The sequence below is a fragment of the Balearica regulorum genome, chromosome 2 (assembly GCF_011004875.1).
Source record: "Balearica regulorum gibbericeps isolate bBalReg1 chromosome 2, bBalReg1.pri, whole genome shotgun sequence".
In the NCBI taxonomy this organism is placed as follows: Eukaryota; Metazoa; Chordata; class Aves; order Gruiformes; family Gruidae; genus Balearica; species Balearica regulorum.
This window is the reverse complement of record NC_046185.1, coordinates 33,124,758-33,196,846: the sequence shown is the minus strand read 5'-3', so window position 1 is coordinate 33,196,846 and position 72,089 is coordinate 33,124,758. Positions and strand designations below refer to the sequence as shown.

General features: G+C 38.2%; 1 long non-coding RNA gene across 1 annotated transcript; it reads right to left on the bottom strand.

Annotated features, from left to right (window-relative positions):
* Positions 1-22,476: 22,476 nt before the first annotated feature.
* LOC142600721 (uncharacterized) lies at positions 22,477-70,318 on the bottom strand. The gene is made up of 3 exons (XR_012834283.1): positions 70,296-70,318; positions 26,188-26,242; positions 22,477-22,542 (listed from the first exon to the last, which is right to left on the bottom strand). It is a non-coding gene; the product is annotated as an uncharacterized LOC142600721 (long non-coding RNA).
* Between the last annotated feature and the right edge of the window lie 1,771 nt (positions 70,319-72,089).

Genomic DNA, 72,089 nt, shown 5'->3' with positions numbered 1-72,089 from the left:
GGTCCATCTCATGACAGAATCTGTGAGGCTGAATGAAGAAAAAAGAGCCGAAGTGAGGTCAATGCCTAAAGAGACCACTGGAAAAAACCCCAAAATTTGTAAAAATTAACTTTTAAACAAGGAGATAATTTTAGAGAAATTGGAAGAGTAAAACAGAATATTGCTCAGTGATTCATACTAAGAAAGCTCGCACTACATCTTTAAAGTATCCAGAGGGTATTGTGGTCATTCTCCAAATAAAAATATTTGTCTAAAATGTGCAGAAACTTAAATAGAAGGACTTTGGGTCAAAAAGCCACCAACCAACGCCAAATAACCAAAACTAGCTGGCTCATTTCCACTCTTTTTGGGGAAGAAAGCCAATTGTTCAAATACCACAAAGAAAAGCATGAAAATATGAAACATTCCAAAATAGATACTTCATATTCACATACATCCACATGTATATCCACACATACTTACTAGCACAGAGATGCACATACTGAGATAAATGATGCTAAAGAATCCAATGATACTGAGATGTCAAGCACCCAAAAATGCTGAAACTCAAACTGCCCACTTTTCAGTCTGAAGCTTTGTACTCATCCATTACAACATAATCTTTAATTAGGGGTTCTGGACAATGTTTCCCTTCGCTATTCCCCCTGCCCCACCACTCTGTTTTGCATCCACAATGCTCTGTTTGAGACGTCCTGTGTTACAGCTCTTTCACTGGGGAATGAAGGACTCTATCATGGAAGTGCCCTAGCTGGCCAAGTGCAGGTTGGACAGGCAACCAGACGAGGTGAGCTGGTAAGGAGGGAAGCACATTGCAGTGCTGTAAAACGTGTGTAGGCTCAGCATTAGGCTGAGCTCAGGCATCAGCAGTAAAGGCTTGCTAGCCGTGACATGACAATTCTACGAATGATGTAACAACAACTGCACTGGGAGAAAAAGAATTTTTTGCAGAAAGCTTGAAGTCTGCCCAGATAAAAATGCCTGCCAGACAGACAGCTGCTTGGCTGATTTAACTTATGTATGTATAGTTATGTATTTATTGATATATACATTTCAACACAATACAGTGCTGAAAATATTTTCACATATAACTAGATGGTTACAGATATCAGATGAAGAAAAATTCCTTACTTGCACTTATTAGATGTTGGAGTGATCATAAAAGCATTAAAGGAAGGATTATACCAAAATGATGTCTTTACAAGCACAGCAATCTGAAAAACACAAATACTGATGTAATCTAACACATAAATTTATAGTTATGCATGTAAAAACAGTCACGCACAAAGTAGTTCATCTGACATTTTTCTCAGAACATTGTGATTGTAAAAATGTCATTTTAAGATATCCTTACCTTTGACAGTTTTACTCTTAATCATGGTCTTAAAAAATCAAATAATGGATAATTCTTTGTTTGCAGATATTAAAAATTGCTATAAGTGTAAAAATGTCATTTAAGGATGATTCTTAATCTGACCTTTTAAAAAAAAAATCTGTGCTTTTTTTTTTCTTTTTTAAAACATAGTGCAAAAACTCTTTTAATGTAATTTCAAAGTTCTTAAATTCCGAAGTAAATTCCTATGTGCACCAAGGTTTCAAAAGAGGCCAGATATTTTGTATGCCTCATTTAAGATACATGCTCAAAAATGTTAGAGAAATGCCTGTCAAACCAAACACCCATCCCTGAAAATTAAATATCACTAACACAATTCAACAAGGGCTTCAAAAAAACAGAGGTGTTGAAGTTGTTTGATAATGTTGGAATCATAGAATCATAGAATGTTTTGGGTTGGAAGGGACCTCAAAGATCATCTAGTTCCAATCCCCCTGCTATGAGCAGGGACACCCTCCGCTAGACCAGGTTGCCCAAAGCCCCATCCAACCTGGCCTTGAACACTTCCAGGGATTGGGGTGTCCACAACCTCTCTGGACAACCTGTTCCAGTGCCTCACCACCCTCACAGCAAAGAATTTCTTCCTGATAGATAATCTAAATCTACCCTCTTTCTGTTTAAATCCATTACCCCTCATCTTATCACTACACTCCTGATAAAAAGTCCCTCCCCATCTTTCCTGTAGGCCTCCTTTATGTACTGGAATGCCCCAATAAGGTCTCCCCAGAGACCTTCTCTTTTCCCAGCTGAACAACCCCAACTCTCTCAGCCTGTCCTCACAGGAGAGGTGCTCCAGCCCTCTGATCATCTTCATGGCCCTCCTCTGGACTCTCTCCAACAGCTCCATGTCTTTCTTGTGATGAATTTTGAAAATCTTGATCTTAAGGCATAAACTACAGGGATGAGGGTCCAGCTCCTTTGTGTGAAGGGGAAATGTTAAATCCTGCCTATTGGAGCTGTTTCTTTGTTCACCCAAGTCTCTGTGCTGTAAAGGAAGGGAAATACAGACAGGGAATGAGTCTCTGTCTTCCATCCAGGTGTGATGATGACCAGTTGCAAGAACAAACTTATGTCTGAATCCTTCCTCTGTGCTAGCTGTGCTCAGAACAAGTCTGGACCTTTCTGCAGCCCTCTGGGTAGATTTTCATTAAAAGGCAGGAAACAAGGTCAGAAGCATAGGGCTGAAAAGTGGCTGCCCAGAGAGAGCCAGTGCCATAATGTACCGTGGGACCTGGGATCCTGCAAGCCAACTTTCAGGGCGACTTGTAGCAAAGGGTCATTTAATACAGTTTGTGCTTACAGTACCAACTGTAAATGCAGCCAAATGGAGGGTCTTCCATTTGGCTTACTGATAAATACAGGTGTTCGATATTTTCTTCACATACATGCAGTCACTCTTAGGTGTCAAAAGTGTCTTTAATTAATAATTTTAAATACATTGCTCTTTTTTGGTCTCCTTATGTAACTCATCTGTTCATATTTGTATAGTACCACTAATTAATGCTTTGGAAAATTACAATAGGATTTCTGTAGTATTACACTTTAGACCCACATGAATACCAAAACAATTCAATATGATTCATCTTCCAACAATGAGTATTAAGGACAGTAACAGTGATTATGTCACTTTTGACGAAGTGTTACCAAACATTTAGGACACACAGTTCATCAGAATTTGAATAAATGCCATCACCACTCTGCTCAATTAAAACTACAGCACTAATTAATGTAACTCTAATTCACATAATATAACTTATTCAAATCAAATTATGATAGTGCTGATGACATGCTTTAAGAATTCATTGCAAAAAGAAAGGTTTATGCTGATTCTGTTTACCGTATACACTGAGGTGTTCTAAGAATAATTTTCTACAAATTGCACAGATTTCTGCCAACATACTTACGGAGAACATCAAAGCTATCTCTGTGAAGTTATATCACAAGCTGCTAAAATGTAGCTTTAAACAACTTGCTTTATTAAACAACTCTCTGAAGCCCAATCTGACTTAACTCTCTGTTGGTTCTTTCTTTGTTGGTGCATTGAGAAGTGCACCTTGAAAGGCGTATCTTAAATGAAGGGAAATGTCCCATTGTGTGAAATGGGTAAACGGAACTACTGAAGAAGTGAAAAAGCACAAAAGGGTGGAGGATTTGGGAAAGACCAGAGGAAAATAGAAAACTGGTGTCCAGAATAGAAAGAGAAGTAAGTATGTAGTGAAATAAAAGAAAAATGCCTATTCAAATTCAGCACAGAAAGCCATCCACTGCCCTCAAGTGGTAGAGCCATAGTTTCTAAGACACTTTTGGTTGTCATACAGGCAGACAGAAGGAGGAAAGATAGGAAGAAAATTGGAGAATGGAGAAAGCTGGACTGTCTTGCATAGCCCTTATCCATCCTGTTCTTAGAAATATTGGTGAACACTAAATGCATGGGATTTGGAGTGACTTCTAAGTCTAAATGAATTTTTATCTTCAAGACTCCTACTTCATCTTTTGCATTATTGATTTAAAGGTGTTTTGGGAATGTGGCAAAACTTACTCAAAACTAAAAGTACAGTTTGCTATGCTAAAGCCTGGAACCAACAGTGTTTATTTGAAATGCAAATGAAGACTTGCCACCCAGAAATCTATGTTACATTTGACATTTGTCTCTAATCAGAAGTCCCTATGAATAATGTAGTTTGGTACCAATAGCCTCATTAAGCAAGATTTCCCTTAATACCCTTTCTGATTGTAATCTCTTCATTATACTTCCTTTTCTCATTGCTCCTGGCCCTACTCATCATTATCAATATGCTCAGGTCTTCAGTAGTGTTACTAATATGTATTTTACATTGAATAGGCCATTTTAAATGGGAATTAATAGCACAAATGCCCAGGTGTTCTTTAACTGTAAGACTTTCTTATACCAACTATCTTTTTATTAGGAGCTTTAGGTATTCTGTCTCTCATGACTAGAGTTCACTGGGTTGGGTCACAAGTGAAAATGAATTTGATGGTTTCATCCTAGTCCCCTTCTGAGCACGTCATGAAACAATGGCACTATTTTACATGATTGGCAGTTTCTGCTTAAAAAAGCTTTGATACTGAAATAGCAGAGCTGTGGCAGGTCAAGACTGAGGTGCATTGGCTGAGCTATGCAAGAGATGCTTGCACAATATCTTCCTGAGCATTTGTCGAAGACCAGGGCACCTCATTCACAAACACTAAACAGGCACACAAGTTGAAGATACAAAACAGTGGTTACTATAAATCCTGTACTCTGTCCTGGTTTCCTGTAAATACAATGCACCCCCTAAAAATTTGGGGGTATGTTTTAAGAAAATAGCAGGTTACGTTGCGGGAAATGCCAATGTCCCAAAGGCAGTGAGTAACAAGAGGTTTCCATTTCAGTTAGGGATCAGGTTCCATTTATTTTCCTCTTTCATAACCACAGTAGGCGTAAAATGTAGAGCTGATCCAGAGATTCCTCCATAAAGTGCTGCTGCCAGTTACCAATTTTCAATAAATCACCATTAAATTGTCCCATAATTTTTCTGCCCTTCCTTTCCCAGCATGCTGATTACTCTGATGTGTTTTCTGTGATTAGAGGAAGAGTTGATCTTTGAACTCCTTAAAGCCTAAGTTGAGGGGGGCCTCCTGAAATGTAAAGAGAAACTCTGCTTTCATGGAGTGAAAAAAAAGGTAGGTCTCTAGCTTTTTCCCCCTTCTCTGACATAGGCTTTTGTATTGATATAAGCTGACAAGCAGGGTCAAAAGGGACAGGCAGCCAAACTCCACCTTGGCAGGGAGAAGAAGATGGGGAGATCTGGAGACCTCACCTACTAAGCATTGTGTATGTTTGGGGTTTTTTTTACCATAAAATGAGCTTGATATTCTCAAACAATCATGTTTGAGATACCTAAAGCTAGGATCAGTTACAGGCATGGAGACAGTCCACAACAAAATCTAGTGCAGGCAAAACCAAAATCACATTAATATTTCTGCACACAAATCTACCACACATCCCACTCAACCTCATTTTCCCCTGGCTAGAATCAAGAAGTGATTTCAAGACTCAGCTGTCTCTAATGCAAAGTTCAGTGATTAACCAGAGGAAAACTAAAAAAATGAATAAAATATTTTAGTATCCCAGAAACAAACATAGGTTTTCTTTCAGACCTGCGGTTAGATTAGGTAACGTGTGCTTTTCCTAGTCCTTCTCAACTGGTGACTCAGGGGAAATTTCACCAAGCCTCCCAGCGATTCGCTCCCCATGTGCCCGTTCCCAGCCAGCAGTTCTCACGATTGTATTGTGTCCCCCTAGGAGGGATCTGAAGAGCCATCCAAATGGCATGTGTTGGGTCTAGGCAGAGAGGTCATGTACTGAGATGAACCTTTCCATACGCACAAAGGAAACCCATGCTTTGTGTGCTCTGTTTCTGAGAAAAGACCAAACTGGTTATTAATGTGGTAGGTCTTGCAGCTACTGTGGGGATGGGGTGGGCGGAAGGAAGGAAGCAAGGGGAGAAATCATTGCTAAATTTTTCAAAGAGTAGCAAGCAGGTCTCCAGCGGTTGCTTTCCATGCAAACGGGTATCCTTGGGGAGTAAAGAGAAAGAAGCATAGAGTGTCCCATCACCTGGGGTGCTCTTGATGCATCCAAGTGACACAAAAATCTGTACCTGAACTGAATCTCCCATAAGATATTACAATGACATTTTTAATCAAAATATTGAGATTTTTCAGCTGAAATACTTTGCTGGAAAGTCAATGTTTTCATGGAGTCTGAAAAAAAACTTAAAAAGTATTACTTATGTTGACATTTGGATGGGACGGTCTAGAGGAACAATCCTTTCCTCATTTTTTTAAATAGTTCTAGTATTATAACCCCAGGAGATTTTTTTATATAAGATAAGGTAACAGTTTTATTGTTGCATGAGTGTTTTATTTAATCACCACAAAATAATTTACCAAGGTTAGGAACGATGGCTATGAATCACATCACTACTGATTATACAGCATTTTGGAAGATTGGTCTATTCTCCTTCCAGTAAGCATCTGTATCTTACATTAGCTTTAATGGAACTTAAATTTGTGCATCAAGTGGAGAAGAAAGCCTTCTGGCTGGTTATAGATGCATGACCTTGAGCCTTGTGACTCACAATGCAATCTGCATGCAGGAATATTAGACAGTATCTGTCAGCATCTGTCAGGTCTGATTGTTTAAAGATTACTTTGTCACACACACACACACACACACACACTTTACCCAATTTCAAATTAAATATTAAACTGACCTTTTAAAGAGGAACTACTGTAAAATTTAAATAAACTTTATTGTGCTTCATTTTACAATTAAAAAATTATAATGAGAAAAATTAATCTCTAGTGTAACTTAACTGGATTCCTGGGCACTGTGTCAGGGACAATTTTTACCAGAATAATTAGAACTTGCAGACCAGATTTCTCTTCACTGAAAATATAATAAGTAATCACCTTGAGCCAACTCTCCTGTAATATCAGTACAAATCCCATTGCAATAACTGCAATGAAAGTTGCATCAATGCAGCAGAAGAATATTTGACATATATAGAACATAGATAAATAGATTTTTTTGTAAGGTAAATGTGTTTACCATGTCAGAACTAAAAAAAAAAAAAAAAGTGTAGTCAGTCAGTTGTGAGTGATATTGTCAAGTTTTGACATTTTAGCAGTGTGCGAATTAAAAAAACTTCTCAATTCTTCAGACTTTGGGGGTATTTCTTTTTCCCACCTGGGAATGATCCAGTTCATTCCCATTATATCTTCCATTAATCGTTTCCTGGCCTCAACAAGCCCTGTCAGTACCTCTGGCCAGCAGCGTGCAACGACCATGTGGCCAGTACCCCATCTAGTGAACCCGTGTCTTTGGGGAGATGATGAGGTACTGCTGCGGAGCTGGCTTCCCTGGAGGGGGGTCTTCAGCTGGTCCCGGCAATTGGATGTGAGCTGAGGCAGTCAGAAACTGCTGAGGCAAGCAGGAATTGCTTTCTTCCCCCCAGCACTGCTGGCTCCGATGCTGTCTGCCCCTTCTGCTCCTGGAGGGGATCCTACAGGTGCTAAACTTGCTGATCAAATGACTAATTAAATAATAAATGGACTTCAGCAAATAGTTTACAATGAATAATTTAGCTGACAAATATCCTGTCCCCTTTTCTTTTCTGAAATTTCCATGACTGATTCACAATTATCTTGATATTTATATATTATTCAAAAATTTATGCTGAGTAGTTTCTGCAAATAATTGTATTCTAGATTTCTGAAGAATATAATTTTTCATAAAATTGATTTTGAAAATAGCTCATGCTTGATGCTTTTTTTCCCCTGCGTAGGTTTACACACATAAAGTCAGGTATCCAACATTAATACTCTTTGATTTAACATTTCCTATTTGTCTATCATGTCTTGCTAATAATTTCATCCACTGAAATGCTCATAAAAGAGGCTTGAAATTGGCACAGGGTTTTGAGTGTTTTTTCTGTGTTTTATGTTTTTATGCGAAGTAATGTTGACAGAATGTTTTTATATGATGCTCATCATAATTTGTTAACTAGTCAAAACTAAAATATATTTTTAAAATTACAATCATTAATTTGTAAGTAAAAGGGTTTTATTATGTAAGATTTCTGATCTTATATTAATTGTTAATCTTTGGCGATAGAGTTCCTCCTCTTATTTACCCACTGCAGTGCCTTGGGAGACTAGGATGTGATAGAACATATACTAACATTATTGAGATTTGTGTGAGACTATATGGATCACAATATTATTGAGGAATTCTAACTAATAAATTTTATTTCCATGAGCACATAATATTAGTGCTCATGGCTATTCCAACTCTAATTCTCCCTGATTACCCTATGGAAAATTGGGTCTTGTTTCGGTTGGTTGTCATGATAGATCCAAAAGCAACCATCATTTGAAAAAACCCCTCTGTAATCAGTAAAATACACTTCACAAATTATATCATCTGCGTGAGTTTATTTAACATTCTGCTTAATTTAAAAAGCATGTCCCAGCCATGCGGACTAGGTCTGTTAGTAGAGAGGAAGTACAACGGCATAGATGTCAGAATGCAACTATAGTGCTTGCAAATCGTTATGCACATTCATGAAGACCACTCCATGTTTAAAAAAGTACACTTTTTTATGCATCTCAAGGTGTTTGTGAGTGGCATTTAATACCAATTCTTACAGTAGTAATTTAATCTATGAGCCTGCAATAAGCTCTGCACAGGCAGGCAGGAACCAATGGGGGTCCACAGGAGCCCCTTCCTTTTAAACTCATGGCAGGATCAGGCCGTAGATTTTAACAACCTGAGATAGAGTCTGTGTCTTTTATGTTTTGTGGCTACTTTGTGCATTTTGACTGCTAGGAGAAATAAATATTAAATGGCTGTACATACACACTGCCTATAGAAAAGAGACAAGGATGATCTGGTCTGTATATATAGCTGCACTCAGACACACAGAGAATGTATAGTGGTTTTCGTTACAATATTTGCGTTGTACCCTGAAGGAAAAGAAAAAAAAACTTATTGAATCCAGACATTCTGTGTTATAGAATTGAAAAACAAGCTGGTGTTATGACAGTTTTGAAATGGGTCTGCTTTTGCCAGCCAGTTATGTGCTTTAAAGGGCCTTTAGCTGATTTATGCAGTTCTTGTCCCAAAACTGCTGTATTGTATTACTTCAATATTTTATCCCTAACCATTTAAAGAAGGTTTGATCTTACATCAATAGTACTCCAAAAATATTAAAATCAAAGAGATTTCTTTTCAAAGAATTTATGCAAAACAAACCCTATATTTTTCCTGATCTTGAAGATTAAAATAAAAGGGGGGGGGGGGGGGGGGGGAGGCAGAAAAAAATTACTGCTATAGCACAAACTCCCAATAGTTCTGGTAGCTGCTGCATATTCTAAGACCTCAGAAGGAAAAAAAAAAGTTTCTTTAATGTAAAGTGCAGAGTCTTGGAGCTTTCGTGACAAAAATAGCTCTGGTCACAAACCAAAAAGCAAAAATGAGGATTAGCAGAATTTAGAAGTGTTATCACTTATCTTTTTTTAATGTATTCATGTTAACTGCCACCATGTATAACAGAAAGCTTTTCTCTGCAGTGGGACCCTTAAAGTACAATTTAATAGTTTTGACTAGCATTTTGGTATATGCCTGCTGTTCTTTCTTCTCTTTACTTAGCTGTGTGTTACACAAGACTTTTATGAGTTCAATATGTACAGTATCTGTTGACACTTCGTATATAAACAAAAATGATTTGGTTTAGAAGCAGGGGAATTAAAGTACCCATACATGAAAACAATTGTTGTAAATGCTGTCAATTTGGATTGTGGAAAGAATATCAAGGTTGATCCTGTAAAGTTGCAGAGAAGCTTCAATTTTTATAGACATCACTGTGGTTACAGAAGCAAACTCTTACATGAAATAATGCTTACTGTTTTTAAATATATCTCTGAGTTTCCAATTCTGAGGCTCTTTCATGATGCATGAAAATGTTATTATTTCTTCTTCAGCTTTGGAGAAGATAAAGTAGACCTAACTGGCCATTTTTGGTCACTAATATAAGGAGTCAAAGTATGATAGCAGTTTTTATACATGCTTGGAGCATGTACGGCCTACATCATTGTGATGGGTTGACCCTGGCTGGATGCCAGATGTGCACCAAAGCCACTCTATCAGTCCCCTCCTCAGCTGGACAGGGGAGAGAAAAATATAACAAGAGGCTCATGGGTCAAGATAAGGACAGGGAGAGATCACTCACCAATTACTATCAAAGGCAAAACAGACTCGACTTGGGGAAATTAATTTATTACCAATCAAATCAGAGTAGGATAATGAGAAATAAAACTAAATCTTAAAAACACCTCCCCCCATACCTCCCTTCTTCCCAAGCTTAACTTCACTCCCAATTTCTCTACCTCCTTCCCCCCAGTGACACAGGGGTACAGGGAACGGGACTTGTGGTCAGTTCATCACACATTGTCTCTGCCACTCTTTCCTCCTCAGAGGGAGGACTCTTCACGTTCTTCCCCTGCTCCAGCGTGAGGTCCTTCCCATGGGAGACAGTCCTCCATGAACTTTTCCAATGTGAGTCCTTACCACGAGCTACAGTTCTTAATGAACTGCTCCAGTGTGGGTCTCTCCCATGGGGTGCAGACCTTCAGGACCAGAGTGCTCCAGCGTGGGTCCCCCACGGGGTCACAAGTCCTGTCAGCAAACCTGCTCTGGCGTGGGCTCCTCTCTCCATGGGGCCACAGGTCCTGCCAGGAGCTTGCTCCAGTGAGGGCTTCCCCCAGGGTCACAGCCTCCTTCAGGCATCCACTTGCTCCAGCCTGAGGTCGTCCACAGGCTGCAGGTGTATATCTGCTCCACCATGAAGCTCCAGGGTCTGCAGGGGCACAGCCTGCCTCACCATGGTCTTTTCCATGGGCTGCAGGGGGATCTCTGCTCCGGTGCCTGGAGCACCTCCTCCTCCTCCTTCTTCACTGACCTGGGTGTTTGCAGAGTTGTTCCTCTCACATATTCTCACTCCTCTCTCTGGCTACAATTGCTCTTGGTGTTTTTTTTCCCCTTCTTGACTATGTTATTCCAGAGGCACTACCACCATCACTGATGGGCTCGACCTTGGCCAGCGGTGGGTCTGTCTTGGAGCCAGCTGGCATTGGCTCTATCTGACATGGGGGAAGCTTCTAGCAGCTTCTTACAGCTGTGACTTACAATAGCTCCCCCCACTACCAAAACCTTGCACACAAACTCAATACAGTCATACATGACCATCTGATATTTTCGAACCTGTTGATTCACATACATTATGTCTGCATCAGTTCAGTACAATTCTTACAGTGGAGCTGCTTAACTCACGACAAAGTTCCCATGCATTGATCCTTTATTGTTCTCAGTATTGGGATGTAGAAAAATCAAAAGAACATAGGCTACAGGATAACTCATTTCTCTCCATTAATAGTTTATGAATCTTCCATAGTCCTCTATAACATTAAAATGCATGTAATTTGCAATGGAGATACTTACTTCAAATAAATTGTTATGACAGATGAGAACTGTAGTCTCAAACCAAAAATACGTTGCAGTTCCATTCAGTTGTCTTGAAACATGAGCTCAAGGCCTTAATTCAGTATCCACAGTTCAATGAAAACTATCCAAAGCTCTTCATGAGACCCCTCTAAATGGAGCACAGATGGTTCCTAATCCTGCTGCTGCTCAAGCAAGTTATTCTGTCACTCTCTTTTCCTGTGGTAGTAAAGGCTTTTGTAATTAAGGCTAATAGAGAAGTTCACACTGTCCTGACTACTGCATCATGATGATTGTTCTTGGATGTAGTTATTGGTTACCCTTGAATCTTACTTCCAGATATTTGCTTGTACTGAAGAGTTGCAAAAGCTTAAAAACAAACAACCCCCCCCCAATCAATGATTCTTTGATGTTGCCGTACAACCCTGAGAGGTTAAGACTTATAATGATACAGATTGATTTCCTCTATGAATTTCAGGATGCTTAAAATTAAATATTTTGGAAAGGTAGAATTTACATGCAAAATTAAACCCCAAATTATCTAAATCTGTTTATAACCTGTTGTGTTTAAGAAGTGCCCTCAGATCCTTCTGTCAGGAAAACAAAGATAAATATCTATGTATAGAGAGCAAATGAGAAGAATAAACCCATAGCAAAGCCAAGAAATGTGTCTCGTGCAATTGTCAATTTTAAAAGATTGCTCCACTTAGGAAGAATGAAATATAATATATATATTTTTTTATAATACTGTTTATATCAGACCCTCAAGAGAATTTCACAATGGCATATAGGAGTAAGCATTCTTCCCTCTGTTTACAAGTGGTAAAACCAATACATAAATTAATTCTTCAACAGTAGCAAAAGTCAGTAGTGGAATTGGAGCAAGAACCCAGAATTCTCAGTGCTAAAATCCAGACCATAAAATCTTGCAGATTATGTCCTTATTCTCAGAGGGGGCTCAAGGGATCTATACGCACACTGAGACATACAGTTTGAGTATTTTCTGTCTTCCCTCTCAGATGCAGCTTGAATGAGAGTTAATGCACCTACAGTCTACTAAGGTGATGTTATGCTCCAAATATTTCTTGGAGATCTGAATGTAGTGCATTTAGCTCCATGTGTGTTTGGTATGTTCTTATCATCTTGTGCTCAATGACTTTTTTGCCTCAGTCTTCACCAGCAAGTGATCTAGCCACACTGCCCAGGTCACAGAAGGCCAAGGCAGGGATTGGGAGAATGAAGAACCACTGTAGGAGAAAATCAGGTTGAGACCATCTAAGGAACCTGCAGGTGCACAAGTCCATGGGACTTGATGAGATGCATGTGCAGGTCCTGAGGGAACTGGCGGATGAAGTGGCTAAGCCAGTCTCCATCATGTTTGAGAAGTTGTGGCAGTCAGGTGATGTTCCCACTGATTGGAAAAGGGGAAACATAACCCCCATTTTTAAAAAGGAAAAAGGAAGACCTGGGGAATTACAGGCTGGTTAGTGTCACCTCTGTGCCTGGCAAGAGCATGGAGCAGATCCTCCTGGAAACTATGCTAAGGCACACGGAAAATAAGGAAGTGATTTGTGAGAGCAAACACGGCTTCACTAAGGGCACATCATGCCTAACTAATGTGGTGGCCTTCTATGACGGGGTTACAGCGTTGCTGGATAAGGGAAGAGCAAATGACATCATCTACCTGGACTTGTGTAAAACATTTGACACCGTCTCGCACAACATCCTTGTCTCTAAAGTGGAGAGACATGGACTTGATGGACGGATGACTCAGTGGATAAGGAATCAGTTGGATGGTCGCACTCAGAGAGTTGTGGTCAATCACTCGATGTCCAAGTGGAGAACAGTGATGAGTGGTGGGACCAGCATTGTTTAACGTCTTTGTCGGCAACATGGACAGTGGGATTGAGAACACCCTCTGCAAGTTTGCCGAAGACACCAAGCTGTGTGGTGTGGTCAACACACTGGAGGGAAGGGATGCCATCCAGAGGGACCTTGACAGGTTTGAGAGGTGGTCCCATGCAAACCTTATGAAGTTCAACAAGGCCAAGTACAAGGTCCTACACATGGGTTGGGGCAATCCTAAGCACACCTACAAACTGAGCAGAGAATGGGTTGAGAGCAGCCCTGAGGAGAAGGACTTGGGGGTCTTGACTGATGAGAAGCTCAACATGAGTTGTCAATGTGTGCTTGTAGCCCAGAAAGCCAAATGTACCCTGGACTGCATCAAGAGTGACCTGCAGGTCAAAGGAGGTGATTCTGCCCCTCTACTCTGCTCTCGTGAGACCCCGCCTGGTGTCCTGTGTCCAGTTCTGGGGCCCCCAACATAAGAAGGACATTGAGCTGTTGAAGAAAGTCCAGAGGAGGGCCATGAAGATGATCAGAGGGCTGGAGCACCTCTCCTATGACAACAGACTGAGAGAGTTGGGGTTGTTCAGCCTGGAGAAAAGAAGGCTCTGAGGAGACCTTATTGGGGCATTCCAATACCTAAAGGAGGCCTATAGGAAAACTAGAGATTGACTGTTTACAAGGGCATGTAGTGATAAGATGAGGGGTAATGGATTTAAACAGAAAGAGGGTAGATTTAGATTATCTATCAGGAAGAAATTCTTTACTGTGAGAGTGGTGAGGCACTGGAACAGGTTGTCCAGAGAGGTTGTGGACACTCCAATCCCTGGAAGTGTTCAAGGCCAGGTTGGACGGGGCTTTGGGCAACCTGGTCTAGCAGAGGGTGTCCCTGCCCATAGCAGGGGGATTGGAACTAGATGATCTTTAAGGTCCCTTCCAATCCAGGCCATTCTATGATTCTATGATTCTCTGATCTTACCAAGAGGATTTGAGCTTGTATTTAAGATGGGCATCTGGTTTCTCCCCTTGCAGAAAGACACAGGATTCTGGTTTAGGTTCCTTAGCACAAAGATGGAGTTTTATTGAGTGGATGGTAGAAGACTTGCATCTTGAAAAACATGTGCTGAATTCCTGCCTAGAGGACATACCTGAGAATGATATACAAATGTACTGCATACTCCACACCCTTGCATGTCTGTCTGTGCCTGTGTAAAATTTTCTATTGTTTAGCCCATTCAGCTCATTTAGTTGCCTAAACTACAAAGAAGCGATTATGTCAGCCATTAAGAAGTTCCTGTGAGGCATGCAGTACATTCAGCTCATGGTGAAATTAATAGGAAATGAGGATACCTGTGCCTCCAGACATTCCTAAGTGTTATGTAGCCTGGGAAAACTATAATATCCCAGTTCATAGATGAGAAAAATTGACTCCTACTGTTTCTTGGACAAACTTCCAAGTTTTGTTTGCATGCTGATACATCATGGTCTCATTTCTAAGCAAAACACAAATACAATAGTTAAGTTTTTAAATTAGGTGAAGAATTAACCATTCAGACCAAGCCAGAAATTTAATGATGGTAATAATTTTTATTATTCAGTTAGTTAATTACTCACTTTTAAGATACTGCTTATCATCTTCAGTGTGTTTTGTGAACATCAATAACAATTCCAAGTCAAAATCTCATTGAAAAAAAGTGGACTTCCTGTTCTGGATGCTTGTGGATGTGTTTGTTTCATAGCTACAGACTCTCTTTTATTTTTCTTCCTGACAGCATGCCTGTTTTAAATGCAAAGAATGATCCTAATGAGCTGATCATTCTCCCTTCTGAAGGGGTTTCTGGAAAATGGGGATAGCCATGAAGATGCTGAGCTATCCTGCAATGTACACAAAGAACATTCATTTGATAAGATGAGATAAGAGCAAAAGAATGAATGGCTTGGTGATGCATTTGACTTTCCAAAGAGCATCCAGATCCAGTGACTACCATTTCCTTTTGGACTTCTACTCCAGTTCATGTGCTGAATTGCAGCACACCTGCTTTTTTGCAGAATGCAGCATGTTGATGTTGCACAGAATCAGTCCCATGCTTCAAACTTGAGATGATGGGTTCTCCCAGGCCAGGAATTCACTGCAGGTACTGCACAGAGCTGTGAGCCTCAGCTGCTTTGAATGGCAGCCTGCTATGGAGCTGACTGATTACCAGGGCTGGATCCACAGTTAATTCAGGGAACATGAAAGGCCACATAACTGGAATCCCTAAAGCAATTCACCTGTAGTTTTGACTAATTCCTGGAACTGGATTGACTAGGGTGCTGTGTGATGTGTGTATGCCCCTTCTGATGATTTACTCACCAACTTGTTGGCTCCCAGTCTCCTTGAACAGCAAGGATTCACTAGGCATGGCCAAGGTGGGGAGAAGGTAAGGACTGGCTAGTGAGCCTGGCTGGTCTATCAGCTCTGTGACACAGTCTGATGTACTCCCCAGGTGCTGGGTGTCTTGAGTGCAGGTCTCCAGCAATGTCTGCTAATGATTCCTGCATGCCTCTGATTCCTGCTCCTGCCCTTTCCCTGCACCACTGCTGCACTCTTCTCTTACTCTTCATCCTGACCTTACCAAATTATTTGTTTTCTGAATATAGCCTGGATTCTGACTATGATTTAACTTAGGCCTTTGGTTTGACATAACCCTTCATAACTCAAATTGTTGGCTTGATTCTACTGTTAGCATGTCCCCTTTCTCTAGGACTTTGGGTCTGTTGTGGACTACAACCTACATTCCTGTTATTATTTCCTCTGACATCAGCAAATATTCTCCACATCCACAGAGGAAGGAGAAGGACCCTCTTTGCTTCATTTTCTCACAAAAAAAAAAAAAAAAAAATCTAAGTTTGTGTTTTGGTTTTGCTTGGCAAGGTTTTGGTAGCGGGGGAGCTACGGGGGTGGCTTCTGTGAGAAGCTGCTAGAAGCTTCCCCTGTGTCTGACAGAGCCAATGCCAGCCGGCTCCAAGACAGACCCGCCGCTGGCCAAGGCCAAGCCAATCAGTGCCTCTGTGATAACATATTTAAGAAAGAGAAAAACAGTTAGAGAGCACTTTTGCAGCCAGAGAGAGGAGTGAGAAGATGTAAGAACATCTGCAGACACCAAGGTCAGTGCAGAAGGAGGGGGAGGAGGTGCTCCAGGCGCCGGAGCAAGATTCCCCTGCAGCCCGTGGTGAAGACCATGGTGAGGCAGGCTGTCCCCCTGCAGCCCATGGAGGGAGGATGAGGGGGTGTAGCGATTCCACCTGCAGCCCGTGGAGGACCCCACGCTGGAGCAGGTGGAGGCACCTGAAGGAGGCTGTGACCCCGTGGGAAGCCTGCGCTGGAGCAAGCTCCTGGCAGGACCTGTGGCCCCGTGGAGAGAGGAGCCCACGCCAGAGCAGGTTTGCTGACAGGACTTGTGACCCTGTGGGGGACCCACGCTGGAGCAGTTTGCTCCTGAAGGTCTGCACCCCGTGGAGGAGACTCATGTTGGAGAAGGTCGTGAAGGACTGTCTCCCGTGAGAGGGACCCCACGCTGGAGCAGGGGAACGATGAGTCCTCCCCCTGAGGATGAAGAAGCAGCAGAAACACCGTGTGATGAACTGACCGTAACCCCCATTCCCCGTCCCCCTGTGCCGCTGAGGGGGCGGAGGTTGAAGCTGGGAGTGAAGTTGAGCCCGGGAAGATGGGAGGGGTGGGGGGAGGTATTTTTAAGATTTGGTTTTATTTCTCATTCCTCTACTCTGTTTTGCTTAGTAATAAATAAGATGAATTCCCTCTCTAAGTTCGGTCTGTTTTGCTCGTGATGATAATTAGAGAATGATCTCTCCCTGTCCTTATCTCGACCGGTAAGTTTTCTTTTATTGTACCTTTTCTCCCCTGTCTAATGAAAGAGGGGAGTGATAGAGCGGCTCTGGTGGGCACCTGGCCCTCAGCCAGGGTCAGCCCACCACAGTTTGATATTAAGAAGTCTTTTCCAAGTATAAGAATAGATAATTGTTGGGATGAAATACATGTCAGAAAGGGTTTCTAGAACTGAGTAGACAAAGGTCCAAGTCTAGTCACTCTTGGTCTTTCCCCCAAAGCAGAGAAATGTACTACCTGTCTTGTAGAGGTCACCTCCATCCTAACATTCCAGCGATTGTTTTCAATATATCAGATTTAACCCTTTTGTACATGAGGGCACATCTTTCTGCATCATTAAGTAGTAATGAAGAAGAAAGACATTGATGTATGAATGGTATCACAAAATTGCTCAATCATCTAAAACTGTAGCAAATAAGCTTTCAGACAAATAAACATATCTACAAGACTCCCATTTCTTTTCTGCACTATAGCATTTGCTGTTGCTTCTCGTATATTTATTAGGACATCAGGTTTTATTATAGTTTTCCACAAACCTCTCTTTAGAGAGGAAAGATAGTCTAGCAATTGTTAAGGTACAAGGAAACGCATAGCAAAGAAACTGGGTGCTACATTACTCTGTATCATTCCTCTCCGGGCAGGTCCACACATGCCCTTTCTGTCGACCCTTGGATCTTTCTGGATCTAAGTCAGCTATGGTCTGGAAGCCATGTAACTGTAATTGCATTCAACCTGAACTAACATGCCCTGCTGTTGTTGTCATGCTAACACAACACACTTTCCAGAACAGAGCTAGTTTGTATTGTTTGGCCACAATAGTGTGTCAATGGAGTTGTCTTCTGCATCTAATCACAGAAATGTGCCCTGAATCACAGTCATGGAATTTTGATACCTTACAGGTTTTGGAATACCTTGAGGCAATTTGAGCCTAACTTCCAGAATGCTGATCATCCAACACCCAAGGAGTGAAAAATGAAACAGAAAAGTGTGGTCTGCGGTGCTCCATCCTATCAGATTTCATATATGAGCAAAGCAAACAATAGATATCTTAATGAAATAAGGTTAATTAATGTTTATAAAATATACTGAAATAATCAAATGGATAGCTCTGTGTGTGTATTGTACCTTCATAATGAAGTGTTATTAAAAAATTATCATGTTTTCTATATACACATATCTGTGTTTTTCCCTTTCTCAGAAACAAAATAAAAAGAGTTTGTTTTCCTTTGTATCTGCTGTTTTACACATCTGAGCTATTTGTAATTCTGAACAGGATCCAGAATAATAATTTTGCTATCTCCCAGCTGATTATGTTAGAAAGGAATCTTTTTTTTGCCCTTAATTGCATATACACACAGTGTATAAACAATTCTGTCTACACTCCTCATTTAATTAAAAACACAGTATGCAAAATATGGATAAACGTTTCCCCCAAAGCCAGAAGTCTTTGCTTTCATGAGCAGAATGGGACATAGGCTCTGGGTCTAAAAAAATTCAATTTTTTTAGAACAATATCATTTGGCTTCAACCACAGAAATATTCCTGAAACAAAAGGGAAAACAAAAGCAGACATCCCACTCCTGTTGCATAACAAGCTAGATACAAAACTAGAAAGATAAATATTCATAGTCCAAAGTGGAAGCATCTCCAGCAGGTTCTCTCTGGTCCCCTAGGGTGAGATGGCAGCCACTAGCAGGGAGATGCTGATGGCTATACCACCTGACACTGGTGTGATTAGAGGACACCCAGCATCCTGCAGGATTAGCTATAATGTATTGCACTGTGCTTTTTGTTCATCAAACAGCAGCTGCTAAGAGATGTAGCCTTCAAGAGCATACAGCTGACCCCACCTGTTACATTTCACATCTACGTGTACTTTATTGTCTAGGCATGCTGTATCTTTGCCGTAGTTTACAATTTCTCTGTCCCAAAGTCCAAGCAGAATATTTTGTATCTATTTTTTATTGGATCTGCAAAGAATTTTTATATGGGATTTTACTTTTGAAATACACAGTACCAAAAATGCGGTTGTGTGTAAAGGAAAAACAACAATTTTCTTTCACCGCAGTTCATTCTTTCCTCATTGAGAACAGTATGTTACAATTACATGGAGACATTTCACTGAATTCTCCGTAATGTCTTTCTCCATAGTTTAACTTCACTTATGTTTACTATAGCCATTCACAGGTTTAAAGGTTTGTTTAATATGCAAAGCATTTTGACGTGGGGTAATGAAATAATTCATACAACTCTATGTAATGTTTTAAAAGAATCCTAAAATTAAATATGACCACTGCTAAAAGATGTAATGCAGAAGCATAAAATATGTATGAAATTATGTAAATACACTGGAAAACATCTTCCAGCTAAACTTGTCTACCAGTTTTCTGAAGGCTTGCCAAATTTGAAATAAAAGCCACATTGAGCAGAATGTTTAGACATCTGGATACCTTTCCTTTTAAATTCCAGGAAAATATTCTGTATCTAGTTTGAACTGCAGCTACCTAAGTCGCTATTTCCACTACAGTCAAAATAGTTATTCTTTGTAATTTCCTGTTTGTCATATTACTTCTCTTCAACCAGCTGATCAAAGATACTCTCAATATTTTTGTAACTGTTTTTCCTGCCTAATTTTCTAGTTAGTGTTTTAACAGGCTCAAGATTGCAAGCCAACTTTTTTTCTTTGACCTGTTCAGGCTTTCAATCTTCAGACTTTGGACTTCATTCCACTGCAAGTGCTGTACAATTTATTAAAATGAATTGAACACTGCAAAAAATATTAACAAAGTTCAGCAGTTCACCAAATTTAATGCTGAAAATTATTTCTGCAGTCATGTTCATGTCACAGGAAATTCCTTGAATACTGAATCTATCTCAGGCAATTTTAACCAGTAATAAAGCTAGGAAGCAGGCCTTATACAATTCTGTGGGACTTCTTTTTTAAAGGTGGTTTATACGGGTTGATGAAAAAAAAATTTAAAAAACCCAAGTTTAATTTACCTTAATCACAAAACAAATACTTGATCTTATTGCAATTTCACTAAAAACTTTCCAGACTGAGCTTAGGTTTTGTTAACCTGTACTTAATTTGCATAAATAAATCACAAACGAGTATGGTAGTTTAGTACTCTTACTACGTGGGACCACAGAGTTTTCCTAAGTTCTATACTTCTTACAAATCAGAAATCACACCTGCTGAACATCAGTGAGATATAAGATGTGAATAGCATCACATACACATCTTAGATGTGAACAGCATCACGACAGATGTGAAAGCAAGAATATGAAGATTAATGTGGTTTTACCCCTCATACGCTGCTCTCCTGCATATCAAAACATCAGCAAGAAATGAACTATAAATTCATCATTAGAATGATACACAGTTTAAAGATAATACAGATACTAGTTTTGTTAACTGCCAGTGCCCCATGCAAAAATTTTACCGATAGAGCAGATTCAGCTTCTCATATTGGAACTTTTCCTCTCAGGACATAAAGTAAATCTATTACAAAATGTGTGAAATCCAGTGAAAATTTCATTCTAGGTGGAAATATCTTCTCAAAGAATTAAAGTAATATTTACTGACAAATTTTTTAGTTTAAATTCACCTTTTACACATCACTCTCTGAGATAGAAGCCAGTATGGTTCATTATATTTAAAAGTAATTTATTAAATTTAATTTTTATTACAAATCATATAGAAATAAACCATCAGTTTTCCCTTGAACTTGAAGATGTATATACAAAAATAAATTTGTAAAGGTCTTCACTCTAGTGGGCCTGCATTTCTTGCATAAAAACATCTTTGAACTCCACATGCTAGCAATGTACATATGAGTCATGTAGCTCAGGTCCATTCTAGTGAAGATACGCACTGCGGCCTCGGAAGCCCAAACTGATGAGCGAGCAGTACCCATGTGAGAAGTCATTTTAATATAAGATGGGTTTCTTTGGGTATATCTTTACTGTGCAACCAGGGTGTCGTGGTTTTACCCCAGCTGGCAGCTGAGCACCACGCAGCCGCTCGTTCACTTCCCTCCCCCCCCCCCCCGCCCCCAGTGGGATGGGGAGGAGAATGGGAAGGAAAAGACAAGACCTGGTGGGTTGGTATGAGGACAGTTTACTAGGATAGCAAAGGGAGAGGGGAAGACAAAACAAAACAAAACAGTACTTAACAGAGTATACGAAACTGGTGATACCGAATGCAGTTTCTCACCCGAGGACCGTACAACTCAGACCGCATGCTCAGACCTGTCCCAAAACCGGACTGTCCCTGAGCCACGCGTCCTGGAGCTGCTACCGCCCCTCCCCGGCTAGCCCCCTTTTATGCTGAGCATGATGTCACATGGTATGGAATATCCCTTTGGCTAGTTTGGGTCACCTATACTGTCTATGTCCCCACCCAACTCCTTGTGGACCCTCAGCCGTCCCGCTGGCAGGGCGGTGCGAGAAGCAGAAAAGTCCTTGGCCCCACGTAAACACTGCTCAACAACAGGTCCATAGAACAAAAACATCTCTATATTATCAATGCTGTTTTCAGCACAAATCCAAAACATATCCCCACACTAGCTACTATGAAGAAAAATCAATCCTCTCAGCTGAAACCAGGACACAGGGCCTCATTAGAGGTTGGTGATGGTCTTTGTTTCACTGCACAGGATGCGCTGAGGGATTGTGGAACTGTCCCTGGAGTCCTTAGAGCTGCCTAATCCCAGTGTCTCCTAGTCCTCAGGGAACAACTTGCTTGCGTGACGTATCTCAGTGACGTGGACACACTTGTTCTAGTTGTGTTGACTCCCTCTTACCATACTCTTTGAGAATGGCAGCAAATGGCTCAGTATGGACATAACCTTTCCTAGACAAATGCTATCCACAATTCACGTACAGTACATAGTGCAGGACTACAATGACATTTTCACTGAAAATTTACTTTATACTGAAAATATAATACAGCAAAACACATGGAGAATTTTTGACAATAAGGATCTCCTTGATAAGATGCACAGCTTCTGATTGTCTTGATTCACTTGCAAACAGGAGGACCTGATATCTCTTATTGCATACATCATATTTGCAAATGTGGTCTACAAGCTTAGAAAAAAGTACAACAGTTAGCAACTATGCACAAATTTTCTTTTTAGTTAGAAATTGTCTATTTAGAAAAGCTTATCAGATGATAGAAAAAATACATTACTTGTGGGTAAGAGAGTTGTCTGACCTGCCAATTAACAAAGAAAATTGGGTCAGATGTACAGCAAGTAAATTAATTACCTGAATATGACTAGCTGGCATTTGACAAAATAGCATGTCACATTGATAGGAAGCCCAATCCTGTCAACAAGGCTGAAGGTGCTTAAAAGAAAGAAGAAAAGAAATAAAAGCAGTAAATGTAGAGACAAGCAGAGACAAGCAGTAGGGGGAAATTTGCTTAAGAGCACTACCGGTTTTCTCCCATGGCTTCCCTTTAGCATAAAGAAAGCAGAATGTATTCTCCAATTCTGATAGATCAGCAGTGTCAAAAATATATATTACATGTGGGAAAAATTTAATGCAATATTTAATGCAGCTAAACTCACTTGATGTCAGGGTTCTTCTAGTAGCATTATCTGAGTCATATTGCATGTATGTGCAGCTTTTTTTCATCTTGCTTTCCTGATTGCATATATTGGTTGAAGGGCATGGAGGGCATAGGATGTACAAGAGGAATGAATTAAAATTTGAAATCTTAATCTGTGTCATTACTACAGAGTTGATTTTGCTGCAGTGTCTATTTCTGTCAGGCTGATCAGGGAAAAACACTTAATCTGATGTCATGAAATACAGTGAGCACTGAAGTGCTTGATGCATGCTTATAGAAATTCTTTAAAACACATCTGTATCTGGGGGTCATCAGTGGATTTTATTCTTACAGAAACAGAGGAAAATGTGTTAATTTCACAGAGAAAGTGAGATGTGGGGCAAAATGGCCTGCTTGAGTTCACAGTAGCAGGCTTAAGTAAGTTATTTAAAACAAATTCAAATCACATCAAAACCTCTAAAACTTGAGGTATCTACTTGGGTCAAAGTACGGCCACAATACTTTGCTCCCATGGTCACTTATTTACTGATTATGGCAGCTGGTGCTTTTCCCCCTGTTTTCTTCAAAGCCTGGAGGTATGTGCCTCCTCCTTTTCCAAATGCTGCTCAGCTTGCAAAGCAGCACAGTTGATCCCTAAGAATTTCCTCTACAAAATTTTGCATATTTGCTCAAGAGGAAAGACCAGAAGATAAAGGGAGCAAAAGGATTTTAAATCCTGGAGCAGCCAAGCTGTTCTTCAGAAGGTGCCTCTCTGCTGGCCCTAGGGCACCCTGATCAGCAGCCGCAGCAAACTGGCAAGGTGGCAGCAAGTACCAGGATGTGTTGCTGGAAGCGAGTCTTGGCTGATCTGGTACAACAGACAGAGCCAGGAGAAACAATTATTGCCCATGATTTTGTGTCTGCTTCTGTTAGGAGGAAAGGTGGGAACTGGGTGGTGGTTTTGGGTTTTTTGGGGGGTTGGTTTGTTTGGTTGGTTTTTGGGTTGTTTGGTTGGGGTTTTTTTGTTTGTTTGGTTGGTTTGGTTTGGTTTTTTGTTTGTTTGGTTGTTTGTTCGTTTGTTTTGTTTTAGGTGTTTTTTTTATCTTTTTTTCCATTATGTTTCAGAGATTTGTTCCAGACTAGTAGCCTATGGGCTGGGGAGATGAGAATTCAGTCAGATATAAAGCATACAAAAAAGTGTGACAAATTGAAATGACAAGGTTGTGTTAGTAGCTTATGATGTAGTGAAATGAAATCCTGAACCAGGGAACACAGACAGTGGTGTGCTATGTGCTATAGGCATCTAAGTTCAGAGAAGGAGGGAGGAGGGTGCAACAGGGGTAGAAGCACTGAGCCAGTAAAATCACCACTGCCATTACTGCCAGCCTGTAACATGCCGCTCATCAACAAATTAAGTCATTTTTCTTGCACTCAATATCAAGGAGTAGAGTGATGCAGTTGGTATTTAAACATCATGAAATATGTTATTAGACACGCACAGCTGGAAGTAAAGAAATACAGTGTTTTGGTCAGAAGATTTGAGGCCTGCTGGCTGAACCATTTAACGTTTTACTTCCATCTGTGTATGTCTTACAGAACTGGCTTGAACTTAATACTTCATACTGGAACATCCAAGACCTTTGGGGAAAACACTCTCTTTTAAAAAATATTGTCTTCACCACCAGTCTATTTTGTCTTTTTGTATAATAATCATGAAAGAACTTAGCATAATCCTTGCAAAAAAGTTGAGCCAGATTCTTCATTTCCTCTTAGCTAGTAACCAAAACTAATGGCCCTAACCACCATTGTGTTTGAGCATCTTATATGATAAACAACTCCATAGATTTTATCCTTCAACTAGTAAGACAGAGAGGCATTGATCCCATTTTTTCAGATGGGAAAGTGGGACATGCACTTGACTAAGATGCTTGCCCAAAAATTCACTCAGTCTGTGACCAACCTAAGAATGGAACCCATGAATTTCCAGAATCTAAGGGAAAAGTAGTTGTAAAGGCCAAACAATCTAAATCACTAGCACACTCTGCTCAGAAAATGCCATACAGGAATAATACAGGCCTCTGGCACTCACTGATATTTATATTTTCTTTGGCCCAAGAATTCTTTTTGTACTATGCACTGTATGAACATAAACAAGACCCCTACTTTAACGTACTTCTTTGCCATTTATTAATATCCAGTCTATCCACTTTCTATCTCTTCCAGACTCCTCAAAAAAGAAATCTTCAACATTTTTTTTCATGAGTCCATCCCCAAAAGAATGATGGATTTATTGAATTCTAATCTCTTTGCTCTGAAAAAAAATCCTTTTTACTGTACTCTAAAGACATATCTCAAGCCTAACTTACTGAGTTTTCTTTCTTCACATTTGCTATATTAATAACTAAATTATCACACTTAAGAGTAACATTTCCAATATTTAATGCCATCTCACATACATTTACTCTTCTTTTCAAAACTAAATGGAATGAGGAATCAGTATTTATCTTTTGATAAACCGACATACATGTATGTCCCTGTAGAAAGGTTAAAACAAGGTAGCAATCCCTCATACTCTTTCAAAGCCTCTGCATTCCGAATTTCCTTCCATTTAAGACAGTAGAGTATTCCTTAAAATTTTACATGAATGCTCAGTTTATTCTATTTTCCCCTCAGAATTTAAAGTTCTGGTGTGTTACAGAATTTCGTTACGTACATACAGCAATATGGAAGTCCTTAGGGGAAATTCTGGCATCTGAATAAAATGCAGCTTTGTTGTTTGAATTGTTTGGCAAAAAAGAACGTAGAATGTATTTTCTTGGCAATCAGGTGAGTGTTGAGTTTCTGGCTTGAAGGAGCAGATGCACAAAGAACTCTTATCAAAGAATACGGGGATGTGATATGATTAGCTAAATAAGTACAGTCTTGGGGAGAAAAGGCCAGGTGCTAGTGCATGTTTTAATCTGGGAGAGAAAGGTTCTAACCAAACAGAGATCAATAATTGGAAACTGAAGCCACCCACGCCCAAATTAGAAATCAGGCACAGGTTTTCAACAGTAGGAATAATTAACTAATGAAACAAACTACTGAGGAAAGCAGTCCTCCATCTGCTCATTTTTATCAATCAAGATCAATTGCCTTTTTTTTTTTTTTTTTTTTTTTTTTTTAAGGCAAGCTTTACTAACATACAAATTAGCATGCTTACTACAAGGGCAACTGGGTGGAAATCTGAGACTAGATAAACTAAAGATTCCTTCCTATAGGTTGCAAAATCCTTATTAAAAAGGTGCTGTACCTTAGCAAAACTGAAACACTAATATTAACACAGGAAATTAAAGAGCAATCCAGGGTTCCTGTACAAAAATGTGCCTTTTTCTGTGGCTAAAGCTAAAGGTTCCCTTATCAGCAGTCATGATACTAAAAACAGAGATTGGGAGGGTTACCTTCATCTATCATGCATTCATTGGACTAAACCAATATTTGATCCTGAAATTAATCCTAATACGGAGAAAGTGAAAATGCAGATAAATTGTTAACAGGAATCATTATGGATAGCTAAAGAATCAGCACGTAAATTGTGTTTCATAATTTCAGGTTTTAAACTGCTGAGCACTCATTCAGGGAAAAAAAACCCTCCTCTATCCTTACGTAAGATCAGTCCTCTGTCCATATGGAAAAGGGCTGTGCCCTTTTAACTGTGTAAAAATTGTCTAAGTAAAATTATTGTTAAAGCTCTTCTAAAATCCGCAGAGGTTCTAGAGTTAGATAAAGGCAAAACAAATGATTAAATGAAAGTTTGACAGTTCCCTAGCATGAGATAGATGTCTAAACTAAGCTACAATAAACCTCTTTTAAGAGAGATAAAGATGCAGAATTCCATCTGATTGACTTTGTTTTGCTGTAGAACCAATTTAACCTGGAGGAAGAGAGAAGGGATCAGAAACTCGAAACATAACAGTTCTGATGTTCGTAATAGTTCTTTTGTTGGGAGGAGAATATAGGCTTCTAAGCCAGCTGTCTGCTGTAAAAATCCAAATGTACATGCACAAAAACTGGGTTAGGACTATACAATGAAAGCCTTTATATAAGCTAGAGTCTGCTTGAGACAATATTGTAAATGGTTAATTATTATAGCAAATTTTAAATAGTAATTAATTGCTAATGAATTGAAAGTTTATATGAAAATAAAACTATCTTTGTTTTTTCCACTTAGGTGAGTATAAACGTGTTCCTGTAAATGAGGTTATAACCACACATTGCTGGCATATTCTTGATATAAATTTGAAAAGTGACTTTTATACTAACTGCATTGTACATAGTTTAAAGACGGCTTCGTGCTGCCCGATTTACAAGTCAAATTTGGATATTTTCTTCAAGGCAATTCCTTCCTGGAGAAAAAATGAGTACAGTTAAGGACATTCTTAGTCTTATTTTAATTTAAAGTATGTCAATTATTGAACCAGAAAAGTCAGGGTTAGTTTGCCTTTGACTTTAATACGTTCTTCTGGTGCTCCTGATGATTAGGACCTGTGAACATCAACTACAATGAGAAAGACTTGGGGGAGCAGTCTGTCTTACAAAGTGTAATGTGAAAGCAGTCAATTGACTGGGGACTAGGAGGGTGATATGGTACAACTGGACATATCTCAGAGCTGGTGATCAGTACAGGGTAAACCTGGGGTATTATAACTGATGCATATGCCAAATTTGATGTACAAACAGATGAGGAGAGAGGTGACTTTAAAAGAGAAGAAAATACTACAGAAAGTTGGTTTGGTTGAACCTATACTGACATCAGGAGTTTAATTTTGAAGGGGAAAGTTGCAGTATTATTTACTTCAGCTTCTTTCCTGTGAACCCTCTATCTGCAACTTAGATATATCAGCTGAATAAGCTAGACCTCTTGCATAAAGGTTGGACACTGTCTAACGTAAAAAGCACATACTTTTTTTGAGTTTTGTAGAAAGAGGTTTCTTCCTTTGGCACAGCAGAAGTAAGCAAAATTTCCCATGGTTTAGGTTTTATAGGAGGCCTGGGGATCATTGTCTCAAGAAAATGACCTTACGATAAAGTGTTAAAGATTTTTATATTCCCCTCCAAATAGTAAGAAATCACTACTAAAGACTCAAAATCCAGGACTTTATGGTATTATGTATGAACTCTTTGGCCACACCCTCTTTCTCTAAGAAAAATCTTTTTCCCTCTAATTCTGGATTGAAACGTTAGTGTCTATTTTCTCCTCTTAATTTTGTAGTCTCACGTTTTTGTTGTGTTTATTGTCACTATAAAAGAGAGACCCTGATCCATAGACAAGTTCATTTTTCCACAGTTGTGGAATCCTAGCCACTTTCTGCTCTGTGTGAACAGATTAGTACACAACAAGAAATTTGTATTTTCCAGGTTTATCAATGCCTGCATACAATCTCATCTGGTTCAGCTTTCCTCACAACTAAACAGATAAAATAGTTAACTGTAAAGCGAATGTCACTGCTCACACAGTCGAGATTTCCTTACATGCAATGCAGGGAATAAGGTAATTTATTATGAATATAATTTACCCTCTAATGTAGGTGGCCTATATATTCCAGTAAATGTTTACCATTACCCTGCTCTAGTTAACCAGTAAAACACTGAATAGAAACAGCTCACTGTATACTTTCATATAAATGACACTAAAGGACTCTTTTTCACTGGCCTACACAGTACTATAAGTACTCAATAATGAAAACATGAAATAGATTCTATAAATGTGCTCCTAACGTATAAAAGAATATATATTGCCTGAGAAGCTTGGACATACAGAGAAAGTATTTTTCTAGAATGTGATCAAATCTTTAAAATTGGCCCATAGAGAGAGATGGAGCTAACATTGCTTACAGTTCCTCCCACAAACTCTCCTAAAAATGCAATAATAGCAAAGCTGTGAGACTCTTTTGTCCCACTCCCAGGCCTCTCAGTATTTCTTTACCCAGTCTGTAAGTCTCCATACTTCGGACGTATGACTTGAGGAGGGAAGAAGGTATGGGACGGGGTCTCTATGATGGGAGGCAGGTTTGGGGACAAAGGTAAGGCTATGGCAGCAGGCTGCACCTGGGAAGAGCTCAAATTCAGAGAGCTCCCAGTGGCATCGCGATGCTGCCAGGGCACTCGCAGAGCTCTGGGTGCCAGATGCAACCGGCTGGTGAGCCCATCAGCTGCGCCTGGCAGCGGGCCACGGCACGGCCCTGGGAATGCCTCGGTTGTCAGATGTCTACAGCACAAGACCTGACAGATCTTCTCCTGTGAGATGATGCTGTTTCATACTTCAGAGATCAATCTTGCACCCGCTACTATCTGTGTTTGTTTATTCATTCATTCATTTATACATTTTTCTGCCCCAGACTTCAGTGAAATCAAAGTTGGGACATTAATTTCTCATCTGAAGAATTCAAATGGGAACCCTTAAGTGTACCTCCTTTTCCACTCTCCAAGTAAAATGTTACTTCTCAAGAAACTGATAATAAATACATCATCAGACAGAGCCGCACATGGTAGGAATCCAGAAGAGTGGCAGGCTGTCTGCAGCCCCCTTCCCTCCCTCTTTACTGGTGTAGGCTGCCAAACTCAATAGCCAGTAAAAACAAGACATTAAAATGCTATCACTGACTTAGAAGTACTATCAGACCCATACAGTACACTCTTGCAAAAGCTCATTTTCCATAGACAGGAAAATCAAAGAATCCAATAATAATGGAAAAATCATCTGGGAGAAAGGGAGGAAAGGGAGGCACAAAAGAAAAGAAGGTCCTCTGCTAGGAAGCAGAGAGAAGTTGGAATCAGTTGTAAGTACTCAGAGTCCCTTGGTAGAAACAAAGTAGATCATGCTAATTCCTCTCCCTGTGCACAGTAAGCGGCATTCAGAGACACAAATGTCCATCATCTCAGGAAAAAAAAAAGTGATAAAACTTCATCAACCAGAATTTTTAAAGGTTGATATAGCTAAAATTCCCCTGTCTCCTCTGCTGTCCTTGTCACTCTTCTCAGTCAAGGTACCATCAAAGAAAATAACTACTTGGTCTGTGGAACAGTCACAGTCCACTTCTTTTTTTACAAATTACAGGAATGGGTTAGTTGAGGCAGGGAATGACTAAGACTGTAGTATTCTTTTTAGCCACAAGCTACCTTAAGAGAGGTGGAGCTGCAACAGGGCTTCCTCCTATGTTAGGGACTCAGCATCACATGCACAATGATTCTGCATCATCCTTTTTGGAGGAGAGAGAAAGCTTGTTAGGTTTCATGTATCTTGCACCTGATAGGAGGGTAGAGGAGTTGTGGAAAGGACAGCATCTCTGTTGCGCACCTGAGAGGTCCCCTACACTGCTGCTTCAAAGACATCATTAACTCTGGCTGAAGCCCCAGTCTGTAGATATGTTTTCCCATATTCTTTGGAGTCATATTAAATTTCTGGGTGTCCTGCTCGTGTTTGCTGAAGCCTGTGGTGTTCTGCTTTCTTCACAAAGTACCAGCGGCAGTTCTGAACTCCACCGCTGTCCTGATGCCCAGAGGGGCAATTGATAAGATCCTGAAGACAGACATAGATGTCTTACAAAAGGCAGTGCAGATCTAACTCTTACATCTCTTAGGCATGTGTGCAAAGATCTCAATCTTGATTTCCTAACAGAATCAAGAAAGAAGCTTGGATCCTCCAAATCCAAAATTCTCTTACTGCATTCAGAACCTTACAAAGCTCTGATAAGAGTGAAAATGTAATAGTGAACATTTATATCCATATCAAGCCATTCATTCTAAAAGAACCATTTTTCTATATAGAGACAGGAATTAGTTAAATGAAATGAAATACAGCCACTTCTGCAATGGAGCGCAGTAAATGTGTAACTTTACACAATAGTTGAGGACAGGCAGTAAGGAGAATATTATGCCCAGCTGAAAAAATGTTCTCTGATTCATGAATATAGTTTAGTTTTGTTCCATTTATGTGGCCTTCGTTTCCCTATCCAAGCAGCTGGTGCATGATAGTGAAATTCTGCCTTCACTTTTAATCACAAAGGCACTTTAGTTTCAATCAGAAATGCACTTTATTTTTCCAGCAAAAAATGAGAAAGCATTGACATTTTCAAAACACGTACTTTATATCACAAAAAGGTTGCTTAATCATGTACTTTGTTGTTAGAGCACTTTCATCTTTTAAACGTTTCTGAGAAGAACCTGCTTTCATTTCAGGTTAGGGTGCAAGAACATATAAATCTGCAGCCATGCTGCTAGTCAGGGTAAGGTCTGGTACAGGAAGCACCTGCTTTTAACAGAAGTTCGAGCCGGAGATAAGAAGGTAAAGATCATCCTGGGTTTTAGCAGTTTTTATCCAATCAGAGGCCAGGATTTTCTTAGCCCACGTTAATAATTATTATTTAAGCATGACAACCTCAGATAATTTTGCTTCCTTGCACTAAATCTTCCTTGAATCTTGTGATACAGCAGCTCCTGTATCTGGGTCGTTATTCATTGTTATACAGTATAATGCCACTGAAGGATTAAGATGATAATAGCAAATGCATTATGAAGCCACAAGTAATCAAGCTTAATGTAGAGTGAGATTTGGAAATAGAAAGAATTCAGACTAAGATGTTAGCAGTGTGTTATGGAAATGGTTTAATCTCTGGTTATAAGTAGCTAATATATGCTGAATTTTAACATCAGTGTGCAACTTCGATTATCATCTCCTAAATACATAATCCCCATAGCAATCCCACTAAAAAATGGGAGCTTAATTGTCGCCTTACAGTCTAGTACCTTTCACCTTCACATAATGCTACCATGATGGCTTTTCAAAACAGCAAGAAGGAGGAGAAGAAAGAAGAGAGAAGAAAATCAACCAGAAGAATTTGTCGGCAAGACACTTTTAACATCCGTTTCAAAAGTCATAGATTACAATTTAAAATGGAAGTCCCCTTTTGAACAAAGAAGGAAAGGTTATGAGAAAATACAGTTGGAAATTATTGATGTATAAAGCCATACGTGATTGCATCTGTCCTATAGCTCCCCCAAATGCACCAAACAGATATTGCTGAAACCTCATGGAAATAAGAGCAAGAGATTTGACTACAGTGATTCTCATTACTGCTTAGAATGCAGGTTGATGTGTCTCACATGGAATATCTGCTTTTCTCATTCAGCCTACTTTATGGACTGCATGTCATGTGTTCTGCTCAGATAACCTTGGAAACATGTAACAGCCATGCAAATTATGGTTCTAGAAAAAGAAATAAAGTCAATTGACCATTGATTGTTCTTTTCCTTTATCCTACTCTCTTGTATAAGCATCCAAGTGTAATGATTGTGAACTCAAAGAATTTCTGTTTCAATGCACTTTATCTTTGCAGGTAATGAAGTTAGCGGGTTCAGCTTTAGTTCTTTAGGTTTTCTGTGTTTGGTTTTGGGGTTTTTTTGGGGGGTGGGGGGATGGGTGGGTTTTTTACTCCCAGCAAAGGCTATTTAAAAATGGTGCCGCAATTATCTCATTTCTAGCATTGAAGTTACTGTCTCTGCAGATATTTCCTCAATGTTACACCAGAGCAGGAAGCAAAAGACCAGAAACATTGATGCAATAAAACAAAAGCTTTAACTTGGCTAGGACAGTAGTGAAGCACGTGAGACATTGCACTTTATTATTACGAACAGGCTCATATCCTAATCAGATATTGTTAATCACAGCAGATTCACTTCTCTAGTTTACGTGTTAGTCTTGGGGAAAAAAAGTGCAATATAACTTCCCACCCCCTCCTCTACTTCAAGGCCTTTTTGGCATCAAACAAATCAGCCCTTATATTAAATTACCTTCTCTGGGATTCTCAGAGAAATATCCTTTGCTTCCTTCATTCAGTTTTTCAGAGCCAGGGTGCTGATGACACTCAGAAACCTCTTGGTATCTTTACAGATTATTTCTTCTTCCTCGATTCTGTATGTCAGATTTGATTCCCAAACATATTTATCTACATTTTGTTAATTGTAATTTAAAATTGTATTCTAAAGGGTATACATTTAGACTATAGTAATTTTGAAGGCGAGCAGTTATTTCACTGGGTTGTCACTCCTTCCAGAAATCAAACCCTCCCTGTCATATATAAATAGATTGCTTGATATACATGCAATATCCTGTCGGTGTCATGCACTCTTTTCTTTAATCTGACTGACATAGCACATAATAAAATGCTCACTTCAATATATGTCTGTTGCATTTTGCCTAATTCTGGGCTTAGTTTAATATTAGTCATGAATATTTCCTACAACTGGATATGAATTTGAATATATAAAAGGCACATTTTATGTTCATGCTGCAGCACTTGCTTCTCCCATATATTTTATTGCTTTCCCTGCTTGTGATGAATTAAGTCATCTGAAGAAAAGAAGAACGGGAAGCAACAGGGACTAGAGCCGTTATCTTTATCCACAAGCCAGGTGTAGCATGTGTGAGAGAGAATTGCTTTCTTTGCACTTTATTTTCCATAAGTAACTCACAGCAGTGAGCTGGAGGGAGCCGTCCTCTCCAGTGGCCATTGCAAGAGGAAATACAGAATTCCAGCATATTAAATCTCAGACTTCTTTTCATGCAAAGGTACTTGATCAGAATATATCAGCAATTTTATTCCATGTCATTGATATGGATTGTTTTCCAGGGGAGGCAGAGATTGGCTTGACGTTTTGTTTCTCTTCTGTCCTGCTGCATATCTAAAACAATATCTTCTTTGAGTAAAAAGCTGTTTCCAATCCCTGCCCTGGATGCTTAGGTATTTGTCTGGGTTTTTAATAAGTGGAAATTACTGTAATGAATAGAAAAATAGTGTGACTTTTTCAATATTTCTGCCAAAGAACATTCCTAAACATGCTGAGAACGATTTCACCAAGACAGTACATGTATACAACAGTCGACTTCTCACACACATATAATCAAAAAGAATCTCTTTAAGGAATCTGTAAAGCACTGATGAACCATTTGATTTTTCCTCTGTCTACCTTGTTGTCTTCTTTCATTTAGTGCCAGAAGCAGACAAAAGGTGAACTGATCTTTTAAAAAGTTTTTAAGCTCTATTTCATAAGAATATACAGAACTTGATCAACAAGGGGAATCAGCCTTCCCTTCTGTTTTTTAAGATACTTTGTGCAGTCAAGTCTTCCTGACTGACTTTCAAACAAATGGTCTAGTGCTAAGATCTGTTGTATTAACTGTTCTCCCTGAACATCTGCTCTCAGCTTAATCATTTTATTGAACTGATCTTGACTGTCATTGCTGCCCTCATTTCTGGTTGTTGGCTGGAGACACATATTCAGATTTCCTTTTGGGAGGATTCAGTTGTAGAGGACTAGTGAGGAAATTTTCTTAATTCTTCCATGTTATATAAAAACTGCCTTGTACAGTAATTACTATTATTGTAATTGGAGAGTTGATGGGGATTCTGAAGATGTGCATCTATCTTTTCAGTTTCTGAAGATAAGAATGCATTCAACAGAGAATCTTTAGAAAAATAAAATTATTGAACCGTACTTCTGTTATTGGACTAGATACTTATGCATCTGATTTTATAGCTGAGACGGAAGAATAAGGCAGCATGTTCAGAGACAGATTTTTATTATTTTGTGATGTTTTCACCTTTTCTATGGCTATTTGGTCATCTGAAACATGTACGAGGTGAGGTGGTTTTAGTTTCTTCCTTTTTAAAGACCAGGAAATGAATGTTTTAAAAGGGAACAGAAGCAATGGTTGTCATTTCTGTGCTTCAGCAAGTCAAAACTCTTCAAAGTACTATGGCATTTCTGGCTTGCTATGCCATCTGCCAAGACCTGCACATAACTTGTTGCTCTTAGAAAGTCTGCTTCACCATTTGGCAATAGGCAGCTCTTTTTTCACGATGTCTGCAATGGAATAGTCTCAGATTCTCTTTCAAAACTGCCTGTGTTCCCCTTGTTTTATTTGTCATGCAGAAGTACAATCTGTTCTGTCTACGTATTGGGTGACCTTGCCTCCTTATGGACAGAAATGATGGAAAAAATGAACCACTGTCTAAAACAGATTAGATGCCAAACCTAGTGAGATCTTGCCTAATTCTATAAAAGTATGTCAGTTAGGGACTTACTTGACCTAAGGAAAAAAAGATCTGAAAACACTATCCTAGGTGATTACTTATTCAGCTTGATTATACTGCAGCCACAGCTTTATTACAACAGACAAAGTATGGTCATGCAAATTTAGCCCATTTTCCATCACCCTGTGTAAGGCATCCACACAGCATGTTAAAATGTATTTTTATTCAGTAATGCAACCAACCTAGAGCAGATTAATTGCCAAAACAACACAGTGAAATCCAAACAGAAATTACTTCCTAGTTAGACAAGGCTTTTGTAACAGTGTCCCTCATTGTTCTTGCTGAGTGATTCTGACATGCTTGAGAACTTTTATGGCACTAATGACACTATTACAATTCTTCTGCAAATCCTGAGTTACTTTTTGCTATTGTCTTAATACCAATGGGTTTTTATATATAATTATTGTCAACACGTATCTGTCAAGATAATTAAATAATTTTTAGATCTTTCTTTCTTTCTTTCTTTCTTTCTTTCTTTTAGAAGAAGACAAATGATCAAACATGTGTGTGCACAGAAAAAAAAATATGGAAGAACCTTTGAAGGAAGGTTTCTCTCTCTAGCAGTAGAACATATTGGATGTTACACGCTGGATTCAGTGTTATTTGGGTGAATGCTGTAACAGTCAAATTAGCTAACCCAAAGGGAATGAAAAAGGTGTTTAGAACTAGTGACAGTACTTCAAAAAATGAGGCTGGGTCAAGCACTATATGAGCACTAAAGCGAGTATGGAGTATAATAAAGCAACTTGTTTTTTTGAATAGCTGGGCACAGTATAGGTAAGCCTATTGTTCCCCAAAGGCTGCTTGCAGTTACTGTTAACGCACTTCTGTGCTTTTACCAGAGCCTTCAGTAGCTGTGACAGTGCTTGCAAATGTGATGCTCATGACAAGTCTGTCTGCTTCTAAAGCATATGAAGAAAGCTGAACACTTTTAATAATACTAATGGAGAGATTATCTTTAGCTTCTGATTTTTTTCCTTTTGAAAATAAAAGTGGGAGGTTTGTTTTAACACTCTGCCCTTTTCAGAAAGGTTGTAAGAAGCAATTGAGCCCCTTCTGCAAAAAGCTTCCCTTTTCAAGTTTTCCACTTAATTAAAATACCACATTTTAACTCGCTAGAAGTGAATTCTTCACCACTACCTTTTAGAGAAATAAAAAAATAAATAGTAGCAGCAATCCTCTGTCAGTATAAAAGTGTTTCTGTTAGTTTGTATGCACAAAGGGATAATTATATACTTTTAAAGTCCCCATTAAAGAGCCAAAAACTGTTCTACTGCTTCTTTAATAAAGATATCTGAATACTGCAGATAGCATTAAAGGCTACAAGAGTAGCCAATTAGACTGCATTAATATGCAAATTTCTGCAGAAAAGAATGTGTAAAATGTTTCGTGATTATTTAGGAGTGTAAAAGAAAGACTGGACTCACGGGTTAAAATGATGCTGTTATGCACATGCGGGTGCACGTATGTATGTTGCCTCTAAAGCACTAAGAACACTCATTTTTGCTATTAAAAATAGCAAAGACAGCTTTTTTTAAAGGATAAGAAGTTATTCTGAACAAAAATGAATTAGCTAATATTCCAAAATAGGAAGGATTTCACAGAGGTGTGTTATGGATCACATTTTCCAGACATCTCCTAATGCTTTGGTAGACCACTATCCTGTAAAATGCCTAACACAGCATGATTACTCTCTCCTTCCTTTATAATACAGGTCAATTTACACTTGTTCTCTCCTGTATTTTGTATTTCTCTGCAGTGTTTTAACATTTATGCATGTTCCATTTAACTAATTATTCAAAATTTACAGTAAATTTTATCCAGTTTATCAGATGTAAACCCAAAATTTCCATTTTTCCTATGTAATTAAATTATGTCGGAAAACAAAATATAAGGATATTGAACAATTTTTATAGATTTCCATTAAATATTGAACACCAGTTGTGTGTGCATGCCTGTGTGTCTCTCTGTCTGTGTCTATGTGTTTATGCTGCTTGTGTGCTCTGCCATCAAGTTCAGTATGTTCATCTTTAAAACCGAGCCCCACTGGGCTCTCTGCTACACTCTGCAACATACAATCCAACACAACTTATCACACCGTGACAGCTAATATTTAAAAAACACATGCGTATTTTGAGGTTTGATAACTGCTATCAATCTCGATAATGGGTATAGAATCCCAAATTCTGACAGATACCTAGTGGAAGGAACATCCACTGTGAACAGCTAATGCTGAAGAAAATGAAGAAGAGAGGCAGATAGTCTGTGTATCTAATTACAGATAAAACAAATAAATAATACAGAAAAAGCAATTAAAAATATCTACTGAGGTTTGCAAATTCACAAAGACTATAAGCCTACCAAGGCCACCTAAATGGTTTAATTGTTACTTAACGTTTTGGATCTTACCTTATGGATTTTTTTTTATGGTTATATTTCCAGGACTCCCAGTACAATTCAACACAGTACCTTAGTTTCAAAGAAGCTGCCAACAAGGAATAGAGTAAAATGTGTAAATGCGGGGCTTTGGTGCTTCGAAAAGGCACTCTTAAGAGAGAGTTAATCAAGTTAGAGTGACCTCCAAAAGCAAAATTGCAGCACAAAGCATAATGGGTAATGCTATGTAAATTGCCATGTATGCAATCGGGATGTTATTATAGCAAGACCAAAAGGTGCTAGCTAATGACCTCTACATTTGATCTCTGGTTTTCCTAGGGGCTGACAATGTCTCTGGTTGAGACAATAGCCGCAGCCTGCTGATGAGTATGGAGAAGGGTAGGACACCTGTCTGCAGCTGCTCTTGCAGCCTCAGTGGACCAGATCTAGGTGCCGCTAACTGACAACCGGAAGCACTGCTATGAATTCATCCCTTAAATCAGCATTACCTTAACCAAAATGGCAATTTCATTATTATTATTATTATTTATTATTATTATTTCCAATTTGGTTACAATTATTAAAAAATCTATATTCTCTTCCTAGCAACATTTATTTTTCAGAATGAAAAATATCCTTGCATAGGATGCTTGGAGAAACAACATTTATTAAATTTTGCTACTTTGATTATAATTCCAGAAATTTTGAGTTTAACCCAAATTAATCCAAATAATTGGATTTTATTTTACATTAAAACAACTATTCCAGAACTTTGATTTCTTCTGCACATTATGTATTGTTTAAAAAAGAAAAAGGGAAAGTATTGCTTATTTTTCTTCTGCATTCTTTGCAAAATCCCCCAGGTATAGAATTTTCCAGGTGAAATAAAATAAAAAGTTTTAAGTTACTTCCTATTTGATACCTCCACTTCTATTAATAGAAGAACTTAATTCGAAATGTATATCTAACTATATACACATACATATATAATTTATAAAATTAGCATAGTTTATCATCAGAAAACAATTAATATCTTTAGACAAGTCAAGTTTACAATGTTGATGTTCTTTCAATAATGTGCCTTTTAAAACTTGATGTCAAGTTCCATTTTACTTACTATAACTGCTATAGAGACAAAAATTATTGCTGCATAGACAAATATTTTTTTCTTTTTTAGTTTCCAAATGCATAAGAGATGCTAGAAATTTAAAAGTATCATTAATTTTATTTAGTACACCATGTTATTAAAAAACTTGCTATCATAATTATACATTTTGTACTTAGGTTACAATTACAATTTTTTTTTGCATTCTGGCATGGATTTTCCTTTTGAGGGATATGATGTGAGGGCCCAATTCTGCCCCCATTTCAAGAAATTGCCTCAAAAAGGAACATGATTTGATCTTGTAAGGTGTAATATTATAGATGAAGGATTTCATTTTTAGGCTTTGTGTTGACTTATATTATGTATGCAAGCCTAGATTTACTTTATATCTCACTATTGGTTTAGCTCATGACAAAATGAATTAAACAACGAATAGGTTACAGATATTTCCCTCGGGATGAGGGTACTTGATCTTTTTCTCTATTTTCTACATAATATTGAAATCAGCACCTCCTGAAACTTACCATAAATGCATTGTTTGCTTCACTATTTTTATTTTTGAAGAAATGTAGTGTGTAGCAAAGTAGCGTTGAAGACGGTGACTTTTTAATTAAACATGTTTACACATTAACATTTTACCTAAGTCATTTTCAGCACATTTTAGGTAATATAACCCATGTGAATTTGTGTAGCCCTGATAATCCTCCTACACACAGTCAGAGAGAGACTGTAACAAAGGAATAGCAATACAAAACAGAGAACAATTCTGCTTGATTTTCCATTGCAGTCATTTTATCAGGGACAGGGAATATTTTACAGTCGTGTGCAGATGAAGGTTGCATGCATTCCCCAGCATTAAATTGTGGTAGAAAATGAAAAACCTAATAGCATTTTGATGTATTCCAGTTAGGTTTTCCATTAAGAGAAAAAGGTGATATGTTCACACCATTTGTCAGGAAAAGAAGAAATGAAGAAAATGTTGACAATTTCATTACACTCTGGTTATGGGGTGATCTGAACTTACCTATTACAAGATAAAAAAAAAAAAAAAAAAAAAAAAAAACAAAAAAACCAACACAACCAAAAAACTATTCAAGATATTATTAGTTGAAAACATTACTGTTTATAGTTACTTTAACTTCTGCTACAACAGTACAGTTGATATAACAGTATGAGCTGCAGATTTTAAAAGACAGATTTCATATCATTCAGTCTTGCTAAAAAAATCTTGTATTCCTTGAATGACACAGCATCAAACTAGTCCCACAGTATTGAGCAGTTCTCTGATAAATCTAGTCCTTAACAAATACAACTTATAATATAAAAAGTGCTTCTATGTCTATTGCTCTTTTTTAAGCTCTGTATTTTCTCAGGAAATATTTTTTCCCGGTTCAGTTTTCTCTTTTCTCTTTTCTCTTTTCTCTTTTCTCTTTTCTCTTTTCTCTTTTCTCTTTTCTCTTTTCTCTTTTCTCTTTTCTCTTTTCCCTTTCCTCTCCTCTCCTCTCCTCTCCTCTCCTCTCCTCTCCTCTCCTCTCCTCTCCTCTCCTCTCCTCTCCTCTCTCCTCTCCTCTCCTCTCCTTTCCTCTCCTTTCCTCTCCTTTCCATTCCTTTCTTCTTGTTTCTTTTTTCTTGTTTCTTTTTTCTTGTTTCTTTTTTCTTTTTTTCTTTTTTCTTTCACTTTTTCTTTTTCTTTTCTTTTTCTTCTTGTTTTTATTGACTGTATGATTCTCAGCTTTTCTGCAGAGAATATTTCCCCAGAGGAAACAGTGGCTGGACATTTCATATCAAAGTCAAAGAACTAAACGTGTATTTACAGGGTGCAAGGGAGTTAAGCTGTAGCTTCAATCTGCTCAACTGGAAAAGCTGATGTACAATGTATCTTTAATTAAGTTTTAGTATTACTTCCACAGAGCTTCATATTACAAATAATAAAATTAAGAATAGATATTTGGATGGAGAGGTGATTATAGCTGTGCTCAGTGGGATTTCTATAATTATGTATCAGTAGTTGCTCTTTAAGAAAATATGTTTGGGAGACAAGCATATAAAAAGATCAGTACAATGCATTCTTTCATTTTTTTTTTTCCCTGCAAGATACTAAAACAAGACCCATAAACAAACAAACAAACAAAAAAAACCCACAACAAAAAAAAATTGTTACTGTGCTAAATTCTTAGTTAACCACTTGCTGAATTCACCTGTCCTCAGTCTAAAAGGTGGTGAAGGATTTGTCTCTTACACCCCTAAAAAGTCATACTGAACACAACACAGCCACTTTTATGCTTAAAATTAGTGCATGCTACTCTGCCCTACTTCTGAAGCATATACAGATCAAGGTAGGGAGACTCCTGCTCTGGAGGCTTCACATCTGCTTCCATGCTGTGGAACTGAACTACACCGTGATCTTTGCTTAACAAATATCATGATGGAAAACTGGAGTATTCTCAGTGTAGCAAGCAGAACCGAGCAAAATGCCTTCAGTGCTTCCCATACACTTCAGTCCACTCATTAGGGAAAACAAACAAACAAACAAGAGGTGCTCAGACAGCTCTTCTCAAAAGCATACATGATTCTGCATTTATTACTTCCAGTTAACTTTGAGCACCTCTTTTCTCTTCCCACCATACCCTTCTTTGACAACAAAGTCAGTTTGAGAGAGTTTTTTTCTACCCTTAGAAAAGTCTGCATTTCTCTTACTAGTTTACTAAGTTGACATGATGGATAATGCAAATGCAACTGAAATAAATGACAATTTCTATGGATCCTCCATTTGAATTCCAGTATAATTTTTAGTGGAATGTAGACGCACAAAATTAAATGTAGTGAGTGTTTCTTCATAGTTGTTTTTTTGAACACTCAGTAGGTCTGCTTTGCTAACTGTGCATAGATGGTTTGGTCTGAATTCTGCAGAAGTCAATGATGAGTGGAAGGCCCCCAACTGATTTCTTGTGACTTTCTATCAAGTTCTGGTAGGAGTTAAACATCTCTGTATGCTAAGTATATGAAGAAAATAGAACTGTATGCTCCCTTGTTACCCTATTCTTATGCAGACTTTCGAACAAAGTTAGGGTGCAGCAACACCCCAAAGAATAATTTTACTGGTGGAAATAATTTTCATTTCAGAGTAAAACTATCCGCAATGGAGCATTTGATGAGATAAAATTACTTATTAAAAAAATTACTGATAAAATTATTCACCCGTAATCTTTACTTTTTTCTATTTGTTTATTGCTTACTGGACCTAATTATACCTGGACATAGCTCAAGGAAAATTATGTATACAGAAAACTGTAAAAGAGAGCAAATAATGCTGCCCAGTGACTATCCCTGTTTGGTTTGACAAGAGGGTGGGAAGGGGAGTTGTATCAGAAACTTATGGACCTACAGGCAGGCATACTATAACAAAGAAACAGTGGAAAGCACTTGTCATATCATGCTACTAATCCTTAAAGCGTTAAATATAGGTTGCTAAAGCAGACAGCAAAAATCTGCATTACTAAAATCTTTCATGCATTTCTACAGATGGAGGTGGAACCAGTTGTAGCAGTCATTGTATAATAAAACAGATACGATTAATAATGCAAGAAAATAATTTATAGGTAACTCCTCAGACATATGCATATGGATTGACACTCAGTCTATCTGTGAAAAGATTGTGAGTCCCTGGAAAAATCAAAAACATGGAATAATGGTTTCTTCCTTTCCTTTTGTAGACCAGGAATTATACAGCAAGGAATTCTGAAGACCAGCACTTCTGTCTTCATAAAATCAGTCTTCATTGTAAATTTTTTTTTTTTAAAAAAAGCATAGTTAACTCAAAATTAGGCACTTTGTTATAAAAATATCTATCATCGATCAATACCATTATAAGTTTTCCTTCTTAAAAGAGGCCTCTAAGGTAATATTAACAAAAAAATCTTCATTAAGAAAATAATAAAATCACAGAATCAACAGTTATCCACTACCAATGATTAATTAACTTCACAATCACATACTTTTCCTTTCACAGACACTCTTTGCCTCATTGAGAGATCACGATTGACCAGGCTTTGGGAATGAATCAAGATTATGTTGTAAGTGCTTAGGAACAGGACAGATCTATCAAAGGAAGTTAATAGACTTTGGTGAAGGCAACTGAGTGTCATTCCTGGATAATTAGACTCTATCTTCGGCAATGACTGCTACGTAAAAGCTACACACGCGAGAAACCTGTTTCTTCTTCTGTGGCCCACATTGTCTGCATACGCCTACAAACTCGCATACACGCATGCCTCTGTTAATTAACTTTAAGGTTGTAAATGGAAACACATGAAAGACTGCAAATGTTGAAAACGCTGTTTCTTAGGCTAATTTAATTCTGACATTCTTGTTAATGCTGTGATTGTAAAACCCTCTGCATAATTTTTGGTAAAGAAATGCAATTTCCTGCCACATTTCCAACCAGAAATTTATGTTGTGCTAGTGTGCACACAGGTCGTCAGCACAGTGAGGGCTTTGAGATGCCATCAGCACTGTTATCTGCCATTCGACCTAACCTATGTAACCACCAGCAGCAGTATACTATCAGCCTCTACTTCATGAGGCCCTACATGCAGAGAACTGGTGCTTTGCTGTGTTTCACAGTCCTGGATTGCACTTTGGGGTTCAGCGAGCAATTTCTTTCTCTGATTTTTCAACTCAGAGCTGACTCAGTAGCTCCTCATTTCTTTCCAGCCTGTCCATTTTCTGGTCTTGCCCGTCTTCCCGCCAGGTTCAGTTACCTTGCAGGGTTCCTGCCTTCTGCAGGGACATCACCTTGTTACCCCAAACCCTAGTCCCAGTTCTCCATGGTTTTCTCTTTCCAGGACTGTTGTCCTTTCTCAGCTCTTCCAAAGTTTTCTTTTGATCTTGTGCTATGTTAATTATTATCCTGAAATCCCATTACCTCATGCCCTCCTTTTCCTTACCCTTCAACAAACTGCAGTTTCTGTTTGTTTTTTCTTTCTGCATCTTAGTGAGGTTCTTCTCTTTTTCAAGTTTCTAGAAAGCTAGCTCAGTAGATATATGAAGAGATGGTCTTTCTGCCTTTACTTCTGAGTCCCAGTGACATAATAGTTTGCAGCAATCAGGAAGAAGTTGCTGGGACATTTTTATTCAGTCCAGCAGTTGCAAGGTAGAGTCTGACCATTACAGACAATATTTTTGGGTAATTTTGCAGTTAAAGTCTAACAAACCCTGTTAACCATGTGTAAAGTGAGTTTTTCATGGCTTCTGAAAAGACATATTATTGACAGAAAATCCTCCTGTGCTGTTCCTTTCTCAGAAATATAGGTACAGATATTGTGGATAATCTTAGTGGAAAAATCACAGCTTTTAAAATGTGAAACTAATATTTTTTCCCAGTTTTATTTTCAGCAATAATAAGATAGATTGTGCTGAATGTTTAATACAAATTCAATGCAAAACAGAAATTAAAAAAATTATCCTGCAGAGTTAAAGTTTGGCAAAGTTTTAGCTAACTGCAAACAGCACCCTTTAATGGCAGCTTTTTCCTTCACTATCATCTCGACAGATCTCGTACTACCTCTTCCAAGTACTCCAACCATGTTTTAAGTGTCCGATCTCTTTTCCTGTGCCCATACTAGAAAGAGGCTTTTTTTCAGAAAGTGCAGATTGGCCTGTGCCTCAACAAGATGTTTGTGGTGCACATAGTTTCCTCTCCTCCTCTTGATGGTTTTGGCTGCCCTTCCTCTCAGCTTAGGCCCAGTGGGCATGCCTTCTGTTGGTGTGTGTGTTCACACCTTCTCTTGAAAGATACTTTAACTGAAAAATATCCTTGTGACAATTGCACCAGGACTTAAGAAATTTAATGTAATTTAATCTGCCTCTTCATGGATTTAACAACTCTAAAGCACAGAAGTGATCAACAATGATATTACAGGAGTTATCACACTGAAAGGCATTGTTCCTGCATGCCCTTTTAATTTTTTCCCTCTTTCTGGTTATTAACCTTTGGAATTAAAAATTAAAAATTCTTAACATATACTTTTTATTCATTAAAGCATTCTGGACATTCTTTATGTACTCTATAGGTCCTCATACAATGAAACTTTTTATAGTATCTGTGGTAGAGTATTATTCCAATATAGGATCGCACTATGCCTATATCATCTGACTATCTCATAAAGAAAAAATTCACACCTACAGCCAGTAGATTCCTTTTCTTTTGCTTCATTGTGACAAGGAGGACAGCTGCCACTGTGTTTCCTACTTCTTCCTCTTTGCATGTTTGTGGGAGAATGCTAGGTTAAAAGGTGACATGCTGTATTCCAAAGGCCAGGACATTTGCAATCCTGCTGTTGAGCTTGGACCTTCTGAGACATGGACTGGATAATCTTTTGATAATTCTCTGATATTTGAGTAGATATGCAGGCAAAGCGGTAGCAAACAGTTACCTTTTTACTTGTAGGTTTTAATTCCTCAAGGAGATAGTGGTAAACCAGGATAAGGTATGCTGTGTATGTAGCTGTTTAACATCTGTTTTGGTGACATGGACAGTGGGATCGAGTGCACCCTCAGCAAGTTTGCTGACAACACCAAGCTGTGTGGTGTGGTCAACACGCTGGAGGCAAGGGATGCCATCCAGAGGGACCTTGACAGGTTTGAGTGGTGGGCCCTCATGAAGTTCAACAGGTGAAGTTCATGAGGTGAAGAACCTCATGAAGTTCAACAAGGCCAGGTGCAAGATCCTGTGCATGGGTTGGGGCAATCTCAAGCACAACTACAGGCTGGGAGGAGAATGGTTTGAGAGCAGGCCTGAGGAGAAGGACTTGCGGGTGTTGGTTGAAGAAAAGCTCAACATGAGCCAGCAATGTGCGCTTGCAGCCCAGAAAGCCAACCATGTCCTGGGCTGCATCAAAAGAGCTGTGACCAGCAGGTCGAGGGAGGTGATCCTGCCCCTCTACTCTGCTCTTGTGAGACCCTACCTGCGTCCAGCTCTGGGGTCCCCAGTACCAGAAAGACATGGAGCTGTTGGACCGAGTCCAGAAGAGGGCCACGAAGCTGATCAGAGGGCTGGAGCACCTCTCCTATGAGGACAGGCTGAGAGAGTTGGGGTTGTTCAGCCTGGAGAAGAGAAAGCTCCAGGGAGACCTTACAGCAGCCTTCCAGTACCTAAAGGGGCCTACAGGAAATCTGGAGAGGGACTGTTTACAAGGGCATGTAGCGATAGGACAAGGGGTAATGGCTTTAAACTGAAAGAGGGGAATTTAGATTTACTATGAGGGTGGTGAGGCACTGGAACAGGTTGCCCAGAGAAGCTGTGGAGTCCCCAATCCCTGGAAGGGTTCAAGGCCAGGTTGGATGGGGCTTTGGGCAACGTGGTCTAGTGGAGGGTGTCCCTGCCCATGGCAGGGGGGTTGGAACTAGATGATCTTTGAGGTCCCTTCCAACCCAAACCATTCTATGATTTGCTCACACAGTACCAAGACTAAGGAATCGGTTTAGGCTCTGGGCATGTACATGAATTTGACTAGAGTCAGTCAGTGAAACTCATCAAAATGTTTCAGATTGATTTCTATATCTGTTGAAGTTTATTAAGGTGCTCAGCTTTAGAAATGTCCCAACTTTCTCAATCTGCATCACAAAGAGTTTGTTAGATACTGTTCTTTAAATAGTTAATTTAATCAGAAAAATAAAGTTGTTTTGCCTGGTAATACAAGTAATATACTAAATAAATGAGGAGAAGTTTGATTTCTACAAAACTTCCTACTAGAATAAAAGAGGAAATAATTTCTTCATTCTCCACTGTATTTTCCTCCTCTCTTATGACTAGACCTCTGCAACTAGAAGGCAAAGAGAATTTTATCTATGTGTATTTTAAGACCCCACATGGCAATCTGAAAAATGTTCACCCACTTAACTTTTATTTATGAAAAATGACTTTGTGGTGTCTTAATGCTTCTTTTTAGGGAACCATTTGGATTATTAGCTCACACTCAGTGTTTTATTTGCCCTGTACACCTCAGCATCAACTAATCAGACTTTATTCTTGAACACTCTGAATTGCCTGTAGCACTTCACTTCGGCAGGCAAACTGACTCACACTGACAGGAAACAATATGAGGCTTTCCCTGAAAGGACCATCCCATAATATCAATATGAGTATGTAGTCATTAGCTATTCAGGGAACATCTAACAATTACATTAGTCAAAGCACTTTACAACATTTAGTTTTGTGGACAATCTGAGATTCCAGCTCTGACGCTATGCTAAGCATAAGTACCAAACACAACAACACTGTTTTATTGTAAATAAAATTAATTTTGGGAAAATCAGATCATCTAACAAGTTAAACATTTATAAAAAATCTTACATATTCCTGTCTCACAAAAACGCTTTTCAGCACAGTTTTTCTTTTTTAATTCTATGGGAAAAATTGATTCTTAATGACAGAGGAATAAAACCTGAGCAAGGACGGATAAAACTATTTGCATAAAGAAAGGATAAACAGTAACAAAGCTTCACAAACACATTACTTCACGTAAGAGCACTCACTTCCACTCCAACAGCTCAGTGAGTTAATAAAGGACAATGTTCTTATACAAAACAGTCTGAGAATATGTATGTATAGACACATTAATATTTAAATCCCAATAGCAGCATCTATTATTAAGCATTTCTACTCATTCTGATAGAAGGCCTTAGAGGCTTCATGCCATTGCAAAAGAGGATAACATGATCTCAGGCCTTCTTTTGGTTTATAGCAGTTCAGTACCACTTGGTGCGAAGCCACATGCCCTTAGGAGCTTTCACCAGTGCAAAATGTTGCAGTACATCTTGCCGACACCTCTGAATCTGATCTCTACTCTCTATATTGATGTCCCAGATTGCTGAGCCAAGAATAAGGTCTCACTCATATTACCTTGGCATATGATGTAGTGAACACTTTTTACAGCTCAGGATGTCTGAGAGTAGCCAAAAAAACATTCTCTTGGTTGAAAAGAGATCTTTCACAGGAGTCAGACCCAGGCTGTGGAAACAATCACCAAGGGACAAAAAGATCATCACAGACCCCACCACATTCTGCACCAAGTACAAGAAATTATAGAAAGCATTTGCTTTTGCTTTCCCTTGCATAACTACACAGCAGAGAGTCAATTAAAAAAGAAACTCTAAAGTCCTAAGAAAAATTAATACCGCACTTCATATGCAGCCACCAAAGACATGTCAGCGCCAGTAGCAACATTGGTGAAAGCTGCTCAGGTGTTTCCTAATAAAGCCAGCAAGAAAACCTGAAATGGCTTCTGCTCAACAGAGTCATAAGTCCCATACAAATAAGCCCTTATAAGTCAAGATCTAAATACTCTAGAAGTCAAGATCTAGATACTCTACTCAACTTTTCACTAAGATGGTCTGGGACTTAACACATAAACCATTTAGAAGTGCTGAAGACTTGCTCTAGTAGACAGTCCCATGAAATAACAATAGCGTGCTAAGCATCTACTGTAATTGGCACTAAACATAAGGCTGAAAAAGAAATTATTAGACAGCAAAGTACTTGACTGACTTTGATATACACAACATGAGCAAAATGCCTGGCATTGGTTCACAGCTAGACATTACAATAATTCAGGTTATGCCAGTTACCACTACCATACACAATTTTGGAAATACCTGGCAGCTCTCCAGTGCTGCTGTTATCTCTTGCCTACCTGAAAGCTCCCAAAGCAGTTAAACAATGCGCCATCAAGCTTGTGATGAAGCGTTATAAAACCTATGAGGGGTGAGTTGAAAAATGTTCTTAGGTTCAGCTGCAAGTTTAGAGTCTGATTTAAACCACATGGAGACCACGTAGATCTATGTACTGCGTGGTAAACCTTTAAAAGTCTCAACTCCAGCATTTCGTGTATTTCCAGGTCACTGGAAAATTCTTTAAACCACAAAAGTGATAGTTCAGAGAAGGAAATTTTTTCTTTGGTTCCTTGTCAAACTTCTATATTTCCTTTGAGTCTTTGTGTGTAGTAGCATACATATTATTCTCTTTCCCTCTTCCCGTTTTGATAAGAATAACATTAATAATTCAAAGGTTAATGACAAGGAATTCCTTCATTTTTCAGAATTTTCCTACTCTCAAATAAAGAGGAAAGTGTTAAACACTTTCTACGTGGAGATCATTGTTTCCAGAATTAGAAAATACTGTCATATTTTGATTTATTATTTTACTTGTATTCCTGCATGGCACCAAGAAGTAAAGGATCAGCAACAAAAGTAAAAGAACTAATGATTTTTCAAGCATTAGAAATGGTTCTGCTTAATTTTTTTCCAGATAATCTGCTGTTTCATCAGTTCTAGCTATTCATAATTATTGCCATGTTAGTGCTACTTTAGTGCTACAGGTATCTACAAATTAGGTGTTCCTTCTATATTTTATTTATTTATAACAACATGAAGCATTAACCCTCTATGTAAATAATGACCTGAACTCCTTCATACATTTGCAAAGTGGTTAATTTCAAGAACCTGGCAACTTTTAGACACTTATAAAAATACATCACAGGTCATTAGAAGAAAGAAAAATCAGGTTACTAAAAAAAAAAGTTTCTAAAATCTAAAGTAAACATTTTCTGTGTATAGTGCCAATACTTGGCCTAATGTTAAAATTTCCTCTGCTTTTTTTTTTTTTTTTTTTTTTGAATGGATGTGAGGAATGAAGGCGATGATGGGAAAACTCTGATATTCAGGATAGCTCATTTTTATCTTGATTTGCTAGTCTTTGGTTACATTTGTGCAACTTTCTCTTACCTTCTATCTCTTGCCTGCCTCATTTTATAAACTGGTGATAAGAATAGTGACTGGTGCTTCTCTGAATATTGTGTAAGTATTCTTTCCATTTATGTTTCAAATTATTTGAATTTGTCTTCCAGAAGAAAAAAAAAAAATCATTCAATTCTTTCTTACAAAAAAATAAATAATTGGTTAAGTAGTAATAATAAACCTTTTACCATCTTGTTCTTAGATTTACTGTTCATGTATGTCCACTCTGACTAAAAGAATCAATACATGGTATTTGCTAATGAATGCTGAAATTCATCAATATTCAGTTTATCATCTCCAGTATGAATAGACTGATGAACAAAAGTCTGAGTTCTGCTCTGGTTCTTAAAATTTGTGTCATAAAATTGAGCTCCCAGGCTCTCCAGAATATGTCTGTTCTACCATTATAGTGAAATGTCAGAAGACAGTTGCTGATACCAACTGATCTTGACCAGTGATTTTTTTTCCTTTCTCTAGGGCACTCACAGCAACACTCTTGAAGAGTGCTAAATGAATATACTTATTCCTTTTTACAATGAAGAATTCCTTTAATTGAATGCCCATGTAAAAATAGCTCTTTAAAACTCCAAGATACACATCCTCTTTCTGTTCAAGGAAATATTTTTTCTTGTATCTGTTGTATTCAATGAAGACATAGATACTGAGAAAGTTAAAGATGTCTATGCCCCTTCTGATTGTCTAGGTATCACCTCATGTTTTGGATTTGGATTTTTTGTTATCATCTGGGTCACAGAGAAAGGACCATGTGCACCCAGGGGAGAAGAAGGATAATGAATCTCATACAGTATCCGATACTGTGCAAAGGAGAAAAAAAAGTGCACTCTGCAGATTAAAATGAAATATGCAAGAATACCCTGGAAATTATGTATTCGGTCTTTATGTATGAATTAAAGCCTTCATTTTCTAATAGCTTATTCTAATTTCCCTGTGTGGTTAGTACAGTAGACCTTAAGCCCAAGAAATGATTAAAAAAAAAAATAATCTTTTGCTTTAGGATGTAATCCTTCCATTTGTAGATACCAATAGATTGGTCAAGTGGCAAAGAATAAAGAATCTATAAAAAGACTATGGAAGGCTATAAAAAGAGTACGTAGAGGAGTTTCATTTCCCCACAAGCTTCTGACATCATAGCTGAATATTTAGTGAAGTCTTATCATCATTTCATGTCTGGAGCAAATTAACATGTTTCTATCTGAACATGTGATTCTTTTGAAAGGAGATAGCAATATGTCCATGTATCTGAAGCACAGACTGCAGGCCGTGACCATGGTGATCACTACAGTTTCAGCAAAGGAATCCTACCTGACTTCTTTCTTGTTGAACTTCTAAAGAAAGGGACACTTATTTAGAAATTAAATATGGACAGCTTTCATCAAGCACACACAAGAGAAGGATCACAATTACTTTGTTTTAATTGGAGATCTGTATTCATAACAATTAGATATAGAAGTAATATAAAATAACAACTTATATTATACAAGTAATAACGAGAAATACAAAAGAAGTCATAATTTTAAATATATGTTATAACTAGGACAATAAAATAAATGAATGGAAACTCAGCTACAGTTTTCAGCCAGTGGCACTGAAACTTTCCTAGGTGCTTCCCATTTGTGTTGGACTTTACTATAATCTAAGAAAGAAAAGTTTGTTGCCACAAATATTGTACAGGTATGAAAATACCCTGAAAGGTGCTTGTTCAAGAAAGCGTGTGAGTGGAAAGCACAGTACCGTAACATACGAAACAGTCAACAAGATGACTAAAACAACTTAAGAGAGAGACCTATTAAAAACTATCTTTCCTGGGAGTGTCCTGAAATTATTTACATTAAGATTATAAAAAAATGTTAATTAATACTATAAAAAAAACCCCAAAATTAGTGTACCATCAGAACTTTAATCATTTACTTGGGTTTGAGACATGTCAGAGAGGGAGAGAGAGAAAGAGACAGACTTAATGGCCAAAGTTTTGCTCAAAATCTACAAAACAATGGAGTTTGAGCTACTCTGCCTTATTTTTACCAAGTTATAACATGGCAGCAGTTCCCTTAAAATCAATGACTTCTTGCATCTACAATATAGAAGGAAAGCTTGTATTAGATTTTTTTAAAGTTGTAATATTTATCATTTGGGTCATCTGTGCTTTCAGGCGGTGAAGGCAGGGAGAGAGTGGTATGAGGAATTGCAGGCACTGTTTTCTACTGTGTTCTTCATTAAGCAAAGCCACAACTTAGGTTCATATATTTCAAGGCCATAAGAGGCCATTACTATCATCTAGCCTGACCTCTCACTATAGCAAAGGGCAAAGAACGTCACTCGGTAATTTCCAAATCAAACCCATAACTTTGGTTTGACCTATAGTATATCTTCCAAAAAGACATGCAGTCTTAATTTAGAGATTTCGGGTGATAGAAAATCCATTACTTTCATAGGTAAATTGTTCTAATGCTTCATTACTCTCACTGCTAAAAATGTGCACTTTACTTCTTAGCTGAAGTTGCCTAACTTCAGACTACTGCTGCTGAGAGAAAAAAAAGAAAAAAAGCTTTTTTCTTCTAAATTAAATTTGGTGCTGTAAAAAATATCTACTTTCCTAGGACACTGCCATCAAGATTGGTCTTGACCTTCTTCAGGAAAAGTAAATTGACTAAAAGTTCTTTGTTCAACTTGAATCAGTCTAATAGTTTTTACTCAACTTTTCTGAAATTATCATAGACCAATAAATCTAAATATGGTGTTGTTAATTCCGTGTGAAAATGTAATGCTAGCTTTTTATTCTTACCATGCCCTTTGGTTCATGTATTCAAGGATCACATTTTCTGTCATTGGTAGAAGATTAGGACAGCCTAATAGACAATGCCTTCCAGAATGTCACCTTGTGTGACATACATGCCTTGTTCCTGGATGTCATGCTGCTAAAATACATTTTATAAAGGACCCCACCTTACAAATCAACATTTCTCTTGGATTTGATGCTGTAATTTTAGCTTTCATTTAATTATTTTTTGAATCATCTACATATTTTGTCATTAATTTTCTATCCCCCCTTTGGTAACTATATTGCCCAGATATTGGTCTAGAAGTGCACCTATATAGGATTCTTCCAAGAATAGCTAAAGCCATTATTTAACCTCTTGTTAAACAATTTTTCCTACTTTTGTAATCCACCAGATCCCTATTTCTGTCCATTCAATATAGGCAGTATCAATGCAATCTGATTTTTTTTTTCTCTGTAATGTAGAATGCTTTTTAAAAACTTTTAGAAATTTATATGAATGTAGTTTGCTTTGTCAGACAAGTTTGTTATTTTAGAAAAAATACTAAATTAGTTTGATTAGACATGCTCTTTGTAAAATCATGTTGATCAACATAAACTATTTTGCTACTCAAAATTCTATACTGGTTACTGTTACTACCTGTAGGACACAGATATAGCAAGAAGACACCCTATGAAGGCCATATGTGTAGCATTGTCTAAGCCTATAACATGGCCACAACCGTAGTAATACTATATTGTATCAGATATTGATCAGAAACCCTTTTTTCCCCTCTAAACTCAGAGTATTTAATACCTAAAGAGTGTCTAATAAAACCCTTTATTTCTGCTTTGCCTTTCACTTTGATGATCATTGTGGCTAATCCAAAATTATAAGCTATCCGTAGTTTAAATTGATTATCTCATATTGGAATACATCCAGTCAGTGAGCTAGTCATTTTTCTAAATGTTAAGACTACGCTGTGCCCTTGATATGCATGAAAATTGTCAGAGATGTCACCTGGAATTCTGCTGGTAGCTTGAGGGCACAATCAGGCCCAAGATGGGTAACACTGCAGTTTGAAATAGGACTTGCTTTGTTTTTTGTAAAAATCAGTGTAACAATGAGGATCATATTTGATCAAGGTCCCACTGTACATGCCAAAGGACACACTATACATTGTAGAAATGGTAGTGTGCATTGGTGTTCATTTTTTTCATGAAATATTCTTATTATATACAATGGGATAGTTTTTTTTGCAAGCGGCAAGGAAATGTTGAATTCCAGAATGAGTTATATCTTTGTTAGAATTGGCATGCGTTGGCACAGGTTCAGGATGCTGTATTTTTGTTTAATTTATTTACATATATGTTTTTCAATGTAGTCATCAGGTGGCAAAATACAGCTCAGCTTCAATTCACAGTTGTAGTACTCAGTTCTGTGATCAAATTTGAAATCTGGTAGGTGAAATGTGGTCCAAACATAAAAGATCCTAGGTCAAGGACCTCTTTCACAGACATGATCTGTCAAAGTATTAAGACCTGATATTGCTAAAGTCACCACTGCATACCAATGTATACAGCCTGTACTATGGGTTATTATGCATCTGATATTCCTGGGTATGCTTATGCAACGAGATCCTCAAGTCCAAGAGATTCAGTGAAGATGAAATCACCTGGCCTGCTCATCTGTAATCGTATGGTTGCCTACTACAGTTTGATGTGTTTCAGTTCATTTAGATGAGCTCAAGGAGATCTGAACCCTGGGATCCATTTATCTTGTAGAGTCTATGCTTTCTCACAAAATCTGTTTATGGACTACATGGAGAAAAATTAGGGGAAAAAAAAAAAAAAGCATTTGGTAAATAAGCTCTGTTTTGCCGTGTCTCAAGGTTGAGCAGTTTCATGAATATACAATGAGCAAAGCTGATAAAGAAAAAGATGAGGCATTTCCCAGGACCAACAACTCACATCATAGGTATCACTGGGGGTAAAGATAAGACATGCAGTCCTGGAACCATGGTAGATCACAGCAAATCAGATTTTAGTTCTTCCCTCTTTTTTTTGCTGAACCAGACACACCCTGTAAGTGAACAATTTCATACCCATCCTGTAAAAACTGTAAGCAGAATAGATCCTGAGTGGATCTAACATACTATCAATTACATATTGATTACTTCTTTTCCCAAAGAAAAAGATGTGTTTCTTAGTAAACTGGATCTCTCTCAGAGTCAAGTATCTGTATTGCCTTAAAGGCCAGTGGAGAAGTTAGACAGACTTAATCGTCATCTTAAGGTCTTCAGAGCACCTTGCTTCTCACCATTGTCTATATTTCATGTAGGGAATTTGTACAGTTGAATCACATGGCTTGGATTAAGTCTTTTAGGGATTGCTGCTAAATGAGAATGGCTGGGTCTCACTGAGGATATTCATAAAACATTATTCCAGCCATGCTGAATCATGTCTGTACCGTAAACCATGAACACAATTGCCCATTGAATAGATCTGTCTAATCTAACTTCATATCTGCTACCACAGCTAAAAGTGCCACCATACTCACAGCACTAGGCTCAGCAAAGCTGTTCTGTTACCCACGTAAGCACACAAACAGCTTCCTGCTCACACAGCCACGTTTGCTAGTACATGAATTACACAACTTGAAGATGGCTCAGATATATTTCAGATGCTTAAATAATACAGAATCTCAGCAAATAGGTATGGAAGAAACACCAAAAGATCACTCAGCCCCTCCTGCTACATGCAACGTGGGATCATGACGTGGGATCCCCTGTGTCACTTCGGCTGCAGCAACATTCCATCTCCTGATTTGACAGTTAAAATGACAGCCCTTGCTAACATCAAGGAATCAAGCAGTTCCATACCAAAGAAAATGATTAATTTTACATTCTATTGCTTTTGTTTCTGCCACCATGTCCAAAAAAGAAATAGAATGCAATTCAACAAACTACTGGAGAGGTAGGCTCCTGGCATTCCCTCCTCCAGAAGGGAAGCCTTGCTTACAGTGTACAGGTTTAGAATGATGAAATAGGAAGTTATTGCCTTTCCAAAAATATTTTACTTCGATATTAAAATAAATCAGTAGGATCAAACAGACATTTCTGAAAAAGGGCTTTCGAGGTTGGAGAAAAGACAGGAAGGAAGAAAACTGCTGAATGTCTGTGAACATTGTGCCCAGTAATGAGGCAGTTTCGAAGTTGGGTTTTTGGGCTCCAAAGAGCAAGAAAAGAAGGACAGACCACTCTCACATATCAGTTGCTTTGAACTCTGAATAGCACACAACGTATGAAATTTCTCACTTACACTTTTGTTCCTCTTCCCTTTTCATCCCTAGCATTGATAGCACTTCACCTATGACCTTACAACACTGTAGGTATGGGTAAATATAGCATGGTTTATCTTTATCACTTCATTTTATTAGTGCCATTTTGAAGGAAAATGCATTGATAGAAGTCTTTTTCTTCAGTTCTATTATTTTCCTGCCAAAGATAGAAAATTATTATCTAAATTAAAACACCACTGCGTATGTCTCATTTTCACATCTTAAAAAGCAAAAGAGTGTAGAATATGTATGATGTGAATATTATTAGTAACCTTGGTGATGATTTGTGTTAAAAGAAACCTTCTTTTCTTCTGACTGCCTCCAGCCTTCTAACAGGCCTACCATATCGCTGTTGAATGTAAAATTTTTCTGTTATTATAGTGTCAATTGCTAAGCTTGACCAACATTTATTTCAGAAGAAACAATGCTGAGCATGAATTCATGGCAAGGCCTAACACCAAGGACCAGATGTACATTAATATCCACACCAAACACCTTAAAATTTATATCATATATAAAATAGTTTAGCAACAAATTAAAATTCAACCTCATTTAGAAAATTATTACCATTCCCGCTATTATTGTCACTACTATTTTAGAGACAGAAGTGAAGAGTTTAAGAAGTACTCTGCCAAAACCCACAGAGCAATCAGTTTTAGAAATAGTATCAGAATTAAGGATTTGTGTCTCCTGGCTTACAGCTTTTTCCATACCTTGTCCAACTGATTGGAGTATTTAAACTGCTTCAGAAATCATTAGTTAATGACCCTGGTATAAAATGATATGCCTCCTGACAGGTGTTTGCTGTGCTTTTTCACGTAACCCTGCAATAGTATTGTGGCCCATAGTAATATATGTCTTGCTGGTTTATTCTAGGAATTCTTTTGGCTTTTTGTTCTGAAGATTGCTGGTCAGAATTTGGGGTGTTTTTGTCATGTATGCCAGTGCCCTGGGAGATCAAACAAGTGATATTTCCCTGTAGGTCAAGACACAAGCTTATGTTCAAGTCACTAAGGCTGAAAGCAGAGTTCACTGATAGAGCACCATGGAGTCCCTGACGCTGCACACATCCCACACAATCCCATCACACAACTTTCAAGGGGCTCTCTTCAAAGTCAAGAAAATAAATAGAAAGCAAACCCCAATTATGTGGGCTCAGCCCAGCTGCATCCTCCTAACTGCATAGCCTTCAGTGGTCCCTAGAAGGGAGATTTTAATAATGTTATCATTTGATTCCCATTTCCAATACTTTACATTTCCAGGTATTCAGCTAGCCATTCAGCCTGGTGGAAGACAGGAGAACTTCCCTTGGAGCACAGGTAGCTAAGCAAACAAACCCTTTCCATGCTTGGAAATGGCTCTGTCAGTGAGGCTACACAACCCGCAAAATCCAGAGCCAGTGGGAGCATATGAATGACGGCACATGCTCTAAGAAGTAGAGGGGAGCGGATGGAAATAATCCCTTTGCAATTCCTACAGCAGGAGCTGGGAGATAGTCTCAACTGGAATTGAGAGTTCCTCATGCCTTCTTTCTTCCTTCCTCGTCTCCCTTAACAACACAGAATTATTAAAAGCAGGGAAACCATTACAGAAAATTAGCTATTCAAAGACCAGGATGAGCTCAACTTCTAAAGTCTTCTACATGAGGGATGAGCAGGTATGACAAGTCAGTCCTGGATTAAACCAATAGATAATCAGATTTCAGTAAGGCATACTGTGAGACAAATCATTGTCATGCTCTTTAAAGGCTAAGAAATGTCTGCAAAAGCTGCAAAGGAGCAGTGTTTTCTATTGAGACAACATTAAGAAAAATTAAAAATGCAGACAATAGACAACTTAAGAAGGAAAGCCTTTTGTGAAGGAGCACAGTTAGAGATCATAGATGAAAACACTATTATACTGCTAGTCTGAGAAAGCAAAGGGAAGCTGTGTGTTTCTTTTAGCCTGAATTGCTATAAAAGCTGTGAACTGATAAAATTTTATAATCAGATATTAAATTATTGTCTAGCTCAAAAAGCGACCATATTTATTTGTATACTGTCAAAACCTGAAGGAATTTGGAGTCTCTGTCAATAGGGGTTAATGACGTAATTTGATTTAAATGACTTAGATTGTTTACTGACTGTACCAACTCAACCCACTCCTCTTAGTGTTTCTCTGCCTCTTATACATACAACTGAGAGGGAAAAAAAAACCCATGGAAGGTGAACACTTTGAAACATCAATCATTTTGAACCCTTAATGCATTCTTCACCCAACTGTCAGGACTATAAAACGGTAACTGGATGCAAAATGGCTATTTTACTTTCCTTACAAATATTGAGATTGTGCAGTGTAAACTAAACAAATAACTTCACAGATTCCTTCAGCTTGTGTGATTCTGAAACTCCCTATGACTTGTTCTGGTGCCTTTTCTCTATGTGATCTGCTCCTACTAAGCGAACAGCTAAAGGAGGCACCCCTGTTCCTTCCAGCTAAGTCTGTCATTAGGATTTTGTGGTGATAAATTTAAGACATCCCAAGCTTTAATCAACATTCCATTTTTAATCCCTTCAACTAAATACCCCAAGCGTTAAACACCATTTCAAACAGTCATGTGCTAGCCACTAAACTGTTCTTGAAAGCTGAATTACAGTATTTGCTTTTGCAAATGCAACCAAATTAAATTTTATGGTGACAATAGCTAACATTTTATCTTTTTTTAAAGCCTGTTCACAGCAGTCATTCCTATCAAAAGTTTTCCTTCTAAAAAGTGAAAATGCTTGCAAAAGATTTCAAAGTGCAATCCTAACAACAACCTCAACAAAATACTGCTTATGCATTTTAGATTATTTTTTTTTTTATCCATATGAGGTATTTTTCTCATTCCTCGTCTTTCTTACTTTTTTCTTTAAGCTAGGAAATACAGGCATATGTTTTAAAGTTTTTTGTTTTTTTTTCTAGGAAGCATTTCTAAGTGTAAATATAAATTGTTTCCTTTACAGCCATTGTACATTAAAGTAAATTCTACTGCATTTGAAAACATGTCAGCTTTATTTTGTACTGGTATTCAGAATCCTCTCTTTTTGACCAATATTATATAAAGTTCCTCTGGGAAGATAATGTGTATGATTGCAGCCCTGCCTTGTTAAATTCCATGGCTTTTTATGCAGTCATGTTTTCATCCATGAATTATGCATGAAAAAGTATCTCATTACATTTCATTTTCTTTACAGCAGCATCCCCCTTCTCTACATGCTCAGATTCCCATCAGCCGAGCTCTACTCACCCTGCAGCTTGGCTCCATCTTGATGCCTTCATAGCGTTTTAGACAAAATGGGCGTGTTTAACTTGTCACCTCAAGCCTGGTATAAATTATTCACCAGAGCTTTGCACAGATTTGTGAGATAACCAGCCTGAACTCAGGGAAACTTCACAGGTTTGACTGTGTATGTTGTATTTGACGGGGACATTAATGGCAATTTCCCCCTATAGTAGTCCCAAAGAGAGGGGTTTTTTGTTGGTTTTTTTTTAAGGATTCCAGTTCCAACATTCAGTTTTATTGAAATTTACTTTTTAAGGCTTGAGCCACATATTTTTATTTTTAGCATATCTCATAGATGTTAAAACAGTAAATCTGCACTATTTCTTATGATTCCAAGGTCAAATGAGCAGACAATCTCTTTAAAACACTCTGCTTAATTTTAAAGGTGCCTGGAAAACTCTCCAAGAGTATATACATATTTAAATCACACAATTCAACAACTTGGACCCTTCTTCTTCAGCTGGAACCAAGAAGGTGGTTCTCTGTGTCAAGCAACTGATGTAAGGAGAAGAGGATGCTTGAACTGTAAAGTTTGCGGAACCAGGGCCTGAGAGTCCCTGGTTTTGGCACATAACTCATTTGCATGTCAGAGGACAACAGCCTTGGCCTATTTCCATCTGTACTCAGTGGAAAGAAGTAGGCATGCCAGTGGGTATGTGGAAATGCATACATTAATTAAAGAAATTAAACTCCCTCAGATATTTTTTTGAAGCTCTCCCTAATCACAAGATGTGATGGTAACACCTCAAAGTAAAAACTCCATTCAGTCCTCCTGTCCCCCTCCCCAGACGCTACTCTCCCACCTGGGAAGGAAGCATGATGAAGTCATTGCCTATCACTTTGTGAAACAATGAGGAGTTAAATACAAATAAAGCTGAAAGGAAGGGAGGGTCAAGTCACTGAGATACAAAGACACTTGAATTAAAATGTGCAGTTTCTTTAGGTTTTGAGTATTTTAGAACATTTCATAAGATATATTTAACTCAGTAGCACATTCTGCAACCTTTACAACAGACGTGCGTGCTTTAATAGAATACAGAACAAACACACATTTTGACTGCAGGGCTTCAGATGGCTCCATAGACAGGGCAACAGCACAGCAGTGTCTGTGCCATGTCCTGGTTGGGTAGGGTTGCACTGATGGCGCTTCCTGAGGTGAGCAGGAGGTTGGGAACCACCAGCGGGAGCAGACCACAGGGCAGCCAGCGGTCCCTCTGCCTGCTCCACACAGCCGTCTGGCTTTGAGAGCTGGAGCCAGCCCTTCTGGGGAGCAAAGCATGAGTGCGTGTCCCAGGCAAAGCTGGGCAAAGGCAGGGAGGGCGATGCTGTGGCAGACCCCCAGGCAGGCAAGGAGTATCTCCCATGTCCCAGACCTCCTGCATGCCCCCATTGGCCCCAGCAGCTCACAAAGCTTCCCAGCTAAGGCGAGGGCATGAGGTGCATCTGTGCCTGCTGTCCTACCAAAGCAGCCCGACAGAGCTGACCCCAGTCCCTCTACAGCTGCATCGCACCCTGCAGCACTGCGGCACCGAGAACTGGGAACTGGGCACTTGCCACTGCTGTCTTAGAGGAAAGGTCAGTCTTAAGAAGTTCTTAACAAGGAAGCTGACTCTAAGCAACAGAATACCTCACTCAGCCTTTAACAATAGAAGTAGAAGCTAAAAGGGTCACAATAAAAAATACACTGTTGTGTATTTCATGTTCCAAAACCAAACAGAACTACTGCAGTAAGTACTTCTAGGAAATGGAGGTATATCCTCAGAGATTTTTGATTTTCTAATTATTTGATTATTTTTTATTTATTTAGGTTTTTATTTGCTTCATGTCGAGACAAAGAGACCATTTCTGTGCTTACAAATATTCTGGATTAACACATAAGGAACTGGTGCTGAAGATAACCTTAGTTTTACTTCTAGTTCAAGGCCTTTCATTTTTCACTATGAATTGTACCATTTGTGAGCTGTAAGGTCATTGACAACTTGCAGAGATGCAAAAAACATAAAGGGGAAAAAAAAAACAAACAAAAAAATCACAAAAAAACCCATACATGAGACCTCAACTATCAAAGTCAGAAATAGAAACAAAGGTCATGATATTTCATGTATGAACCTGATGCACTTTGACTAGCAAAATCTTATGACAAAGGCAAATATGAAGTGCACTAGGAACTATACATAAAGAGTTCACAGTGACTTCCATTTCTTTCACTGGGCACTTTTGTAATTTCATACAACCTTACATTTACTTATGAGTAATATACAGAGAACTTTGATAATATCTTTCATACACTTTGTATCAGCAAGGTTAAAATAACTGAGGATTCAGCAGCAGCAGGGCAAAATAGCCCATTTCTTCCTACTGCTGTCTAGAAAATGTTGATTTTTTTTCAGGGATTTAGCCACTTTACATGCATACCCATAACATCTACTGTTACGTATGAGCTATTTTCACTCTAGTATTAAATCAAATGGGCTGCAGAAAAATTTTGAGATTGCTATTGCAGAACAATAGTTTTAATTATGGATGATTTTTGAGTACGAAAACCAAATATTTCAAATATATTCAGTAGCTTAGACTGTTCAAAGGTCTCTCAAAAGTAAGAAATGTGACTGAATAAAGAATACTTTTCTTTTAATTATAGGGAAAAAATGTCATTTTTGGTTTCATAGTCCTCATTAAATGGTATATTCACATCATAATGTCTAGAAAATTTTTGTATGCAACTTCCAATTCAGCTAATTAGTACCACGACCTACTGGAGAGTTATAATTTCAGAAAAGAAATGAAGAGAGAAGTTAACCTACCTCAAAGAAAAAAAAAAAAAGTTAGTATTCATATGTTACTACAAGACTATAATAATAATCATAATTAATAATCTCTACCCAAGAAAGAGAGGATGTGATATAAAATTTCTGTGCTGGAAGAATCAAGTCCAAGCAGAACAGACGCACTGGCTTCTTTCCCCTCTCCTTCCAACCACACATGTGCTCCTTCTGGGCCAGTAAACCAGAGACCACCCAACCAGGATCAACTCAGTTATACTGAGCCAGTCGTGTCCCCCAGACCAAGCTCTGCTTCCTACAAGCGCAGCAGGCAATAACTTCAGAAATGTCAGTGTAAGGAACACAACCTAAATACTGTGGAAGCATTTGAACTTTGGATAACACTCACTTTGCCTCATGGAAAGCTGAGTCTAACGGCTAGCTGCTAGAACATAAGCTGATTTTTATTCCCCCGACCAATAGCTAGCACCCAGTGCAAGTGAGAGAACAAGCAAAAGTACAAGGTACGATGGTTAGTGCATTGAACAGTCAAGTCTCTGGAGAGAGAGCACAGAGAAAGGCATTTTGAGATTCTACTAGAAATCTTCATTGTTTTTCTGCCAAGGGTTTTCAAAGTACTCGTAAGGAAAAAAAAAAAAAAAGCTTTCAGCAGTCACAACTGTGTTACACTTGATAATGTTTTGTACAATGTTTTGTATTGTGAAATACAAATTCCATTTGAGGTACTTCGAAAATTTCCTGGTACAGACTCATTTTATTCAATTATCCTGGTAAGTTTAAAATGCTGAAATGAGAACTTATTCATGTTGCTTGTGGGTTAAACTAGACTGTAGCACTTCAGAACAATATGTGGTTTATTTTTATGGACACTTTAACAGACCTAAACATCACCAAACTCTTCACAACTAATGACTGCAAATACAGCTGAAGTATCCAGACAGTACACACATGTAGACAGGGAAGGAGTAAAAATTTTAAAAGACTGTAACAGCACATATATAGGCAAAATCTTATTTTTATGTACAAATATGTTTTTCCTGTCTTTATGTGTAAGCATGGAGTTTCCTTTCTAATTTGGCTTGTGATATTAACATTATTATGAACAGCTTATTTGTGTATTGCAGACAAGTAACAATCTGAGTTCTCGCTGTGGTTCAGACTGGTTATTTACTCATTCTTTTATAAGTCTTTCTTTTTTTATTTTATGGTTCTTGCCATTCCCTCTGCAAAAACAAAAATCCAAACAAACAGCAAAGTTGTCAAAGGCATTGAAAATTAGAAGGCAATTCAGGTAGCAAGAAATATACTGTTATCTTGAAAACAGGTTCTGAATCAGAATTTAGAAGTAAATAATCTGGCTATGGAAAATATATATCAAATAGAACAAATGTTATCCACATTAAATTTGGGATACTTTACTCTTTTCATAAATTTAACATGTCCTTCTTTTCCACTAGGGCTTCTCAGTCAATAATCCATGTAAATATCGTGATCTGGACTTCCAAAGATCTGCAGCCACCCACACCCTTCTAACCTGGGGCTTTGAGCAACCTGGTCTAGTGGAGGGTGTCCCTGCTCATGGCAGGGGAGTTGGACCTAGATAATCTTTAATGTCCCTTCCAACTCAGACCATTCTATGATTCTGTGATTATTAGTCTAGGCTAATGTGGCTACTGTTGGTCAAACAAGTAAGGGCTTTAGACATAGCCACTGTTGCTAAAGATAGCCAAGGAACTCATTAATAAATTTTAAAGAGAGGCATGACTTTATCAAATGCCACACACAGACAGTCTAAAAGTAATTTTAAAATGAGACCAATTAGACCTAAGAGAAAAATTCCTTGGGTTCTAAAATTCAGAAAAGTGAAAGAAAGAAGTGTCTCAAAAGCATGAAAAGCGTAAGTGCAAATTATGCATGGTCGATGTGGGGTGAGCAGTGGACGTTGTCTACCTGAATTTCTCCATAGCTTTTGAGGCTCCCCACAGCCTCCTCCTACAGAAATTGATATGTTATGGTCTAGACAAGTGGTCTGTGTAGTGGGCGGGGAACTGGCTGACAGGCCACACCCACAGAGCGGTGGTAAATAGCTCTTTTTTGAATTGGCAACATGTCACAAGTGGGGCCCCCCAGGGATCAATATTGGGCCCAATACCGGTTAATGTCTTCATAAGTGATCTGAATGATAGGATCAAGTGCACCCTAATGAAGTTTGCTGATGATACCAAACTGAGTGGGGAAGTGGACACTTTCGAAGGGAGAGTCACCCTGCAGGAAGACCTGGATAGGCTGGAAGAGTGGCCTCATAAGAACCTTACATAGTTCAACAAAGACAAATGTAAGGTCTTGCACCTGGGAAGACACAATCCAGGCATGCAGCACAGACTGGGATCTACCTGGCTGGGGAGCAGCTCTGTGGAAAGGAACCTGGGGGTCCTGGTGGACAACAAGCTCAATATGAGTGAATACTGTTCTGTAGCGGCAGAGAAAGCCAACAGGATGCTGGGTTGCATAAACAAGGGCATCACCAGCAGAGATAAAGAAGTCATTATCCCACTCTAATCAGCGCTTGTCAGGCCACACCTGGAACACTGGTTCAGTTCTGGTTCCCACTATGCAAAAAAGATTCACCTGGACAGGGTTCTGGGCCATCTTGTCTAGATTGTGCTTTTGTCTATACAGAGCTTTTGCCAAGAGAGGTTGGACCAGATGATCCTTGAGATCCCTTCCAACCTGGTGTTCTATGATTCTGATTCTATGATGAAATAAAGTAATTCAGATTTAAATTTGACTGTTACTTTGTAATTATTTTGTAACTCTAATAGAAATGTTATTCATCCACGACAACCTTAATCTTTTGTATTGGACTCATTTCTCCTTTACATTCAGGCTTTTGTCAATACTTTAATAGCATAAGATGTTCATATAAAAGAAAGTCAGGTTCATTGAATCCAACAACTTGATATTCATGCAAATCCTTATGACCGTAGACTGATCACCTCTGGACAAGTGGTAGAGCTATAGACTCATCTGGACTTGTTAAACATTAGTAATAATTTTTAAATTTTCTTGTTATAAGAAACGAATGTGGCAGATCTGACATTGTTTCCCTTTAAATCCATAGCAGGGAGCAAGAGAGATCTATAGAGAGCAGTCAGAGATAGTTGAGAAAGCTGCAAGTATAACATTATTTCCCTTATTTGAATACAAATGTTCCTTCTCAGTATCCTAAGAAGCAACATTTTTTGTGATTCTTCACCACTGTCACATGGTAAGAGCCTTCCTTGATTTTTGACAGTTTCTGGAAACTTTTTCTTACATAAAGAACTTGCTTGTTGCCTTTACAGGTGTCTGCTCATGACCCAGAAATGGAAGAAAGATCGATTTGTCTTCCCAGCTCTGCCTTTTCTCTGTAGTAATGCCAATGCACATCCAGAGTTCTTCCAACAGCTATTTTATTTTTTTTTCTTTATGTATTTGCTGCTAGATCATCCCTTACAGTGGAAGTGTCTATGTGTTCTAACACCCTTCTTTATTCTTCTCTTTTATAGATCCATCAGTTTTTCTTTTTTTTTTTTCTTTCTTTCTTTTTTTGCCCTAGTGCTTTCTTGAGTTCTTTTTTCAAGGAAACCTTTTTTCAATCAGCAACAGCTTAAAAATATTTCTACTTTGTTGCAGCCTCTTGCAGCTTCTTCACTTTGTTTTTTAATTTCTCCATAGCATCCCTATTTTTCTTTCTTCTTTCATGCATGCAGTGATGCTGATACATTTTGAGGAACTCACCTATCTCTTCCTGACCTGCTTTTGAGGAAAACACTTCTGACATGTTGAAAGATGTCTTTCAATTCAACCAGGTGATGTGATCCGCTTCCTCTGACTTTGAAACATAATTTCCTGCAACCATGATCTGCCCAACTCAGGATTCTTTTATTCTGGCTATCTGTCACCATTGTACATAACAATTATTTTTCCCCTAGACTTGGTCTGAATTTTGTCATCTGGAGTAGCAGTGTGTTCAGAATATATTTCATACCTAATTTAGGATGTCTTTTAAAATGTCACATTAACCAAATATACTATAGGTTGAAGGACATGGACTTGTTGGAGCAAGTCCAGAGGAGGGCCATGAAGATGATCAGAAGCCTGGGGCCGCTCTCTGATGAAGACAGGCTGAGAGAGTTGGGGTTGTTCAGCGTGGAGAAGAGGAGGCTCTGGGGAGACCTTCCAGTACCTGAAGGAGCCTACAGGAAAGCTGGAGAGTGAGTCTTTATCAGGAGTGTAGCAATAGAACATCAGCCTTAAGCTGATGGAGGGTAGATTTAGATTAGATATAAGGAAGAAATTTTTTACTGTGAGGGTGGTGAGGCACTGGAACAGGTTGCCCAGAGAAGCTGTGGATGCCCCCTCCCTGGAAGTGTTCAAGGCCAGATTGGATGGGACTTTGGGCAACGTGGTCTAGTGGAAGGTGTCCCTGCCCATAGCAGGGGGATTGGAACTAGATGGTCTTTGAGGTCCCTTCCAACCCAAAACATTCTGTGATTCTATGATTAATTTCTCTGCAAGTGTTTCAGGATTTATTACCAGTTCTTAAGACTTGGCACACAGGAAAACATGGGTCCACGTATGGTACGTGCCTGGTTTACTCACAGTTTGCCACTCCCTAGTGCTTGACTGGTCCTATAACATTGTAAAGACACTTTTCTTGTTTGTTTGAGTTATACATTGACTCACTGGAAACTCTGCCTACGACCTGGTCAGAGGAGACAAGACAGAGTTTGGATATAATATCCTGAAGTAATAAGATTTAGAGTAACTACTAGTGGGTGAATAAGACAGTGTCTTATGTAACTTTTATCCTGACATGTAGCATGTTTTCAAGGAAAACGGGTCAGTCATGACGCCATTACAATTTTTTTTCCAAACGATCTTATCTTTTCTAGGTGACCCTCATGATATTATACCTTTATAAGCTGATTCATTTTCACCACGAGGAAAACAAGGTGTGGCATGATATAGGAGAGGGTTTTTAACATGGTAATGCAAGTAGCAGAATAACACACAGAGTTAACATAAATGGCAAAATCTGCCTGCTGGTAGCTGAAGGACAAGCATGCTTACTTTTAATTGTGCTTATGTATGTGTGCGTGTATACATTGGCATGCACAGCTTATATATGTGTCAGTCCTCTTCCACAGTGTCTGCCCAGCTCTGCAATTCTTTTACTTCTGCCCCAGGAAAGCCTACAAAGACATCTAGCTACACATGTAGGTTTGTATATTGAGATCAGAATGTGAGGAACCTTCCATTTCAGATCTCAAAGCTACAATTTTCTCACCTATCATTGCTCAGATAACCACTTACTGTTCTGGTGTCAAGATTGCTCTGTTTTCCTGAAAAAAGAGACACTGACTTACCTTCCCAAATGACACCTGTGGCACAATCCATTTTTCTGATGGATTATATTAAGATGAGAGTACTAACTGAATGTACTCTGACATTAAAAAATTTTAGGCATAATTGGGTCACAGAATCAAGAACACAGCGTATAGAAAGAAAACATGTTGCAAACCTTGCATAAGACAAATGAACATAAAAAGTATCATTCTCTAAGGGATTCTGTTAATTGAATACATTTAAAATTTTCAGAGGCAGTTAAAGCTGACACCTGCTGTTTTATAGACTGACGTGGTTAGAAGCTATCTAGCTCCTTCCAGTAAGCTGAAGAAGCAAAACATCTAATTAAAACCAAAGCTGTAAAGGCGTTTAGTCAAATTGTTTAAAGTGTTATTTTTTAACGTGTAAAATTGGCTGGGTTTTGTTGGCACAGATAGTTTATCAAAGCTAACGAGTAAAATTGTGAAAGCCCAACAAAACTTGAGTGTTGGAACAGAAAAAAGATTCCGTGGAGCTTCGTTTTTTGAAATGCCTAAAAATGGATTAATACAGCACTTAGATTAACCTCAAAAGATAAATAGCTGTACCTTATGTACTAGTACAAGATTTACGTATAAGGCATAGTTATGGCCCAGAGGCTGAAAATGTGCCAATTGGTAATAAATCTGGCGAGTTTATAATATTTTTCTGAAAGATATTAATTTTTGACTTTTTAATGTTTTACATAATGTTTCTGGACTTTGTATGTGAAATTTAAAAAGCTAGTGCTCACAATATCAAAAAGTAACAGCAATTGCTGGTATACCAAAACCTTGATTCCTTCATGTTGAAAAAAGGATGGCATTTCTTGAGAACTGTCATGATTTGCCTGATGTAGTAGCTCAATCTATTATTAGTAGTATTTTCATAGCGTCTTCAGTCCAAATTGCATTATACAGTAAGAGAAGTGTGAGAAAAGTGGCAGTTTCCTCCTCCAAGGAGTTATCATTTAAGGGTCCTATTCAGCACTTCTTACTGTAGCATATCACACACTGACTTCAGAGGGGGCTTTGCCAAAGGAGGGAGTGAATAAGGAGTGCTGAATAGGACTCTACAAAGGCACAGCAGGTACAGCTGGTGCAATTCCACACAGACAAAGCATTGTACAATACAATGTAGACAGTTAAAGCAGTGCATTATGTATCATTATGAAAACCATCCATTTTACATATAATTTATAATATGAAAGTAGTTATCCTCCCTCCAAGTTTTGCTCCATTTTTTTGAGAGTTTTATCAAACTATTATTGCTTGATAAAGACCACTTAGTATGGAAATACTATGATAAAACTTTAAATTCAGTTGATGAAACAAACAAGCAACAGTTCAACTTTTCCTTTTAAAAAAGTAAGAGGTCTCTAATTTGTTGATGTTGATAGGGAATTCTCTTTAGTATGGGACCAAGGATTTTTAAAGAAATCATTATTTCTCATTAAAGTCCAAAATCTATTATTCATAAATTTCAAGGTGCCATACATGCATTAATGAAGGAAGCCTTACAGCATTACAGTGACGATGTTATTGTTCTCTTTGTAAAGCGAGGAAAATCGAGACGGAAAGGTAACGTTACTTAAAGAGCTATACTTTTACTGATTATGGTATTTTAACAGCCCAGATAGACATTTGGAAGGACTGAAGTGTATTACTATTATGCTTGTCTGAAAGATTTAGACCTTCAGCAAAATTACAGTGGCCTGAGAAGTTACCATGTCGGCAGAACAGAGTGTGCCCCTACCCACGGCAAATACAAGATAAAGCAGTTTAACCTGATCTTGTTTGCGTTCCTGTTAGTAGTGTTCCTGTGTTCTTCTCAATCACAGCAGCAGCATTACATATATCATTACATTTAGAAATAAAAACACTTGGGTTCATGTCCTGGGAGGTACATGAAGGAAGAACTTTACGTGCTTGAATTTACTGGAAAGCAGAGCTTAAAAGGCCTTGGCAACAATAAACAACATCAAGTGCACTGCAAGGCACAATAATACTTTTAGAATTCTACTTCAGAGTGAATTTCTGGTCTCCGTAAGTGCCCCCTTAAAAACAAATGGGCACATAGCTGTATTGTGGTTTTATTAACTTTGCAGATGACAGAGGGATAAGAAGGATCCTTTTGCTGTTACACCTTTTTTTAGCAAGCCCTAAATTCGTTGCTTGATTAAGAGAAATAAATGAATTATACCAGAGAGAAAAAGATCAGCAGGTTTCTGATTTTAAGCATTACTCCCATAAACCTTATTCAGACCCTGTATGTTCATGAGACAGTTTCAGTTTAAGAACTGGACATTCTGGGCTGGATATCATAATGCAGTAACTGCTGAGCATAAATGAAATAAATCTGAACATAGCAGCAGAAAATAAATTCATTCTCTGTACTTCCTTCAGATTCCTAAAAATAATACGGCAAATAATATTATTGCATTAAAAGATGATCTAAGAGCCATCTGAAAAAGCAGATTATAGTATTGACTTGTATCACCGGGGTGGATCTGTTGCAGACCAGTACCAAAGGCAGGGATTCCAACTCCTTGGAAAATAGAGATGCACTTGAGATGATCTTGTTGCTATTCTATATAGAATTTTTAATTTTATGTTAGTCATTAAGTCCAAGTGCAACTTCTTAGTCTCCAAACTACATTGTTCAAACAAACATAATTTACACAAACATAGTACAGGAAACTGCATTCACCACATTTGCAGTATAAACACTGTGTGAAACCAAAGAAAATGGGACAAATATGAATATTTTGTGATTTATTTTTTTTATCACATGTTTCTCTGTCTGGCCACATATGAGTCATATATTTTGCATAACCACAAAATAATTTTCATTTTGTTGTTCAGTGATGGTTCTTTGTGGAGTTCTGAAAGGAAACCTCACTTAAAACATACATTTGGTCCTTGTGGTTTATTTGCTCAATCTATATATAGAGCAAATTCTGAAATTCACAAAACTGCCTACTTTCTGAAAAAGGGCACAAACCACTATCTTCTTCAGTTTAATATTTTTTTATTTCAAAATCTATGTAGAAACTTTAAAAAAATAAACAGTACTGGCCCAGCATCTCATCTGCTTCATTTTTGATGTCCTATTTGTGTAGGGTTTGAGAGGAGGACAACACAGGAGACCATAAAGCCAGACACGCACCCACTAGAGTCTCTCATGCTAATGGAATGTTAGTAGGGAGATAGGGCTATTTGCTTCTCCCTTTTTACCACAGTAGCAGCGCAAAAATAACAAACCAGACCGAAGTGGATCCTCATGTCAAAAGTCCTTCAAATACTACCAGAAAATTAAGGGCTACTGCGACGGCATGGGTGCCTGTCACCTGGAATTGACACAGAGATTACACACAGCATGTGTGATTTATGGCCCAGACCGAGTTTCTGAGGCGTAGCAACCTACAGTACATTAGGTGCCGCATGTATGTGTTCATTCATAGCATGCTGCCAGCTCACCCTTGCCTACAACATAGGCTATAGGCTTTAAGCTGGGTTACATCGTCTTACCTTTGTACCAGCTAGGAGTGTATGGATAGACAAGTGTTGAAGTTCAGCTGATGTTTGGTAATTTGATCTTGTCCCTGAGTCTCTAGGCAGTCAGCGTAGCCTGGGTATGAACTACAATCCCACAGTGGAATGACTCCGTAGTTCACTGACGAATCATTGAAGAACTTGTTCTTTTCCTATCAAAAATGTTCAAAATCCAACCTGCCAAAATGTACACAGGGTTCAGCTGGGAGAAAAGCAATATCTAATTTAAAATTGCTTTCTTGGTTAGAAACTATTTTTCCAATCACTACTTGTGAAGCAACTAGTTTAGTTTAAAAAGCAAAAATGTGTTTCAAAGACTACCTTCAATATAAAGTAGTGATGGTGAACAGAAAGAAATTACAGACATGAAAATTAACAAGCAGATAACCTAAATGATAGAGTAAGTATTTCAGACCAGTATGAATACCCCATTATTTTGCAAATTAAAAACTGTGAAAACTTAAGGAAAGATGCATCTAATCATGAACAAGTGAAGTCTGCATTCAGTTTTTAAAGCTCTTCACCCAGTACACTAACTTTCATTCCACACACAAATGAAGATGATACACACACATACATATGTAGCTTTGAAACTGCTACTGAGATAGCTACTTCCAGGAATTATGGATTCTCAGTGGCACATGACTGCAGCAGGGACTTGAACTAGAGCCCTTGTATCGCTCACTACATGTGCACACCAGAAAGCAGCAGCTAAGTGGCCTCAGCAGGAGGGCACTTTCTGCTTGCACAGCCCTGGGACTCCAGCAAGGGAATGGCAGAGCTGCACAGAAGTGTACAGACTGCACACAGGAAAAATATCCACAGCTAATATTTATTTTGTTTAAAAAAATAAATCAAATTTCCTAATTTAATAACAATATTTGAGTTAGATTAGAGAAGCAATAACTATTTCTTACTTGATTAGTTACATCCTAACTATAATTAGGGAGTACTTCTTTCTGACTGATTCCTAGGGGTCTTTAGGAGAAGGGAAGTGTCAAAAGAATGTTTATGGTCTGGACTGAGGTGAAGATCATAATTTGTTAAACATTGATCAAAACAAATTTCAGCAAGTGCTACAACAATTAACAAAAGATAACTGACGATCTGCAACACAGTGTTCCTGTCTTTTGAGTATTAAATGCCTAAAGTATACAAAAAAGATTATAAAAATATAATAATAATAATTTCTAAGCCAAAGCTTAAAACAAAAATCCATCAAGCCCATTACATTTTAAACTTGACACTACTAAATTGCTTTAATGCCTTCAATAGCACACAGTTAGAAGCATAATGATGTATTTGGTGAGTGTTTCTTACTTTTTGACGTAAATTACTTTATTTGATTTTTTTTTAAGCTGGTAAGAGGCAAGATATTATGCACAGTAAACACCATTACATGGCTGGATCAGAAGTACCCAAACATGAATTCGAGCAAATGTGCTTAATCTAAAAGAATGTAATTGTATTTTTATCAGCACTTCATGTGTCATCATTAACGAGCATCTTCTGAAGATGGTCTCACTAAACTGTGATGCCACTGGAGGATGAAAATGACTGCTGAATGCCACAGTAAATACTCATCTTGTGTTCTTGGCCAGTGCAGCACCGGGATTCTTGGGAAATTAACACAGGGGTTTACATCAGTCAGACAAACCATATATATATATATTTCTAAAGACTATTGGTTAACACATCACTTTATAGCCACCTTAAAATAAAGCAATGTCACATATCTTCAGCTAATAAACAAAGTTAAACTTCCAAGGA